The sequence below is a fragment of the Phyllobates terribilis genome, unplaced genomic scaffold (assembly GCF_046119375.1).
Source record: "Phyllobates terribilis strain yellow unplaced genomic scaffold, ASM4611937v1 Scaffold_209__1_contigs__length_3470805, whole genome shotgun sequence".
Lineage (NCBI taxonomy): Eukaryota > Metazoa > Chordata > Amphibia > Anura > Dendrobatidae > Phyllobates > Phyllobates terribilis.
Window position 1 is genome coordinate 636,734 of NW_027362969.1, and position 72,089 is coordinate 708,822.

Sequence of the window (72,089 nt, forward strand, 5' to 3'; positions counted from 1 at the left end):
AGGAGGGATTACAGAGGAAGTGCACAAAGTAGAGTTCTTACATTTCCAGGAGGGATTACAGAGGAAGTGCATAAAGTTCTTACATTTCCAGGAGGATTTATAGAGGAAGTGCATAAAGTAAAGTTCTTACATTTCCAGGAGGGATTACAGAGGAAGTGCACAAAGTAGAGTTCTTACATTTCCAGGAGGGATTACAGAGGAAGTGCACAAAGTAGAGTTCTTACATTTCCAGGAGGGATTACAGAGGAAGTGCGCAAAGTAGAGTTCTTACATTTCCAGGAGGGATTACAGAGGAAGTGCATAAATATCTTACATTTCCAGGAGGATTTACAGAGGAAGTGTATAAAGTAAAGTTCTTACATTTCCAGGAGTAATTAAAGAGGAAGTGCAGAAAGTAGAGTCCTTACATTTCCAGGGGGAATTACAGAGGAAGTGCAGAAAGTAAAGTTCTTACATTTCCAGGAGGGATTACAGAGGAAGTGTATAAAGTAAAGTTCTTACATTTCCAGGAGGGATTACAGAGGAAGTGCATAAAGTAAAGTTCTTACATTTCCAGGAGTAATTAAAGAGGAAATGCACAAAGTAGAGTTCTTACATTTCCAGGAGGGATTACAGAGGAAGTGCATAAAGTAGAGTTCTTACATTTCCAGGAGGGATTACAGAGGAAGTGCATAAAGTAAAGTTCTTACATTTCCAGGAGGGATTACAGAGGAAGTGCATAAAGAAAAATTCTTACATTTCCAGGAGGATTTACAGAGGAAGTGCATAAAGTAAAGTTCTTACATTTCCAGGAGAGATTACAGAGGAAGTGTATAAAGTAAAGTTCTTACATTTCCAGGAGTAATTAAAGAGGAAATGCACAAAGTAGAGTTCTTACATTTCCAGGAGGGATTACAGAGGAAGTGCATAAAGTAGAGTTCTTACATTTCCAGGAGGGATTACAGAGGAAGTGCATAAAGTAAAGTTCTTACATTTCCAGGAGGGATTACAGAGGAAGTGTATAAAGTAAAGTTCTTACATTTCCAGGAGGGATTACAGAGGAAGTGCATAAAGTAAAGTTCTTACATTTCCAGGAGGGATTACAGAGAAAGTGCATAAAGTAGAGTTCTTACATTTCCAGGAGGGATTACAGAGGAAGTGCATAAAGTTAAGTTATTACATTTCCAGGAGTAATTAAAGAGGAAGTGCACAAAGTAGAGTCCTTACATTTCCAGGGGGAATTACAGAGGAAGTGAATAAAGTAGAGTTCTTACATTTCCAGGAGGGATTACAGAGGAAGTGCATAAAGTAGAGTTCTTACATTTCCAGGAGGGATTACAGAGGAAGTGCATAAAGTTAAGTTCTTACATTTCCAGGAATAATTTAAAGAGGAAGTGCACAAAGTAGAGTTCTTACATTTCCAGGAGGGATTACAGAGGAAGTGCCCAAAGTAGAGTTCTTACATTTCCAGGAGGGATTACAGAGAAAGTGCATAAAGTAGAGTTCTTACATTTCCAGGAGGGATTACAGAGGAAGTGCATAAAGTTAAGTTCTTACATTTCCAGGAGTAATTAAAGAGGAAGTGCACAAAGTAGAGTCCTTACATTTCCAGGGGGAATTACAGAGGAAGTGCAGAAAGTAAAGTTCTTACATTTCCAGGAGGGATTACAGGGGAAGTGCATAAAGTAGAGTTCTTACATTTCCAGGAGGGATTACAGAGGAAGTGCACAAAGTAGAGTTCTTACATTTCCAGGAGGGATTACAGAGCAAGTGCATAAAGTTCTTACATTTCTAGGAGGATTTACAGAGGAAGTGCACAAAGTAGAGTTCTTACATTTCCATGAGGGATTACAGAGGAAGTGCACAAAGTAGAGTTCTTACATTTCCAGTAGGATTTACAGAGGAAGTGTATAAAGTAAAGTTCTTACATTTCCAGGAGTAATTAAAGAGGAAGTGCAGAAAGTAGACTCCTTACATTTCCAGGGGGAATTACAGAGGAAGTGCAGAAAGTAAAGTTCTTACATTTCCAGGAGGGATTACAGGGGAAGTGCATAAAGTAGAGTTCTTACATTTCCAGGAGGGATTACAGAGGAAGTATATAAAGTAAAGTTCTTACATTTCCAGGAATAATTAAAGAGGAAATGCACAAAGTAGAGTTCTTACATTTCCAGGAGGGATTACAAAGGAAGTGCACAAAGTAGAGTTCTTACATTTCCAGGAGGGATTACAGAGGAAGTGCGCAAAGTAGAGTTCTTACATTTCCAGGAGGGATTACAGAGGAAGTGCATAAAGTTCTTACATTTCCAGGAGGATTTACAGAGGAAGTGTATAAAGTTCTTACATTTCCAGGAGTAATTAAAGAGGAAGTGCAGAAAGTAGAGTCCTTACATTTCCAGGGGGAATTACAGAGGAAGTGCAGAATGTAAAGTTCTTACATTTCCAGGAGGGATTACAGAGGAAGTGCATAAAGTAGAGTTCTTACATTTCCAGGAGGGATTACAGAGGAAGTGTATAAAGTAAAGTTCTTACATTTCCAGGAGTAATTAAAGAGGAAATGCATAAAGTAAAATTCTTACATTTCCAGGAGGGATTACAGAGGAAGTGCATAAAGTAAAGTTCTTACATTTCCAGGAGGATTTACAGAGGAAGTGCACAAAGTAAAGTTCTTACATTTCCAGGAGGGATTACAGAGGAAGTGCACAAAGTAGAGTTCTTACATTTCCAGGAGGGATTACAGAGGAAGTGCACAAAGTAGAGTTCTTACATTTCCAGGAGGGATTACAGAGGAAGTGCACAAAGTAGAGTTCTTACATTTCCAGGAGGGATTACAGAGGAAGTGCATAAAGTAGAGTCCTTACATTTCCAGGAGGATTTACAGAGGAAGTGCATAAAGTAAAGTTCTTACATTTCCAGGAGGGATTACAGAGGAAGTGCAGAAAGTAGAGTTCTTACATTTCCAGGAGGGATTACAGAGGAAGTGCACAAAGTAGAGTTCTTACATTTCCAGGAGGGATTACAGAGGAAGTGCACAAAGTAGAGTTCTTACATTTCCAGGAGGGATTACAGAGGAAGTGCATAAAGTAGAGTCCTTAAATTTCCAGGAGGATTTACAGAGGAAGTGCATAAAGTTCTTACATTTCCAGGAGGATTTACAGAGGAAGTGCATAAAGTAAAGTTCTTACATTTCCAGGAGGGATTACAGAGGAAGTGCATAAAGTAGAGTTCTTACATTTCCAGGAGGGATTACAGAGGAAGTGCATAAAGTAAAGTTCTTACATTTCCAGGAGGGATTACAGAGGAAGTGCATAAAGTAAAGTTCTTACATTTCCAGGATGAATTACAGAGGAAGTGCATAAAGTAAAGTTCTTACATTTCCAGGAGGGATTACAGAGGAAGTGCATAAAGTAAAGTTCTTACATTTCCAGGAGGGATTACAGAGGAAGTGAATAAAGTAGAGTTCTTACATTTCCTGGAGGGATTACAGAGGAAGTGCACAAAGTAGAGTTCTTACATTTCCAGGAGGGATTACAGAGGAAGTGCCCAAAGTAGAGTTCTTACATTTCCATGAGGGAATAAAGAGGAAGTGCACAAAGTAGAGTTCTTACATTTCCAGGAGGGATTACAGAGTAAGTGCACAAAGTAGAGTTCTTACATTTCCAGGAGGATTTACAGAGGAAGTGCATAAAGTAAAGTTCTTACATTTCCAGGGGGAATTAAAGAGGAAGTGCATAAAGTAAAGTTCTTACATTTCCAGGAGGGATTACAGAGGAAGTGCACAAAGTAGAGTTCTTACATTTCCAGGAGGGATTACAGAGGAAATGCACAAAGTAGAGTTCTTACATTTCCAGGAGGGATTACAGAGGAAGTGCACAAAGTAGAGTTCTTACATTTCCAGGAGGGATTACAGAGGAAGTGCATAAAGTTCTTACATTTCCAGGAGGATTTATAGAGGAAGTGCATAAAGTAAAGTTCTTACATTTCCAGGAGGGATTACAGAGGAAGTGCACAAAGTAGAGTTCTTACATTTCCAGGAGGGATTACAGAGGAAGTGCACAAAGTAGAGTTCTTACATTTCCAGGAGGGATTACAGAGGAAGTGCGCAAAGTAGAGTTCTTACATTTCCAGGAGGGATTACAGAGGAAGTGCATAAATATCTTACATTTCCAGGAGGATTTACAGAGGAAGTGTATAAAGTAAAGTTCTTACATTTCCAGGAGTAATTAAAGAGGAAGTGCAGAAAGTAGAGTCCTTACATTTCCAGGGGGAATTACAGAGGAAGTGCAGAAAGTAAAGTTCTTACATTTCCAGGAGGGATTACAGAGGAAGTGTATAAAGTAAAGTTCTTACATTTCCAGGAGGGATTACAGAGGAAGTGCATAAAGTAAAGTTCTTACATTTCCAGGAGTAATTAAAGAGGAAATGCACAAAGTAGAGTTCTTACATTTCCAGGAGGGATTACAGAGGAAGTGCATAAAGTAGAGTTCTTACATTTCCAGGAGGGATTACAGAGGAAGTGCATAAAGTAAAGTTCTTACATTTCCAGGAGGGATTACAGAGGAAGTGCATAAAGAAAAATTCTTACATTTCCAGGAGGATTTACAGAGGAAGTGCATAAAGTAAAGTTCTTACATTTCCAGGAGAGATTACAGAGGAAGTGTATAAAGTAAAGTTCTTACATTTCCAGGAGTAATTAAAGAGGAAATGCACAAAGTAGAGTTCTTACATTTCCAGGAGGGATTACAGAGGAAGTGCATAAAGTAGAGTTCTTACATTTCCAGGAGGGATTACAGAGGAAGTGCATAAAGTAAAGTTCTTACATTTCCAGGAGGGATTACAGAGGAAGTGTATAAAGTAAAGTTCTTACATTTCCAGGAGGGATTACAGAGGAAGTGCATAAAGTAAAGTTCTTACATTTCCAGGAGGGATTACAGAGAAAGTGCATAAAGTAGAGTTCTTACATTTCCAGGAGGGATTACAGAGGAAGTGCATAAAGTTAAGTTATTACATTTCCAGGAGTAATTAAAGAGGAAGTGCACAAAGTAGAGTCCTTACATTTCCAGGGGGAATTACAGAGGAAGTGAATAAAGTAGAGTTCTTACATTTCCAGGAGGGATTACAGAGGAAGTGCATAAAGTAGAGTTCTTACATTTCCAGGAGGGATTACAGAGGAAGTGCATAAAGTTAAGTTCTTACATTTCCAGGAATAATTTAAAGAGGAAGTGCACAAAGTAGAGTTCTTACATTTCCAGGAGGGATTACAGAGGAAGTGCCCAAAGTAGAGTTCTTACATTTCCAGGAGGGATTACAGAGAAAGTGCATAAAGTAGAGTTCTTACATTTCCAGGAGGGATTACAGAGGAAGTGCATAAAGTTAAGTTCTTACATTTCCAGGAGTAATTAAAGAGGAAGTGCACAAAGTAGAGTCCTTACATTTCCAGGGGGAATTACAGAGGAAGTGCAGAAAGTAAAGTTCTTACATTTCCAGGAGGGATTACAGGGGAAGTGCATAAAGTAGAGTTCTTACATTTCCAGGAGGGATTACAGAGGAAGTGCACAAAGTAGAGTTCTTACATTTCCAGGAGGGATTACAGAGCAAGTGCATAAAGTTCTTACATTTCTAGGAGGATTTACAGAGGAAGTGCACAAAGTAGAGTTCTTACATTTCCATGAGGGATTACAGAGGAAGTGCACAAAGTAGAGTTCTTACATTTCCAGTAGGATTTACAGAGGAAGTGTATAAAGTAAAGTTCTTACATTTCCAGGAGTAATTAAAGAGGAAGTGCAGAAAGTAGACTCCTTACATTTCCAGGGGGAATTACAGAGGAAGTGCAGAAAGTAAAGTTCTTACATTTCCAGGAGGGATTACAGGGGAAGTGCATAAAGTAGAGTTCTTACATTTCCAGGAGGGATTACAGAGGAAGTATATAAAGTAAAGTTCTTACATTTCCAGGAATAATTAAAGAGGAAATGCACAAAGTAGAGTTCTTACATTTCCAGGAGGGATTACAAAGGAAGTGCACAAAGTAGAGTTCTTACATTTCCAGGAGGGATTACAGAGGAAGTGCGCAAAGTAGAGTTCTTACATTTCCAGGAGGGATTACAGAGGAAGTGCATAAAGTTCTTACATTTCCAGGAGGATTTACAGAGGAAGTGTATAAAGTTCTTACATTTCCAGGAGTAATTAAAGAGGAAGTGCAGAAAGTAGAGTCCTTACATTTCCAGGGGGAATTACAGAGGAAGTGCAGAATGTAAAGTTCTTACATTTCCAGGAGGGATTACAGAGGAAGTGCATAAAGTAGAGTTCTTACATTTCCAGGAGGGATTACAGAGGAAGTGTATAAAGTAAAGTTCTTACATTTCCAGGAGTAATTAAAGAGGAAATGCATAAAGTAAAATTCTTACATTTCCAGGAGGGATTACAGAGGAAGTGCATAAAGTAAAGTTCTTACATTTCCAGGAGGATTTACAGAGGAAGTGCAGAAAGTAAAGTTCTTACATTTCCAGGAGGGATTACAGAGGAAGTGCATAAGGTAGAGTTCTTACATTTCCAGGAGGGATTACAGAGGAAGTGCATAAAGTAAAGTTCTTACATTTCCAGGAGGGATTACAGAGGAAGTGCACAAAGTAGAGTTCTTACATTTCCAGGAGGGATTACAGAGGAAGTGCACAAAGTAGAGTTCTTACATTTCCAGGAGGGATTACAGAGGAAGTGCACAAAGTAGAGTTCTTACATTTCCAGGAGGGATTACAGAGGAAGTGCATAAAGTAGAGTCCTTACATTTCCAGGAGGATTTACAGAGGAAGTGCATAAAGTAAAGTTCTTACATTTCCAGGAGGGATTACAGAGGAAGTGCAGAAAGTAGAGTTCTTACATTTCCAGGAGGGATTACAGAGGAAGTGCACAAAGTAGAGTTCTTACATTTCCAGGAGGGATTACAGAGGAAGTGCACAAAGTAGAGTTCTTACATTTCCAGGAGGTATTACAGAGGAAGTGCATAAAGTAGAGTCCTTACATTTCCAGGAGGATTTACAGAGGAAGTGCATAAAGTTCTTACATTTCCAGGCGGATTTACAGAGGAAGTGCATAAAGTAAACTTCTTACATTTCCAGTAGGGATTACAAAGGAAGTGCATAAAGTAGAGTTCTTACATTTCCAGGAGGGATTACAGAGGAAGTGCATAAAGTAAAGTTCTTACATTTCCAGGAGGGATTACAAAGGAAGTGCATAAAGTAAAGTTCTTACATTTCCAGGAGGGATTACAGAGGAAGTGCACAAAGTTGAGTTCTTACATTTCCAGGAGGGATTACAGAGGAAGTGCACAAAGTAGAGTTCTTACATTTCCAGGAGGGATTACAGAGGAAGTGCACAAAGTAGAGTTCTTACATTTCCAGGAGGGATTACAGAGGAAGTGCATAAAGTAGAGTCCTTACATTTCCAGGAGGATTTACAGAGGAAGTGCATAAAGTAAAGTTCTTACATTTCCAGGAGGGATTACAGAGGAAGTGCAGAAAGTAGAGTTCTTACATTTCCAGGAGGGATTACAGAGGAAGTGCACAAAGTAGAGTTCTTACATTTCCAGGAGGGATTACAGAGGAAGTGCACAAAGTAGAGTTCTTACATTTCCAGGAGGGATTACAGAGGAAGTGCATAAAGTAGAGTCCTTACATTTCCAGGAGGATTTACAGAGGAAGTGCATAAAGTTCTTACATTTCCAGGCGGATTTACAGAGGAAGTGCATAAAGTAAACTTCTTACATTTCCAGTAGGGATTACAAAGGAAGTGCATAAAGTAGAGTTCTTACATTTCCAGGAGGGATTACAGAGGAAGTGCATAAAGTAAAGTTCTTACATTTCCAGGAGGGATTACAGAGGAAGTGCATAAAGTAAAGTTCTTACATTTCCAGGAGGAATTACAGAGGAAGTGCATAAAGTAAAGTTCTTACATTTCCAGGAGGGATTACAGAGAAAGTGCATAAAGTAAAGTTCTTACATTTCCAGGAGGGATTACAGAGGAAGTGCATAAAGTTCTTACATTTCCAGGAGGGATTACAGAGGAAGTGCATAAAGTAGAGTTCTTACCTTTCCAGGAGGGATTACAGAGGAAGTGCACAAAGTAGAGTTCTTACATTTCCAGGAGGGATTACAGAGGAAGTGCACAAAGTAGAGTTCTTACATTTCCAGGAGGGATTACAGAGGAAGTGCATAAAGTAGAGTCCTTACATTTCCAGGAGGATTTACAGAGGAAGTGCATAAAGTTCTTACATTTCCAGGAGGATTTACAGAGGAAGTGCATAAAGTAAAGTTCTTACATTTCCAGGGGGAATTAAAGAGGAAGTGCATAAAGTAAAGTTCTTACATTTCCAGGAGGGATTACAGAGGAAGTGCACAAAGTAGAGTCCTTACATTTCCAGGGGGAATTACAGAGGAAGTGCAGAAAGTAAAGTTCTTACATTTCCAGGAGGGATTACAGAGGAAGTGCACAAAGTAGAGTTCTTACATTTCCAGGAGGGATTACAGAGGAAGTACACAAAGTAGAGTTCTTACATTTCCAGGAGGGATTGCAGAGGAAGTGCGCAAAGTAGAGTTCTTACATTTCCAGGAGGGATTACAGAGGAAGTGCATAAAGTTCTTACATTTCCAGGAGGATTTACAGAGGAAGTGTATAAAGTAAAGTTCTTACATTTCCAGGAGGGATTACAGAGGAAGTGTATAAAGTAAAGTTCTTACATTTCCAGGAGTAATTAAAGAGGAAATGCACAAAGTAGAGTTCTTACATTTCCAGGAGGGATTACAGAGGAAGTGCACAAAGTAGAGTTCTTACATTTCCAGGAGGGATTACAGAGGAAGTGCATAAAGTTCTTACATTTCCAGGAGGATTTACAGAGGAAGTGCATAAAGTAAAGTTCTTACATTTCCAGGAGGGATTACAGAGGAAGTGCACAAAGTAGAGTTCTTACATTTCCAGGAGGGATTACAGAGGAAGTGCACAAAGTAGAGTTCTTACATTTCCAGGAGGGATTACAGAGGAAGTGCATAAAGTTCTTACATTTCCAGGAGGATTTAGAGAGGAAGTGTATAAAGTAAAGTTCTTACATTTCCAGGAGTAATTAAAGAGGAAGTGCAGAAAGTAGAGTCCTTACATTTCCAGGGGGAATTACAGAGGAAGTGCAGAAAGTAAAGTTCTTACATTTCCAGGAGGGATTACAGAGGAAGTGTATAAAGTAAAGTTCTTACATTTCCAGGAGGGATTACAGAGGAAGTGCATAAAGTAAAGTTCTTACATTTCCAGGAGTAATTAAAGAGGAAATGCACAAAGTAGAGTTCTTACATTTCCAGGAGGGATTACAGAGGAAGTGCATAAAGTAAAGTTCTTACATTTCCAGGAGGGATTACAGAGGAAGTGCATAAAGTAAAATTCTTACATTTCCAGGAGGATTTACAGAGGAAGTGCATAAAGTAAAGTTCTTACATTTCCAGGAGAGATTACAGAGGAAGTGTATAAAGTAAAGTTCTTACATTTCCAGGAGTAATTAAAGAGGAAATGCACAAAGTAGAGTCCTTACATTTCCAGGAGGGATTACAGAGGAAGTGTATGAAGTAAAGTTCTTACATTTCCAGGAGTAATTAAAGAGGAAATGCACAAAGTAGAGTTCTTACATTTCCAGGAGGGATTACAGAGGAAGTGCATAAAGTAGAGTTCTTACATTTCCAGGAGGGATTACAGAGGAAGTGCATAAAGTAAAGTTCTTACATTTCCAGGAGGGATTACAGAGGAAGTGTATAAAGTAAAGTTCTTACATTTCCAGGAGGGATTACAGAGGAAGTGCATAAAGTAAAGTCCTTACATTTCCAGGGGGAATTACAGAGGAAGTGAATAAAGTAGAGTTCTTACATTTCCAGGAGGGATTACAAAGGAAGTGCATAAAGTAGAGTTCTTACATTTCCAGGAGGGATTACAGAGGAAGTGCATAAAGTTAAGTTCTTACATTTCCAGGAATAATTTAAAGAGGAAGTGCACAAAGTAGAATTCTTACATTTCCAGGAGGGATTACAGAGGAAGTGCCCAAAGTAGAGTTCTTACATTTCCAGGAGGGATTACAGAGAAAGTGCATAAAGTAGAGTTCTTACATTTCCAGGAGGGATTACAGAGGAAGTGCATAAAGTTAAGTTCTTACATTTCCAGGAGTAATTAAAGAGGAAGTGCATAAAGTAGAGTTCTTACATTTCCAGGAGGGATTACAGAGGAAGTGTATAAAGTAAACTTCTTACATTTCCAGGAGTAATTAAAGAGGAAATGCACAAAGTAGAGTTCTTACATTTCCAGGAGGGATTACAAAGGAAGTGCACAAAGTAGAGTTCTTACATTTCCAGGAGGGATTACAGAGGAAGTGCGCAAAGTAGAGTTCTTACATTTCCAGGAGGGATTACAGAGGAAGTGCATAAAGTTCTTACATTTCCAGGAGGATTTACAGAGGAAGTGCATAAAGTAAAGTTCTTACATTTCCAGGAGGGATTACAGAGGAAGTGCACAAAGTAGAGTTCTTACATTTCCAGGAGGGATTACAGAGGAAGTGCACAAAGTAGATTTCTTACATTTCCAGGAGGGATTACAGAGGAAGTGCGCAAAGTAGAGTTCTTACATTTCCAGGAGGAAGTGCATAAAGTTCTTACATTTCCAGGAGGATTTACAGAGGAAGTGTATAAAGTAAAGTTCTTACATTTCCAGGAGTAATTAAAGAGGAAGTGCAGAAAGTAGAGTCCTCACATTTCCAGGGGGAATTACAGAGGAAGTGCAGAAAGTAAAGTTCTTACATTTCCAGGAGGGATTACAGAGGAAGTGTATAAAGTAAAGTTCTTACATTTCCAGGAGTAATGAAAGAGGAAATGCACAAAGTAGAGTTCTTACATTTCCAGGAGGGATTACAAAGGAAGTGCACAAAGTAGAGTTCTTACATTTCCAGGAGGGATGACAGAGGAAGTGCGCAAAGTAGAGTTCTTACATTTCCAGGAGGGATTACAGAGGAAGTGCATAAAGTTCTTACATTTCCAGGAGGATTTACAGAGGAAGTGTATAAAGTAAAGTTCTTACATTTCCAGGAGTAATTAAAGAGGAAGTGCAGAAAGTAGAGTCCTTACATTTCCAGGGGGAATTACAGAGGAAGTGCAGAAAGTAGAGTTCTTACATTTCCAGGAGGGATTACAGAGGAAGTGTATGAAGTAAAGTTCTTACATTTCCAGGAGGATTTACAGAGGAAGTGTATAAAATAAAGTTCTTACATTTCCAGGAGTAATTAAAGAGGAAGTGCAGAAAGTAGAGTCCTTACATTTCCAGGAGGGATTACAGAGGAAGTGCATTAAGTAGAGTTCTTACATTTCCAGGAGGGATTACAGAGGAAGTGTATGAAGTAAAGTTCTTACATTTCCAGGAGTAATTAAAGAGGAAATGCACAAAGTAGAGTCCTTACATTTCCAGGAGGGATTACAGAGGAAGTGTATAAAGTAAAGTTCTTACATTTCCAGGAGTAATTAAAGAGGAAATGCACAAAGTAGAGTTCTTACATTTCCAGGAGGGATTACAGAGGAAGTGCATAAAGTAGAGTTCTTACATTTCCAGGAGGGATTACAGAGGAAGTGCATAAAGTAAAATTCTTACATTTCCAGGAGGATTTACAGAGGAAGTGCATAAAGTAAAGTTCTTACATTTCCAGGAGGGATTACAGAGGAAGTGCACAAAGTAGATTTCTTACATTTCCAGGAGGGATTACAGAGGAAGTGCGCAAAGTAGAGTTCTTACATTTCCAGGAGGAAGTGCATAAAGTTCTTACATTTCCAGGAGGATTTACAGAGGAAGTGTATAAAGTAAACTTCTTACATTTCCAGGAGTAATTAAAGAGGAAGTGCAGAAAGTAGAGTCCTCACATTTCCAGGGGGAATTACAGAGGAAGTGCAGAAAGTAAAGTTCTTACATTTCCAGGAGGGATTACAGAGGAAGTGTATAAAGTAAAGTTCTTACATTTCCAGGAGTAATTAAAGAGGAAATGCACAAAGTAGAGTTCTTACATTTCCAGGAGGGATTACAAAGGAAGTGCACAAAGTAGAGTTCTTACATTTCCAGGAGGGATGACAGAGGAAGTGCGCAAAGTAGAGTTCTTACATTTCCAGGAGGGATTACAGAGGAAGTGCATAAAGTTCTTACATTTCCAGGAGGATTTACAGAGGAAGTGTATAAAGTAAAGTTCTTACATTTCCAGGAGTAATTAAAGAGGAAGTGCAGAAAGTAGAGTCCTTACATTTCCAGGGGGAATTACAGAGGAAGTGCAGAAAGTAGAGTTCTTACATTTCCAGGAGGGATTACAGAGGAAGTGTATGAATTAAAGTTCTTACATTTCCAGGAGGATTTACAGAGGAAGTGTATAAAATAAAGTTCTTACATTTCCAGGAGTAATTAAAGAGGAAGTGCAGAAAGTAGAGTCCTTACATTTCCATTAGGGATTACAGAGGAAGTGCATTAAGTAGAGTTCTTACATTTCCAGGAGGGATTACAGAGGAAGTGTATGAAGTAAAGTTCTTACATTTCCAGGAGTAATTAAAGAGGAAATGCACAAAGTAGAGTCCTTACATTTCCAGGAGGGATTACAGAGGAAGTGTATAAAGTAAAGTTCTTACATTTCCAGGAGTAATTAAAGAGGAAATGCACAAAGTAGAGTTCTTACATTTCCAGGAGGGATTACAGAGGAAGTGCATAAAGTAGAGTTCTTACATTTCCAGGAGGGATTACAGAGGAAGTGCATAAAGTAAAATTCTTACATTTCCAGGAGGATTTACAGAGGAAGTGCATAAAGTAAAGTTCTTACATTTCCAGGAGGGATTACAGAGGAAGTGTATAAAGTAAAGTTCTTACATTTCCAGGAGTAATTAAAGAGGAAATGCACAAAATAGAGTCCTTACATTTCCAGGAGGGATTACAGAGGAAGTGTATAAAGTAAAGTTCTTACATTTCCAGGAGTAATTAAAGAGGAAATGCACAAAGTAGAGTTCTTACATTTCCAGGAGGGATTAGAGAGGAAGTGCATAAAGTAGAGTTCTTACATTTCCAGGAGCGATTACAGAGGAAGTGCATAAAGTAAAGTTCTTACATTTCCAGGAGCGATTACAGAGGAAGTGCATAAAGTAAAGTTCTTACATTTCCAGGAGGGATTACAGAGGAAGTGTATAAAGTAAAGTTCTTACATTTCCAGGAGGGATTACAGAGGAAGTGCATAAAGTAAAGTTCTTACATTTCCAGGAGGGATTACAGAGGAAGTGCACAAAGTAGAGTTCTTACATTTCCAGGAGGGATTACAGAGGAAGTGCATAAAGGAAAGTTCTTACATTTCCAGGAGGATTTACAGAGGAAGTGCATAAAGTAAAGTTCTTACATTTCCAGGAGGGATTACAGTTCACCTCTGGGAACAGTGCCTGGGAGGCTGTGGTGGCTGCTACATGCAATGTTGATGGAAAACAGATCAAGCAACTGACAGAATCTATGGATGGAGGCTGTTGAGTGTCATCATAAAGAAAGGTGGCTATATTCATCACTAATTTTTTTTGTTTTTGCATGTCAGAAATGTTTATTTCTATATTTTGTGCATTGCTATTGGTTTACCTGGTGAAAATAATCAAGTGAGATGGGATTATATTTGGTTTTTATTAAGTTGCCTAATAATTCTGCACAGTAATAGTTACCTGCACACACAGATATCCTCCTAAGATAGCCAAATCTAAAAAAAAAAACACTCCAACTTCCAAACATATTAAGCTTGGATAGTTATGAGTCTTTTGGGTTGATTGAGAACATAGTTGTTGATCAATAATAAAAATAATCCTCTAAAATACAACTTGCCTAATAATTCTGCCCACAGTGTAGAAACATTTGTATCACAATGATATCACAATACGATCTTCTATTTAAAAAATGATGATAAGGAAACTCACATGAATATACAGCGCTCAGAAAGAGACCACTGCACAGTTTTCTAACAATCCCCATCTCTACATGTCTGACAGCCATTCTATTCCAGCGTCAGCTGAATTCCAACCACAGTCCACCTCATTTTACTTAATGTGCTTCTGATTAGGTGATCACCTGAACCAAATCTTATGTAACGAGGGAAAGGATAAAAAACACTGCTGTGGGCTTCACAATCCTCTTGCAATAGGACAAGCTGAATGGCAAAACAAGTGCTAGGAAGAGCCCAAAAGTAATATGAATGAAAAACTAACTTTTAACCATGCCAAAGGAGTTGAAAAGAAGTCTTGAGTGAGGAAAAGAAGGGCTCAATTCTGGCTTCTCTAGCAGAGGGATACAGTGAGCGTCATGTTGCTTCCATCCTTAAAATATTGAAGACGGCAGTCCATTACAACAAGGTCAAGCAGCAGACATTGGGGACAACAAAGCTACAGACCGGCAGAGGGCGAAAGCGACTCTCCACCGACCGGGATGACCGTCATCTTATTCCAATGTCACTCAGCAACCGCAGGATGACATCAAGTGACCTACAAAAGGAATGGCAAATGGCAGCTGAGGTGAAGTGCACGGCAAGAACAGTTCATAACGGGCTCCTAGAGACCTCAAGTCATGTAAAGCTAGAAAAAAGCCTTTCATCAATGAGAAGCAAAGGAGAGCCAGCCTGAAGTAAGGTACTAGAGGACCGGAGTAAGGTAATCTTCTCTGATGAGTCTAATTTTCAGCTTTGCCCAACACCTGGTCGTCTAATGGTTAGACGGAGACCTGGAGAGACATACAAGCCACAGTGTCTGCACCCACTGTGAAATTTGGTGGAGGATCGGTGATGATCTGGGGATGCTTCAGCAAGGCTGGAATTGGGCAGGTTAATCTTTACGAACGACGTATGAATCAAGCCGCATACAAGGTTATTCTTGAAAAAACACTTGCTTCCTTCTGATCAGGCAATGTTCCCCAACTCTGAGGACTGTTTTTTCCAGCAGGACAATGCCCCATGCCACACAGCTAGGTCAATCAATGTGTGGATGAAGGAGCACCACATCAAGACCCTGTCATGGCCAGCCCAATCTTCAGACCTGAACCCCATTGAAAACCTCTGGAATATAATCAAGAGGAAGATGGATCGTCACAAGCCATCAAACAAAGAAGAACTGCTTACATTTTTGTGCCAGGAGTGGCATAAGGTCACCCAAAAGCAGCATGAAAGACTGGTGGAAAGCAGCCAAGACGCATGAAAGCTGGGATTAAAAATCATGGTTATTCCACCAAATATTGATTTCTGAACTCTTCCTGAGTTAAAACAGGAGTATTGTTGTTTCTAAATGAATAAGAACTTGTTTTCTTTGCATTATTTGAGGTCTGAAAGAACTGTTTCTTTTTTATTATTTTGACGATTTCTCATTTGCTGCAAATAAATACAACATTTTTAGCTTTGATTTTTGGAGACAAGTTGTCAGTAGTTTATAGAATAAACCAACAATGTACATTTTACTCAAAAATAGACCTACAAAGAGAAAAATCAGAGAAAATTAAAATTTTGCAGTGGTCTCTTAATTTTTGCCAGAGCTGTATATATACTGCTCAAAAAAATAAAGGGAAGACTTAAACAACAGAATATAACTCCAAGTAAATCAAACTTCTATGAAATCAAACTGTCCACTTAGGAAGCAACACTGATTGACAATCAATTTCACATGCTGTTGTGCAAATGGAATAGACAATAGATGGAAATTATTGGCAATTATCAAGACACCCTCAATAAAGGAGTGGTTTTGCAGGTGGGGATCACAGACCACATCTCAGTACCAGTGCTTTCTGGCTGATGTTTTGGTCACTTTTGAATGTTGGTTGTGCTTTCACACTCGTGGTAGCATGAGACGGACTCTACAACCCACAGAAGTTGCTCAGGTAGTGCAGCTCATCCAGGATGGCACATCAATGTGAGCTGTGGCTAGAAGGTTTGCTGTGTCTGTCAGCGTAGTGTCCAGAGGCTGGAGGCGCTATCAGGAGACAGGCCAGTACATCAGGGGATGTGGAGGGGGCCGTAGGAGGGCAACAACCCAGCAGCAGGACCGATACCCCCGCCTTTGTGCAAGGAGGAACAGGAGGAGCACTGCCAGAGCCCTGCAAAATGACCTCCAGCAGGCCACAAATGTGTGTGTGTCTGCACAAATGGTTAGAAACCGACTCCATCAGGGTGGTATAGTTTGTAAAGCCGAATAAAGACTTGCGTCCATCAAGTTCGACCTGTTAGTTCTGTAATTGCTAAAGTTGATCCAGAGGAGGGCAAAAACCCCAAATGATTTGGCCAATCTTCACCTGAGGAAAAATTCCCTCCCGACTCTGAAACCAGCAGTCAGAATAAATCCCTGTATCAACCTACTATTTTATTTTATTTTTAAGTATATGCTGAAATCTGCCTGGTATCTAGAAATGCATCCAGTCCCCGCTTGAACTGGTGTAGTGAATCCGACATTACCGTCTCCTCACTCAGTGAATTCCATATTCTCACTGCTCTTACCGTAAAGAACCCCTTCCTATGCTGGTGCTGAAACCTTTTCTCTTCCAGTCTTAGTGAATGCCCTCTTGTTACCGTAATATCCCTCCTTTTGAACAAATCCCGGGCAAGGTCTCTATACTGTCCCCTAACATATTTGTACACATTTATTATGTCCCCCCTCAACCTTCTCTTTTCCAGGCTGAATAGTCCTAGTTTTGTCAACCTCTCTGGGTATTGCAGTCCCTCCATTCCCTTTATTAATTTTGTTGCCCTCCTTTGTACCTTTTCAAGCTCATTTATATCCTTTCTATATATTGGGGCCCGTAACTGAGCACAGTATTCCAAGTGTGGTCTGACCAGTGCTTTGTACAGTGGAAGAACAATGTTCTCCTCCTTTGCAGCTATACCTCTTCTGATACATCCCATTACCCTGTTTGCCCTTACAGCAGCGGCCTGACTTTGGGCACTCCAATTTAGTTTGCTATCAATCAAGATGCCCAAGTCCTTCTCCATCTCTGAATTCCCCAATGATTTCCCATTCAGTGAGTACTGGTGACTTCCATTTTTCCTTCCCATATGTATGACCTTACATTTCTCCTCGTTAAACCTCATTTGCCATTTAATGCTCCACCTACCCAGCTTATCCAAATCCCTCTGTAGGTCTGCACTGTCCTCTTTTGTATTAATTGTTTTACATAACTTTGTGTCATCTGCAAATATTGATATTTTACTATTTATCCCGTTGACTATGTCGTTAATAAAGATATTAAATAACATTGGGCCTAGTACAGACCCCTGTGGTACCCCACTAGTGACGCTTACCCAATCTGAGTATATTCCATTTATAACCACCCTCTGCCTTCTATCCTTTAGCCAGTTAGCTACCCACTTGCAGACATTTTCCCCCAGCCCCATCATTCTCATTTTGTATACCAACCTATTATGTGGCACGCTATCGAACGCTTTTGAGAAGTCGAGATACACGACATCCACTGGTTCCCCCTGATCTACTCGAGAGCTAACCTCCTCGTAGAAGTCAATCAGGTTTGTTTGGCAGGAGCGATTCCTCATGAATCCATGTTGGTTCGGGATTAAAAGATTATTAGCATCAAGATGCTCCGTAATTGCCTCTTTAATGAAGCTTTCAAAAATTTTGCCCACAACGGACGTCAGACTCACCGGCCGATAGTTTCCGGCGTCACTTTTCGCTCCCTTTTTGAATATTGGCACTACATTCGCCTGTCGCCAATCAAGTGGCACAGACCCAGTCTCAACAGAGTCCTTAAATATAAGATATAACGGTCTGTCTATCACATTACTTAGTTCCCTTAGTACCCGTGGGTGTATGCCATCAGGTCCTGGTGATTTGTTTATTTTAATGTTACTGAGGCGTTTCTGTACCCCAGCTTGGGTTAGATTTGTCATACTTAGTGGAGGATTAAGTTTGTCACTTCTCATTTCTCCTGTTAGTTCGATTTCCTTTGTGAAAGTTGTCGAAAAAAAATTATTTAATAGATTAGCTTTATCCTCATCTTTCTCTATGATTTTGCCTTCCTCACTTTTTATCGGTCCAATATTATCCGATTTAATCCTTTTACTATTTATATACGTAAAGAACAGTTTGGGATTTGATCTACTTTCCCTAGCAATACGTCTCTCTGTTTCCTCCTTCGCTATTTTTATTTGTTTTTTACAGGTTCTCGTTTTTTCCTTGTAACACATTAGTGCCTCCTTACTGTTTTCCTGTTTTAATCTCTTGAATGCCTCTTTTTTGCTATTTAACGCCCCTTTTACGTTCTTGTTCAACCATATTGGTTTCCTCTTATTTCTGGCCCTTTTATTCCCATACGGTATATACCTCTCGCACTGAGTATTCAGAATTCTTTTGAAGGTTTCCCATTTACTATTCGTATTCCTTTGATTAAGAACTTTGTCCCAGTCAATAAGTTGAAGGTTTTCTTTCAGCTGATCAAACTTCGCCCTCCTAAAGTTTAATGTTTTTGTTGTTCCCTTATTGATAACCCTACTGAAGGGCATTTTGAAGTCGATAATATTATGGTCGCTATTACCTAGGTGCCCCCCTATCTGTACCTCAGTTATTCTATCAGGCCTATTAGTCAATATTAAGTCTAACACGGCCTTCCCTCTCGTTGGTTCCTGCACTAGTTGGGAGAGATAATTATCCTTAATATTTGTCAAGAACCTTTTTCCTTTCTGAGATCTACAGGTTTCTGTTTCCCAGTCAATATCCGGGTAGTTGAAATCCCCCATTACAATCACTTCATTATGTTTTGCTACTTTGTCTATTTGTCCTAATAGCAGATTCTCATTCTCCTCTGTTATATTGGGTGGCTTATAGCAGACCCCCAGTAATATTTTATTATTATTTTTAGTTCCCTCTATCTCTACCCACATGGACTCGACCCCCTCTTCTCCCTCTCCTATATCTTCCCTTAGTCTGGGTTTTAGACATGACTTTACATATAAGCAGACTCCTCCGCCTTTCCCCTGTTTCCGGTCCCTTCTAAATAAACTATAATCTAATAAATTTACCGCCCAGTCGTAGCTATCGTCTAGCCAAGTCTCTGTTATACCTACGATGTCATACCTCTCCTCCGATATAAGCGCCCGCAGCTCATCCGCCTTATTGGTCAGGCTTCTTGCGTTGGTCAGCATGCAAGATAAAACTTTGGGGTTATTTAGCATCCTATTCTTCTCTAACGATCTAACTGTACTATCCCCACCCCCCTCTCCACCCTCATTATATTCACTTCTCCCCTTCCCCCTTGCTTGCCTCACATCCCACCTATTTCCTTGGTTCCCCCCCCCCCGTCTCTAGTTTAAAAACTCCTCCAACCTATTAGCCATCTTCTTCCCCAGCACTGCTGCACCCTCCCCATTGAGGTGCAGCCCGTCCCTACGGTAGAGCCTGTAGCTGACCGCGAAGTCGGCCCAGTTCTCCATGAACCCAAACCCTTCTGCCTTGCACCAACTCTTTAGCCACTTATTCACCTCCCTAACCTCCTGTTGGCGCTCCTGTGTGGCTCGCGGGATTGGTAGTATTTCTGAGAAAACTACCTTGGAGGTCCTTGCCCTAAGCTTCCTACCTAGGTCCCTGAAATAATTTTTAAGGACCCTCCATCTACCACTCACTTTGTCATTGGTGCCGATGTGGACCATGACTGCTGGGTCTTCGCCAGCCCCACCCAGTAACCTGTCAACCCGATCCGCGATGTGCCGGACTCGAGCGCCAGGGAGGCAGCACACCGTTCGGCGATCCCGGTCTTTGTGACAGATTGCCCTGTCTGTCCCCCTAATAATAGAGTCACCCACTACCAGAACCTGTCTTGCCTGCCCTACACTTCCCCCCTCCCCCTCATTACTGGAGCATACACTCCCCCGGCGGTCAGAGGATCTGTCGTGCTCCAATAATGCCGGTTCTGAACCAGCCTTCCTATACTTCTTCCCTCTATCCCTCCTTACTGTTATCCAGCTCCCTGCCTGTTCAGCCTGCACTTCCCCTCTATGCTCCACCCCCAGTATTGACCCATTGAGTGTCTGCTCGGTGAGCAGCAAACTCCGTTCTATGTTGTCGATGCTCCTCAGTACCGCTATCTGAGCACTTAGATCCAGAATTTGGGCTTCCAAGTGCACGATATGCTCACATCTCTCGCAGCAGTATGGATCCTCGAGTGGGTGCTCACGGAATGCATACATTGCGCAAGATGTACACTGCACGGCTCCGTCCAACATGGACGTCATTCTAAATATGGGGATACAGTCAGTATATATATACAAGTACAAAACACAATTATTTATATATAGGTGTATGGACGGGGATCAATTAGGGATGTGCAAGTGTATCAATTAGATATCGGCGGGGGATCAGTTAAGTATGGACGGGGGATCAATTAAGTATCAAGTATGGACGGGGGAATCAGCTAAGTAGGTCAGGTGGATTAATTAAGTAAAAAGTAAAGTAAAGAAAGAATGAAATACAGTCAGCAATTCAGTCCTAAGTCCTCCCTTCCAAACTCCCTGAATCCAAAGTCACTGAAAAACAAGTCACACACTTACTTTCGTTCGCACTTACGCTCCGGACACACGCAGCTCGTTCACACTCGCAAACTAAGAGATTTAAAGTGTTTTTTTTTTTTTTTTTTCCAGCAATGTACCCTTCACCTCAATGCACTTCCAAAGGACTTTATGCCCAACCAGCTGCCCCTTATAAACCCTTAATTATGACCCCTTCCCCTTAATTAACCCCTTGTGAGTAAATCTACACCTCAGGATTTTAGTGCAATGTAGTTAACCCTTAAATACACAGGTAGTAAACTAAGAAACTAAAACTGTAGTGAGAAAATAGATTTTAAAAAGCCCAATAAATCTAAACAGGTAGAAAAGCACTCAGCAGATCACAATGCAGCACTCACTGCAATTCACACAGGTATTTTCTGCAGGATTCCCAATACCTCTTCACGCAATTCACACAGGTATTTTCTGCAGGATTCCCAATACCTCTTCACGCAATTCACACAGGTATTTTCTGCAGGATTCCCAATACCTCTTCACCTTCACCTCAATGCACTTCCAGTTTTAGGCTTTATCAGGTAAGTTTTGGCAAACTCCAGCCTGGCTTTTTTATGTCTCGGGGTAAGAAGTGGGGTCTTCCTGGGTATCCTACCATACAGTCCCTTTTCATTCAGACGCCGACGGATAGTACGGGTTGACACTGTTGTAGCCTCGGACTGCAGGGCAGCTTGAACTTGTTTGGATGTTAGTCGAGGTTCTTTATCCACCATCCGCACAATCTTGCGTTGAAATCTCTCGTCAATTTTTCTTTTCCGTCCACATGTAGGGAGGTTAGCCACAGTGCCATGGGCTTTAAACTTCTTGATGACACTGCGCACGGAAGACACAGGAACATTCAGGTCTTTGGAGACGGACTTGTAGCCTTCAGATTGCTCATGCTTCCTCACAATTTGGTTTCACAAGTCCGCAAACAGTTCTTTGGTCTTCTTTCTTTTCTCCATGCTCAATGTGGTACACACAAGGACACAGGACAGAAGTTGAGTCAACTTTAATCCATGTTAACTGGCTGCAAGTGTGATTTAGTTATTGCCAACACCTGTTAGGTGCCACAGGTGCTCTTTCAGCTGCTCATAAAACCCGGCCCTGTAATCCGGACTCATTAAATTCCTCTCAGCACTATGTGTGCTGGAGCCTGCTTCTCCGGATCCTACATCACCGAAGCATGGCACTTCGAGGACACATACCTCCCGTCCACGATCTGTCCGGCAGCAACCTTACATACACCCCCCCTCTGTCCAAAGCCGTAGGGCTTGGCACCTTCTGTCACCATACAATAAACCCTTGACAAGGCAGCGGCATTCCCATGTTGTTTCCCAGGCCTATGCTCTACCCGGAAACTAAAATCTTGTAGAGCCAGGAACCACCTAGTCACTCTGGCATTGTTTCCCTTCTTTTCTCGCATCCACCTCAATGGGGCATGGTCTGACACTAACCTGAACCTTCTGCCTAATAGGTAATACCTCAGAGTGTTTAACGCCCACTTAATGGCCAAACATTCTTTTTCTACAATGGAGTAGTCCTTCTCACAAGCGGAGAGCTTCAGACTGAGGTATTTTACAGGGTGTTCTTCTCCGTTAATCTCCTGGGACAAGACTGCTCCCAGCCCGACATCCGATGCATCCATCTGGACCACAAACTCCTTGGAGAAGCTGGGTGCCACCAAGACTGGTTGTTTACAGAGGACCAGTTTCAATTCCTGGCAGGTCGCTTCTGCTTCCGGGGACCACTTGGCCATAGCTGACTTCATCCCTTTCAGAAGATCCATCAGTGGGGCTGCTATCAGGGCAAAGTTAGGGACAAATCTTCGATAGTAGCCCACAATGCCTAGAAACGCCATGACCTGCTTCTTCGAGAGGGGCTGTGGCCAGTTCAAGATCGCCTCGACCTTATTTATTTGTGGTTTTATTTCCCCTCTACCAACCACGTACCCTAGGTACTTGGCTTCCTCCATCCCCATGGCACATTTCTTCGGGTTGATAGTAAAGCCCGCCTTCCTTAGGGCATCAAGTATGGCTTGAACTTTGTCCAGATGACTTTCCCAGTCCTGGCTAAATATGACGATGGCATCTAGGTAGGCCGCTGCATACTGTTTGTGGGGTGCTAAGATCCGGTCCATGGCTCTCTGGAAGGTGGCCGGAGCTCCCTTCAACCCAAACGGCATCCTGACGTATTGGCGTCGAGAAGGCTGTCTTCTCCTTTGCCTCTTTGGACAGGGGAATTTGCCAATATCCTTTGGTGAGGTCCAGAGTGGTGATGTACCGAGCGGGTCCTAGCCTTTCGATAAGCTCATCTACCCTAGGCATTGGGTAGGCGTCGAACTTTGAGACCACGTTCAGCTTCCTATAGTCGTTGCAAAACCGCCATTCTCCATCTGGTTTCGGCACTAAGACTATAGGACTGGACCATCCACTTTTGGACTCTTCAATGACTCCCAGGTTTAGCATCCGCCTTACTTCTTTAGAGATCACCTCTCTGCGGGCTTCGGGGATCCGGTATGGTTTTAGATTGACGCGAACATGAGGCTCTGTGAGAACCTCATGCTCTATGACCTGAGTGAGTCCTGGCAACTCCGAAAACATGTCTTTATTTCGCTGTAACAACTCTTTGCACTGTTGCTTTTGGGCATGTGACAGTGACTCTGCCACCTTGACCTCTTTCACATCGGCCTCAGCCTCAGCCATTAAACAGGGAGCTTCCGCAGGCTCTCTATCTTGCCATGGCTTAATCAAGTTAACATGGTAAATTTGGTAGGGCTTCCTCTTCCCTGGTTGGTGGATCTTAAAGTTGACTTCCCCCACTTTCTCTACCACCTCATAGGGGTCCTGCCACTTGGCCATGAACTTGTCTCCACTGTGGGACTAGCACAAGCACTCCATCTCCTGGGTTGAACGATCTCACCCTGGCCGACCTATTATACACCCTGGACTGTGCCTCTTGTGCCTTAAGGAGGTGCTCCCTCACAATGGGCATCACATGGGCAATCCTCTCTTGCATCTGGGCAACGTGCTCCACCACTCTCCTATAGGGAGTGGTCTCAGCTTCCCAGGACTCTTTCTCCACCTCCAGGAGTCCTGAGGGTGTCGTCCATAGAGTGGTTCAAACGGGGAGAAACCTGTGGAAGCTTTGGGAACTTCCCTCATGGCGAACAACATATAGTCCCAGTCTCGGCCATCCTTTTCCACTGCTTTCCTCAACATTGCTTTCAAGGTTTTGTTAAACCTCTCTACCAGTCCGTCCGTCTGGGGAGAGTACACGGAGGTTCTCAGTTGTGCAATCTGCAGTGTCTTGCACAATTCCCTCATGACCTTCGACATAAATGGAGTTCCTTGGTCTGTTAGGATCTCGTTAGGCAACCCAGTTCTTGAAAACATGTGGACTAACTCCCGGGCTATACACCTGGTGGAGGAGTTTCGTAGTGGTACGGCCTCCAGATACCATGTAGCATAATCTAATACCACCAGGATATACTGATGCACTTGGGCGGACTTGACCAGAGGCCCCACTAGATCCATTGCTATGCGTTCGAATGGAACCTCGATGACTGGTAGTGGCACTAGGGGACTGCGGAAGTGGGCCACTGGGGAGGTTATCTGGCATGTGGGGCAGGAACGACAATAACTCTGTATTTCTCTATAGCAACCTGGCCAGTAGAATCTTTGGAGGATCCGTTCTTGAATCTTGTCTGCACCCAGGTGACCACCCAACACATGAGAATGAGCCATGTCTAACACCCTGCGTCTATAGGGCCCTGGCACCAGCAACTGTTCTATTACCTCACCCCTTGGCTTGGTTATTCTGTACAGCAAATCCCCATTCACAGCAAAATGAGGGAACCGAGTGTCAGCCCCCGGTTCCTGAGGCACCCCATTTAACACAGTAACATTTTCAAAGGCCCCTTTCAGAGTTAAATCCCTGAGTTGGGCAGTTCCAAAGTTTCCCTCGGACACCTAAAGCTCAGGGATATTGGACTCAGGGGATGCTACTTCAGCCTCATTGCCCACCAGCACACACATGGGAAACTCATCTACTATGTTCTGCGGGTAAGTTTCCTTAGGGGCGATCTGGCTGTCGTCCAAGCAACCAGGTGTCCCCGCTTTCCCCCACATTTCCCAGAATAATGCAAAGTAACGTCCAATTATTATGGGATGCAATAGGTCCTTAACGACCGCCACTTCATGAGATGTGGTGCCACAGTCTGTGTTTACATCCACCTGGGCCACAGGATAGTTCTTAGCGTCCCCATTGATACACCGGACACCCACCACCTTCCCAGAAACCAGCCGATGAGGGAGTGTGGCCCTTATCAGGGTCACCAAACTTCCTGAGACCAATAGTCCAGAGACTTGTGCCCCGTTAACTGACACTGAGCATGCCTGAGGGCCCTCGCCATGTTGACGAACTGCGCTGCAGGCGGGGTAGGCAAAATAAGAGCAACGCCGGCCCATGTTACAGTCCATTGGTTCAGAGGTTATGGGACACCGGGAGGCAATATGGCCAGGGGTATGACATCTCCAACACACTATATTATGGGGTGGGACCTTGGGCAGCAACTCAGACCCCTCCTGAACTCTAGGATGCCCCCCAGGTGTGGCGCTAGCTCCCTTCTTTTGGGTGTCCGCCACCTTTTGGGAACCCCAGTATTGAGAGGCTACGACCCCTTGTTTTCCCAACGGACTCTCAACCGCCTGGTATCTTTCCACCAACCCCACCAAGTCATCAGCATTATAGGGATCTCCCTGGGCAACCCAGGATTTTACCGACTTCGGGAGAGAGTGTATAAACCTGTCTATAACGACCTCTATCTCATATCATAGGACTATCTATCATCTATCTATTATCTATATGACGCGCCCCCTGGGCCATGGGGCACCCGGGACCGGACTTCAGGGCAATGCTGGGAGTAGTTGTGGCGACCTGGTCCCGTGGCTCAGGGTGGCCAGACCAATATTGTGGCAGTCTCTGTATCAGTATAATGCAATGTCCGACTACGCCACCCGTGGATTGCGGTCAATAAGAACCGCCGCTGCTGAGCAGACCTCTGAGGCTGATGTTGTGAGGGCAGCAGAGTGTAGTATAACTCCCCACAGGAGGAGTATAGCCTCAGGCTAGTGAGTGTGGATGATAGGAGTGATGGTACACGAGCGCAGCAGGAACGACTCAGAGGCTTTGCAGTGCAGTTCAGGGTCTTTACTGATGGTGATAAGGCAGACCCTCCCGGGAGTACTGGCTAGCATAAGAGACCTGGTCAGTCTGTGAGAAAACTGGAGTTCCCCTGGCCAGGTGGAGTTGTAGGCCTCCCCGACTATCTGCACTCTTCCTGGCTACCTTGCTGTAAGCGAGTGGAAGTAGCCCACGTCCCTGAGTGTTCCGTGTGGTGCTCACCTGTATGGCTGGTGACTTGGGGCCTTCTGATAGCCCCCGCTCCTCGATTGCAGTGCTGGTCCCTTGCTCGTGACTGAGCCTCCGGGCTTCTATGGCCAGAGGACTTGAAATCCCCTGCCGGCGGGTTTCTGCTGCTGGGTATATATAAGTCCCCGCAACCTCGGACTCCTGTGTCCGGTTCTCAGAGTCTTCAGCCAGGACGAACTCCGCTTAGCTCAAGTCCCTGGTCTTCAGCTCCTGCTCCTACAGAGCTCCTCGCTGTTACTTTCCCTGTGTCTGGAACTAACTCCAGGCTCTGACTTCACTAACCCCGCCCCAGATCCAGTTTATATAGGGCAGGTTCCTCCCCTATCTGGTCTGGGACAGGAGGTGTTGCATGTTTAAGGGCTCCGAACCAGGAAACCTCCCACTTGCTCTCAGACATAATATTTCTATTACAGTGGTAACCAGACCCCTGGGGTGCCACATATCCATCTATCTATCTCATATCTATCTATCTATCTATCAATCTCATATCTATCTATCTTCTCCACTTTTTATCTGGTCTCAGGTATGACTTTCATATTACCCACGACTGTTACTTGCCACAGGTGAGTTTTAACGAGCATCACATGCTTGAAGCAAAGTTGTTTTTCCACAATTTTGGAAAAGTGCCAACAATTTTGTCCGGCCCATTTTTGGAGTTTTGTGTGAAATTATGTCCAATTTGCCTTTTTTTCCCATTTTTTTGTGCTGTTTCAATACACACAAAGGAAATAAATATTATAACAAATGTATAACAAAACATGTGTAATTGTAATAATTTTCTGGGAGAAATACTTCACTTTCTGGAACAATCTCAAGGTTGCTAAACACTTCCGGCCATGACTGTGTGTATATATGGGCCCTCAATAAACCATCCCTCTCAACGAAAAGGCCACAGCAAGGGTCAGGACTCGGTGGCCTTCCCTCTCCGAATCTTAGGGAGAGACGGTTGTGCTTCCAGCATCCACCTAGGCTGCCACCCCAGTGGAACTAATAGCAGGGTAGCCAACTGTCCAGAAATTCTTGGACAGTCCATAAAAATAGGGCACTTTTTTCCCTGTCCGTAAAAAAAAATGTGATGCGTCCATAATCTTTCTGAAGCTGGAGAGACTTGTTCAGATGGAGGGAGATGTAGGGGCATCATATTGTGTATAGGTATCATATTGTGTATCTGCATGTGTGGGGACATCATACGGTGTATATGGAGCTGTGAGCACATCATACTGTATTTAGGGAACAATGAGGGAATCATACTGTATACAAGGAGCTGTGGAAACATAATGCTGTGTAAAGGGTCTGTGGGGTCATCATCTAATATACAGTACAGACGAAAAGTTTGGACACACCTTCTCATTTAAAGATTTTTCTGTATTTTCATGACTATGAAAATTGTACATTCACACTGAAGGCATCAAAACTATGAATTAACACATGTGGAATTATATACTTAACAAAAAAAGTGTGAAACAACTGAAAATATGTCTTATATTCTAGGTTCTTCAAAGTAGCCACCTTTTGCTTTGATGACTGCTTTGCACACTCTTGGCATTCTCTTGATGAGCTTCAAGAGGTAGTCACGGGAAATGGTTTTCACTTCACAGGTGTGCCCTGTCAGGTTTAATAAGTGGGAGTTCTTGCCTTATAAATGGGGTTCGGATCATCAGCTGTGTTGTGCAGAAGTCTGGTGGATACACAGCTGATAGTCCTACTAAATAGACTGTTAGAATTTGTATTATGGCAAGAAAAAAGCAGCTAAGTAAAGAAAAATGAGTGGCCATCATTACTTTAAGAAATGAAGGTCAGTCAATGCAAAAAATTGGTAAAACTTTGAAAGTGTCCCCAAGTGCAGATGCAAAAACCATCAAGCGCTGCAAGAAACTGGCTCACATGAGGACTGCCCCAGGAAAGGAAGACCAAGAGTCACCTCTGCTTCTGAGGATAAGTTTATCCGAGTCACCAGCCTCAGAAATCGCAGGTTAACAGCAGCTCAGATTAGAGACCAGGTCAATGCCACACAGAGTTCTAGCAGCAGACACATCTCTTCAACAACTGTTAAGAGGAGACTTTGTGCAGCAGGCCTTCATGGTAAAATAGCTGCTAGGAAACCACTGCTAAGGACAGGCAACAAGCAGAAGAGACTTATTTGGGCTAAAGAACACAAGGAATGGACATTAGACCAGTGGAAATCTGTGCTTTGGTCTGATGAGTCTAAATTTGAGATCTTTGGTTCCAACCACCGTGTCTTTGTGCGATGCAGAAAAGGTGAACGGATGGACTCTACATGTCTGGTTCCCACCGAGAAGCATGGAGGAGGAGGTGTGATGGTGTGGGGGTGCTTTGCTGGTGACACTGTTGGGGATTTATTCAAAATTGAAGGCATACTGAACCAGCATGGCTACAACAGCATCTTGCAGCGGCATGCTATTCCATCCGGTTTGCGTTTAGTTGGACCATCATTTATTTTTCAATAGGACAATGACCCCAAACACACCTCCAGGCTGTGTAAGGGCTATTTGACCAAGAAGGAGAATGATGGGGTGCTACGCCAGATGACCTGGCCTCCACAGTCACCAGACCTGAACCCAATCGAGATGATTTGGGGTGAGCTGGACCGCAGAGTGAAGGCAAAAGGGCCAACAAGTGCTAAGCATCTCTGGGAACTCCTTCAAGATTGTTGGAAGACCATTTCCATTGATTACCTCTTGAAGCTCATCAAGAGAATGCCAAGAGTGTGCAAAGCAGTCATCAAAGCAAAAGGTGGCTACTTTGAAGAACCTAGAATATAAGACATATTTTCAGTTGTTTCACACTTTTTTGTTAAGTATATAATTCCACATGTGTTAATTCATAGTTTTGATGCCTTCAGTGTGAATGTACAATTTTCATAGTCATGAAAATACAGAAAAATCTTGAAATGAGGTGTGTCCAAACTTTTGGTCTGTACTGTATATAATCATCTTATCCCGTCTGTCTGTCTGTCCTTCTGTCCAGGAAATCCTGCGTCGCTGATTGGTCCAGCCGCGACCAATCAGCGACGCGGGATTTCAGAAAAAGATGGCGGCCGTTAGCAGCTCATCTGCCGCACGGAGGTCAGCGGCGATGCAGCCGGGAGATGACCGGCGCTAGCCGCTCATCTCCCGGCTGCTCGCAGCAGAAGTACCGCGACCGGCGGCGCCGCTGACCTCCATGCGGCTACCGTCGGGAGATCAATGGCTAGGGCCGCTGATCTCCCGACGGCAAGTGTGAAGCGAGGACCGGGGATATAGACAGGTGTGTGCCTTTCCAAATCAAGTCCTATCAGTTTAATTAAACACAGCTGGACTCCAATGAAAGAGTAGAACCATCTCAAGGAGGATCACAAGAAATGGACAGCATGTGACTTAAATATGAGCAAAGGGTCTGAATACTTATGACCATGTGATATTTCAGTTTTCCTTTTTTAATAAATTTGCAAAAATTTCTACATTTCTGTTTTTTTTCAGTCAAGATGGGGTGCACAGTGTACTTTAATGAGAAAAAAAATGAACTTTTTAGAATTTACCAAATGGCTGCAATGAAACAAAGAGTGAAAGATGTAAAGGGGTCTGAATGCTTTCCGTACCCACTGTATATAGTACTCAATGTTCCAGGCAGTGGGAGGCATTACTGGGATCCAGAGCAGTCGCTCCAGTCACGTCCAGAGCCTAAGGTCTGGCATAGGAGCTGCCGGACACTTTGTGTGCTCTGAAGTACAAAGGAAGATGGACAGGGACCTGCATAGATGGAAGTTGAAGGCCAGTCCCGGGTGCACTGCAGAGGTGGACGAGAAATACAGGATGAGCTAGCAACAGGGCTGAAGAGGAGTTATGCTAAGAAGGAGGATAATGTGAATTGCTGTGCCTTATCCCATCTGTACCCACCTGATGAACTTGAACTGTCAAGTATATGTTTGACTGTTACAAAGAACTTCATGTCCCCTAAATTGTGTGCGGCGGCTTCTGAGGACAGAAGCCTGAAGGCAGTGGAGGCCTGCGGCCTACAAGAGAGTGTGCTGCACCCCACACCCTAGAGCACACTGGGACTGGGACACCCATTGTCTGTAAAGTGCCAGAGCGAAATCAGACCGACGTTCAGTCACGACTACCGCTCTGTGCCACTTTACAAGATGAGTGATAAGGGAACTTCTCCATCAGAAGAGAAGAGGAAATAATGGTCGCTGCCCAAACTGTGACAAGAACAGGACCACAATGCAACAAGAACTGTCTCACAATGCTCTTGGAACTTTCCCATAATGCATTGCAAATTGAAACTAGAGCAAATACATTAAATCACTAGCAGACAGTGCAGTTATCAAACAATAAAAAAGAGACAGGATTCAAATGCAAGCAACATAATGTCAGAACTGATATACACATAAAGTGACTAGATTCCCTGGATAGCTAAATTCGCTGCTGAGGCAAGAACACGGGCTGCCCAGCACTATTTAAGTGCACCCCATGAAGATAGACACTCTAATTTACAAGGCCATAACATATAGGTGCATCTCACAAAATTAGAATATCATCAAAAAGTTAATTTATTTCAGTTCTTCAATGCAAAAAGTGAACCTCATATATTATATAGAGTCATTACAAACACAGTGATCTATTTCAAGTGTTTATTTCTGTTAATGTTGATGATTATGGCTTATAGCCAATGAAAACACAAAAGTCATTAACTCAGTAAATTAAAATAATTAACAAAAAACACCTGCAAAGACTTCCTAAGCATTTAAAAAGGTCCCTTAGTCTGTTTTAGTAGGCTCCACAATCATGACAATCATGATGAAGACTGCTGGCTTGACAGATGTCCAGAGTTCCAATTTTCATTTGAAATCAAGGTCCCAGAGTCTGGAAGAAGAGTGGAGAGGCCACAATCCAAGCTGCTTGAGGTCTAGTGTGAAGTTTCCACAATCAGTGATGGTTTGGGGAGCCGTGTCATCTGCTGGTGTAGGTCCACTGTGTTTTTTCAACACAAAAGTCAGCGCAGCCGTCTACCAGGAAATTTTAGAGCACTTCATGCTTCCCTCTGCCACAGTATCAAGCTACCAGGGGGGCAAAGGGGGCGGTGGCCCCGGGCCCCTCGCTCTTAGTGGGCCCATCCAGGGCTACGCCAGTGTAACTGTATCTAGCATGCCCCTGGTGCCAGCATCGGGCCCCACTGCCCGCCACCGCTGCAAGTTTACTGATGAGAGAGGGAGCGCAGATCTCTCTCCCATTAGTCCCTTCTGTGACTGACGTCTCTGACATCATCACTTGGCGCCCAGCCCGCTGTGCTGAAGATGTGTGCGTGCTGTGTGCTCTGAGCAGCGAGGGAACCAGGAGGAGAGATGAGTACTGTTTATTTATTTTTTGCCGGGTGGGGGGCGGCATTATATTACAGACTCTGCCTATGGGAAGGGGGAGGTGCATTATACTACAGACTCTGCCTATGGGGGAGCATTATCCTAAAGACTCTGCCCACAGAGAGGGGGGGCATTATACTAAAGACTCTGCCTATGGGGAGGGGGGGCATTATACTACAGCATGTCTATGGGGAGGGGGGGAGCATTATACTAAAGCCTCTGTCTATGGGGGGGCATTCTACTACAGACTCTGCCTATGGGGGGCATTATACTACAGACTCTGTTTATGAGCAGGGGAGAGCAGTAGACTACAGACTCTGCCTATGGGGGGACATTGTACTACAGACTCTGCCTATAAGAGGGGGAGCATTATACTACAGACTCTGCCTATGGGGGGTGCATTTTACTACAGACTCTGCCTATAGGTGGGGCATTATACTACAGACGCTGCCTATGAGATGGGGGGGGCATTATATCACAGACTCTGCCTATGAGGAGGGGGGGCACATTATACTACAGACTCTGCCTATGAGATGGGGGGGCATTATACTACAGATTCTGCCTATGAGGAGGGGGGGGGGATTATACTACAGACTCTGACTATGAGGAGGGGGGAGCATTATACTACAGACTCTGCCTATGGGGGGGCATTATACTGCAGACTCTACCTATGGGGGGGCATTATACTACAGACTCTGCCTATGAGGAGGGGGGGAGCATTATACTACAGACTCTGCCTATGGGGGGGACATTGTACTACAGACTCTGCCTATAAGAGGGGGAGCATTATACTACAGACTCTGCCTATGGGGGGTGCATTTTACTACAGACTCTGCCTATAAGTGGGGCATTATACTACAGACGCTGCCTATCAGATGGGGGGGGCATTATACCACAGACTCTGCCTATGAGGAGGAGGGGCACATTACACTACAGACTCTGCCTATGAGATGGGGGGGGGCATTATACTACAGATTCTGCCTATGAGGAGGGGGGGGGCATTATACTACAGACTCTGCCTATGAGGAGGGGGGAGCATTATACTACAGACTCTGCCTATGGGGGGGGCATTATACTGCAGACTCTGCCTATGGGGGGGCATTATACCACAGACTCTGCCTATGAGGAGGGGGGGAGCATTATACTACAGACTCTGCCTATGGGGGGGAGCTTTATACTACAGACTCTGTCAATGGGGGGAGCATTTTACTACAGACTCTGCCTATAGGGGCGCATTATACTATACGAAGGACTATGGGGAGTGCATTATACTATATTGAGGACTATCTGGTGCATTATACTATATGTAGGCTATTTATACAGTGTGGGAGATAATGTGGGTTCTTTGAACAGCGTGGGGGCCATCATACAGTGTGGGAGATAATGTGGGGTCTTTGTATAGTGTGGAGGCCATCATACAGTGTTTGAGCCATCAGCTTGGGGGCTACTAAGGGGTCAGTATACTTTGTGGGGGTACTATACAGTGAGGGGGAATTATATCGTGAATAGGAGAACATCATACTGGTTGGAGCGGAGCTCTACATGGGGGGAGACTCAGGACATTATTAAATCTTAGGTGGGCACTTATTGTTATAGGGGAACTCAGGTTATCGTGACTGTCGAAGGGGCACTATTACTTTCTAGGGGGCACAATGTGGGCACTGTTTTCTAGGACACTTGCACACGGCATTACTTTATTTTAGAGGTTTGTTTTACCATCTAGAGGGCACACAGTAGGTGCAGTAATAGGGACACATTTTGCAGCAGAGGCTCAGTATTGGGGTATCAGCAGGATGAGAAGTTTGTGCAGGTTGGGGATAGATGTGGTCAGTGCCTGAAATGTAAGGAGTCAAATGTGTCTTTGTTGTGATCTCTGCATACCTGAGACTCTGAGTCCTGGCTGGAGAAGTTGTCGTGTCGGTCTGGGCCAGATGGAAAAGACGGGAAAAGTGAACAATTTAATCAGAAAGAACGTCAGCTGTAAGGTACTATATATAACTGAGCTGTGATCTCTTATATGTTCTGCAGGACTGGCATCTATCAATATATGTCACCATATGGCGGTAATATCAGTGCTGGTCTTTGTATAGAGATTATTTTTAGTAACAGCGCGGTCATCTGCTGAGGTTTTCCTACATCAACTATCTGGGTGCGCCGCTATAGTTGGAATCAGGGTTACCTGGTTAGAGGCCCACTCAGAAGTTTCGGCCCCCTGAAACAAAACCTTAGCTACGCCAAGCTTTTTGGAGATGGAAATGTCATTTTCCAGCAGGACTTGGCCCCTGTCCACACTGACAAAAGTACTAATACCTGGTTTAAAACAACAGTATCACTGTGCTTGATTGGCAGCAAACTCACCTGACCTTAACCCCATAAAAAATCTATGGGGTATTGTCAAGAGGAAAATGAGAGACACCAGACCCAACAATGCAGACGACCTGAAGGCTTCTATCAAAGCCACCTGGGCTTCCATAACCCCTCAGCAGTGCCACAGGCTGATCCCTCCATGCCATATTGCCGCATTGATGCAGTAATTGATGTAAAAGGATCCCCGACCAAGTATTGAGGGCATTTATTGAACATAGATTTCAGTAGGATAACATTTTGGATTTTGAAAACATTTTTCAAGCTGTTGTTATAAGGTATTCTAATTAATTGAAATAATGACTTTTGAGTTTTCATTGGCTGTAAGCCATAATCATCAACATTAACAGAAATAAACACGTGAAATAGATCACTCTGTGTGTAATGGCTCTATATAATATATGAGTTTCACGTTTTGTATTGAAGAACTGAAATAAATTAACTTTTCTGGTGATATTCTAATTTTGTGAGATGCACCTGTAGATGGGCTTGGCTGCACCCTGAATAAAAATAGCATGTAAAAAATATATATGATATATATGAGGTATTGGTCGATATTTTGGCCAAAATATACAAGCTCGCAACCTGCTCAAGGGTCCTCATACTTGCGAGTCCCTACACTAACATTAAAAGCAAAGTCACAAAAACAAGGAATTAAAGTTCCCACCAAAATTCAAGAATTAACACAGCAAATACAGCAACAATAATTACAAGGATGCAGCAAACCCATATAATGAAGAAGTCAGCAACACAGGTGCAAAATATTGATGAGACAACCACTCACAACCTACCAATTCATGGAGGGGGTGATTGCTTAGTATTAAAACTGCACACAAATAAGCCTTGTATAGGGCACTGGTCACACATAGGTAGTGCACAATGTCTGGCTTACAGCCTATTAGTGAAGCCCAAACTATTAGATTAGGCGGGCTGTCCAGCACTTTTTAAGTGCACCCCATGAAGACAGACACCCTAGTTTACAAGGCCAACATTGATAGGTCTGGCTGCACCCTGAATAAAAATAATGTGCAAAAAATATATATGATATATATGAGGTATTAGTAAATATTTTGGCCAAAATACACAAGCTCGCAACCCGCGTCAAGGGTCCTCATACTTGCGAGTCCCTACACTAACATTAAAAGCAAAGACAAATTTAAATTCCCACCAAAATTCAAGAATTAACACAGGAAAAAAGGGCAACAGTGTTTACCTGCCTAGGTCTCAGTACTAATCATACCATATAATAACGATGACAGCAATACAGGTGCAAAATACTGATGCGACAACCACTCACATATTACCAATTAATGGAGGGGGGTGATTACATAGTATTAAAACTGCACACAAAATTATATGGGATTGCTACATCCTAATAGTGCATTAGTTCTGAGATCTGGGCAGGTAAATGCTATATTAATAATTGATTTTTTGAGGAAAGTTAAATTCTCTTTTGTTGGCTTTACTTTTAATCTAACTGAAATACACATAAGCTTTTTTCCTAAACATTAGGATCTGTGTAGAGCCATCAGCTCAAAAAGGCTTCCTTTGACAGACTTGGCATAAGCAGGTCAAAAGGAACCCTGATCTTTACCATTACACCCCTTTAGAGGAATGGAGACTTACCACATGCTCAGGGTTGCATCTACAGAGTAGCTGCTGGCCAGAGGAGCGAGCTTGAGGCTATAACTCTAACTAAAGCTTTTTTATTACTAAATGATGGGTTCTGTCTAAGGCCATTGGCTCAAAAAGGCTTCCTCGGACAGACTTGGCGCAAGCTACTCCATTCTGCAGATCCCAAGGGAACCCTGGCCTTTACCATTACACCCCTGTACAGGGATAGATACTTACCATAGGCCCAGGGTTGCATCTACAGAGTAGCTGCTGGCCGGAGGAGCGAGCTTGAGGCTATAGTGGTTGATTCAACTCTAACTAAAGCTTTTTTTTCCTAAATACTGGGATCTGTTTAAGGCTGTTGGCTCAAACAGACTTCCTCGGACAGACTTGGCGCAAGCTACTCCATTCTGCAGATCCCAAGGAAACCCTGGTTTTTACCATTACACCCCTGTACAGGGATAGATACTTACCATAGGCCCAGGGTTGCATCTACAGAGTAGCTGCTGGCCGGAGGAGTGCGCTTGAGGCTTGAGTAGTTGAGTCAATCCTAACTAAAGAAAAACCTATCTAATGACACTTTCTTGTTAGGACCTGTCTGAGGCCTATGGCTCAAAAAAGCTTCTTTGGAAAAACTTGGCAAAAGCCAGTCTATCCTACAGGTTCCAAAGGAACTCTGACCTTCACTCTTACATCCCTGTACAGTGATAAAGACTTATTACAGGGCCTTGATTGCATCTACATAGTAGATGCTGACTGGAGGGGCAAACTTAAGGTTAGAATGGTTCAGCCAACCCTAACTATTGCTACTTTCTTAAATGTTAGGATATTTCTGAGGCCGTTGGCTCAAACAGGCTTCCTTGGACAGACTTGGCGCAAAACACACCATTTCTGATGTTTCCAAATGAACCCTGGGCTTCACCCTTGAACCTCTATACAGGGACCGTTTCATAGTTTTAAGGTTGAAAGACACAAGTCCATCAAGTTCAACCTAAAAGCTAATGTGTTGATCCAGAGGAAGGCAAAAACCCCATGAGGCAGATGCTAATTGCCCCATATTAGGGGAAAAATTCCTTCCCGACTCCACATATGGCAATCAGACTAGTTCCCTGGATCAATGTCCCATAACAAAATCTAGTACGGATAACCTGCAATTTTATATTATTCAAGAAAGGCACACACATGCCCTCCTTGAATTTTTTTTAGAAAATTAAGTATTTCAATTTCATGTGGTAGAGAGTTTCATAACCTCATTGCTCACACAATAAAAATTTGCCAACTAACTTCCTTTAGACAAAGTGAATTAGGATCTTTATGCTAGAGTAATTGAATTAACTCTAACTGAAATAGATTAATGCTTTTTTCCTAAATGTTGAAATTTGTTTAAATCCATCAGCTCAAAAAGGCTTTCTCGGACAGACTTGGCGCAAGCTACTCCATTCTGCAGATCCCAAGGGAACCCTGGCCTTTACCATTACACCCCTGTACAGGGATAGATACTTACCATAGGCCCAGGGCTGCATCTACAGAGTAGCTGCTGGCCGGAGGAGCGAGCTTGAGGCTATAGTGGTTGATTCAACTCTAACTAAAGCTTTTTTTTCCTAAATACTGGGATCTGTTTAAGGCTGTTGGCTCAAACAGACTTCCTCGGACAGACTTGGCGCAAGCTACTCCATTCTGCAGATCCCAAGGGAACCCTGGTTTTTACCATTACACACCTGTACAGGGATAGATACTTACCATAGGCCCAGGGTTGCATCTACAGAGTAGCTGCTGGCCGGAGGAGTGCGCTTGAGGCTTGAGTAGTTGAATCAATCCTAACTAAAGAAAAACCTATCTAATGCCACTTTCTTGTTAGGATGTGTCTGAGGCCTATGGCTCAAAAAAGCTTCTTTGGAAAAACTTGGCAAAAGCCAGTCTATCCTACAGGTTCCAAAGGAACTCTGGCCTTCACTCTTACAGCCATGTACAGTGATAAAGACTTATTACAGGGCCTTGATTGCATCTACATAGTAGATGCTGACTGGAGGGGCAAACTTAAAGTTAGAATGGTTCAGCCAACCCTAACTATTGCTACTTTCTTAAATGTTAGGATATTTCTGAGGCCATTGGCTCAAACAGGCTTCCTTGGACAGACTTGGCGCAAGACACACCATTTCTGATGTTTGCAAATGAACCCTGGGCTTCACCCTTGAACCTCTATACAGGGACCGTTTCATAGTTTTAAGGTTGAAAGACACAAGTCTGTCAAGTTCAACCTAAAAGCTAATGTGTTGATCCAGAGGAAGGCAAAAACCCCATGAGGCAGATGCTAATTGCCCCATATTAGGGGAAAAATTCCTTCCCGACTCCACATATGGCAATCAGACTAGTTCCCTGGATCAACGTCCCATAACAAAATCTAGTACGGATAACCTGCAATTTTATATTATTTAAGAAAGGCACACACATGCCCTCCTTGAATTTTTTTTAGAAAATTAAGTATTTCAATTTCATGTGGTAGAGAGTTTCATAACCTCATTGCTCACACAATAAAAATTTGCCAACTAACTTCCTTTAGACAAAGTGAATTAGGATCTTTATGCTAGAGTAATTGAATTAACTCTAACTGAAATAGATTAATGCTTTTTTCCTAAATGTTGAAATTTGTTTAAATCCATCAGCTCAAAAAGGCTTTCTCGGACAGACTTGGCGCAAGCTACTCCATTCTGCAGATCCCAAGGGAACCCTGGCCTTTACCATTACACCCCTGTACTGGGATAGATACTTACCATAGGCCCAGGGCTGCATCTACAGAGTAGCTGCTGGCCGGAGGAGCGAGCTTGAGGCTATAGTGGTTGATTCAACTCTAACTAAAGCTTTTTTTTCCTAAATACTGGGATCTGTTTAAGGCTGTTGGCTCAAACAGACTTCCTCGGACAGACTTGGCGCAAGCTACTCCATTCTGCAGATCCCAAGGGAACCCTGGTTTTTACCATTACACCCCTGTACAGGGATAGATACTTACCATAGGCCCAGGGTTGCATCTACAGAGTAGCTGCTGGCCGGAGGAGTGCGCTTGAGGCTTGAGTAGTTGAATCAATCCTAACTAAAGGAAAACCTATCTAATGCCACTTTCTTGTTAGGACCTGTCTGAGGCCTATGGCTCAAAAAAGCTTCTTTGGAAAGACTTGGCAAAAGCCAGTCTATCCTACAGGTTCCAAAGGAACTCTGGCCTTCACTCTTACAGCCCTGTACAGCGATAAAGACTTATTACAGGGCCTTGATTGCATCTACATAGTAGATGCTGACTGGAGGGGCAAACTTAAGGCTAGAATGGTTCAGCCAACCCTAACTATTGCTACTTTCTTCAATGTTAAGATATTTCTGAGGCCGTTGGCTCAAACAGGCTTCCTTGGACAGACTGGGCGCAAAACACACCATTTCTGATGTTTCCAAATGAACCCTGGGCTTCACCCTTGAACCTCTATACAGGGACCGTTTCATAGTTTTAAGGTTGAAAGACACAAGTCCATCAAGTTCAACCTAAAAGCTAATGTGTTGATCCAGAGGAAGGCAAAAACCCCATGAGGCAGATGCTAATTGCCCCATTTTAGGGGAAAAATTCCTTCCCGACTCCACATATGGCAGTCAGACTAGTTCCCTGGATCAACATAACATAACAAAATCTATTACCACTAACCTGAAATGTTATATTATTCAAGGAACATTTTTCATCAAGCAGTTTTCACCGAAAATGTGTTGCACAACTGTTTGAATCTCAGTAAATTCCTGCGCAACTTACATTTGAATACTCTGACCTTTTTACACCCACTCTTTTAACTTCTTAAATAGTGAACAGAGCTTATCTGGACCGCTTGTGGCTTAGCTTTACCTGAAAACTTATTACAAATTAGGCTGGAAAAGTGGTGTAAAATAGGACTGAAATTGACTCCATCTTTTGACTGGAGTACATTTCTTGAGGTGTAGTACGTCAGCTTTAAGGGGATATTTCAATAAATGAATGACCCTGGCTGCAGGTATAAAGAATCAAACTGTGCTGTCCTGACCCATTCCTGGGATTGTGTATGGCACTGACATCACCTCAATACTGCCGCAGCCAACAAATGTAATCAGACGGACTGCCCAGCTGAGCGCACTGAGCTGCTGCAGCACTGAGATGGTGGAACCTCTTTTTTTTAATTAAATGACCTGCAGCTAGGGACATTCATTTATTGAAAGGGAACAACCCCTTTAAGGATGAGTCAAGTTCATTAAGAGGTTTAGTCTTTTTAATGAATTTGGTGCACGTTCCTCCAATAGGCGCTTCATGAATGCTGGTATAGAAATCCACCAGCCTTGATGAATCGGCCACCATAGGTGTACATGGCATGAGCATATACAGAACAGTTGTGTAGTATACGTTACCAGGCCCTCATGATGCTCTTGGTCCTGGATGGCCTTCCACAGTCTGCTTTCTTGCTTCATCATCTTGAAGGGCTCCACTTTCTTTTCTTCTGGCTGGCATGGTGCGGCTCTATCATCCTGCTCCTTTAACACGAAGGGACGAATGACTGTAAAGCTGCCAGGAGCGTTTTTTTATCCCCTTAGATCATTGTGACACCACAAAGTGATGACATAGACAAGTGGGTGAGGCGCCTTTATTCAGTCATCGGGTGTGGTCAGAAGAAATTAGCATATTCCGTGATGTTACTACAATGAGAACAGACATGAACATTCTATTCGGAACCCGACCGCCATTATCAGCGGAACCTTCACTGCTGTCAGATTGGCACTAAAAACAAAAAGAGACCGCGGTGAACCTGGACAGTAACAATCTACAGGGACAGTGACTGCTAAGCGGACTTCATGTCAGATGTTATGCAGTTTTGTCAGAAAAAAAAACAATAAAATATATAAAAGACAGGCTCCAATAAACCTTAAACACTGGGCTGTAGTCACAGATTCTCCTTCCACCTGCAGCACATTGCTCCCCTGCCTAACCCTCCCCGTCCTGCAGCATGTTTCTCACCGCTTAATTCTCCCACTCCTGCAGCACATCACTCCCCTGTCTAAACCTCCCCCTCTTGCGGCACATTGCTCCCGTCTAATCCTCCCCTCCTTGCAGCACATTGTGCCCTTTCTAAATCTCCCCCTTCCTGCACCACATCACCCACTGCCAAATCCCCTCTTGCACCACATCGCCCACTGCCAAATCCTGCACTTCCTGCAGCATATCGCTCCCTGCCTAATCCTCTCCTATTGCATTACATCACTCCCCTGCATAAGCCACCTCTTCCTGCAGCACATCGCTTCCCTGCCTAAGCCTCCCCCTCCTGCATTACATCACTCCCCTGCCTAATCCTCCTCTTCCTGCAGCACAGCGCTCCCTGCCTAATCCTCCTCTTCCTGCAGCACATCGCTTCCCTGCCTAAGCCTCCCCCTCCTGACTTACATCACTCCCCTGCCTAATCCTCCTCTTCCTGCAGCACAGCGCTCCCTGCCTAATCCTCCTCTTCCTGCAGCACATCGCTCCCCTGATCCCCTCTTACGTGACATCTTTTCTATCAGTTACATTTGTGAAGTAACTGCTGTCTCCTGTGAGCAGTGGAGAGCGAAGCTGAGAGCCAGGAGGCTCTGCCCCTCTGCCCCTTCTTGCCACATCATCATCCATCTACATCAGGGCTGTCAAACTCAAATATATAGAGGGCCAAAAGGAAGAGTTTAACTCAGAAAAATAAGTCAACACTTTATCAGATGTTTCTGTGAAAACTTGAGTACAACAAATAAGATTTTGTTATTTTCCCTCAGTTATAAAAAAAATAGTTATGAGAAAATTGTGACAAAAAGGAGTCATAAAATGCACCAAAATGAAATATCACAATTTATGGCTCAAATTGAGGTGAAGCAAGGAAGAGGTTGAGCTTAGCTAATGAGATGCATCAAACATACAGGTGCTTCTCACAAAATTAGAATATCATCAAAAAGTTAATTTATTTCAGTTCTTCAATCCAAAAAGTGAAACTCATATATTATACAGAGTCATTACAGAGTGATCTATTTCAAGTGTTTATTTCTGTTAATGTTGATAATGATGGCTTACAGCCAATGAAAACACAAAGTCATTATCTCAGTAAATTAGAATAATTAACAAAAATCACCTGCAAAGGCTTCTTACGCATTTAAAAAGGTCCCTTTGTCTGTTTCAGTAGGCTCCACAATCATGGGGAAGACTGCTGACTTGACAGATGTCCAGAAGGCAGTCATTGACACACTCCACAAGGAGTGTAAACCACAAAAGGTCATTGCTAAAGAAGCTGGCTGTTAACAGAGTGCTGTATCCAAGCATATTTATGGAAAGTTGAGTGGAAAGAAAAAGTGTGGTAGGAAGAGGTGCACAAGCAACCGGGATAACCGCAGCCTTGACAAGATTGTTAAGGAAAGGCCATTCAAACATTTGGGGAAGATTCACAAGGAGTGGACTGCTGCTGGAGTCATTGCTTCAAGAGCCATCACACACAGACGTATCCAGGACATGGGCTACAAGTGTCACATTCCTTGTGTCGAGCCACTCATGACCAATAGACAACGCCAGAAGCATCTTACCTGGGCCAAGGAGAAAAACACCTGGACTGTTGCTCAGTGGTCCAAGGTGTTGTTTTCCGATGAAAGTAAATTTTGCATTTAATTTGGAAATCAAGGTCCCAGAGTCTGGAGGAAGAGTGGAGAGGCCACAATCCAAGCTGCTGGAGGTCTCGTGTGAAGTTTCCACAATCGGTGATGGTTTGGGGAGCCATGTCATCTGCTGGTGTAGGTCCACTGTGTTTTATCAAGACCAAAGTCAGCGCAGCCGTCTACCAGGACATTGTAGAGCACTTCATGCTTCCCTCTGCCGACAAGCTTTATGGAGATGGAAATGTCATTTTCCAGCAGGACTTGGCACCTGTCCACACGGCCAAAAGTACCAATACCTGGTTTACACAACAGTATCACTGTGCTTGATTGGCAGCAAACTCACCTGACCTTAACCCCATAGAGAATCTATTATAGAGAATCTATGGGGTATTGTCAAGAGAAAGATGAGAGACACCAGACCCAACAATGCAGACGAGCTGAAGGCTTCTATCAAAGCCACCTGGGCTTCCATAACCCCTCAGCAGTGTCACAGGCTGATCGCCTCCATGCCACATTGCCGCATTGATGCAGTAATTGATGCAAAAGGAGCCTGGCCAAGTATTGAGGGCATTTACTGAACATACATTTCAGTAGGACAACATTTCAGATTTTAAAAACATTTTTCAAGCTGGTGTTATAAAGTATTCTAATTTACTGAGATAATAGCATTAACAGAAATAAACACTTAAAATAGATCACTCTGTCTGTAATGACTCTATATAATATGAGTTTTACTTTTTGTATTGAAGAACTGAAATAAATTAACTTTTTGATGATATTCTAATTTTGTGAGAAGCACCTATAGTATGCTATATGCCCAATTTTAACAAATGTACTGCAATTTTTGCTGAATGTGTTCAGAAATGTACAGATGTGTAAGCAGACAAATGCAGAGACTTAGGCTATGTGCCCACGATGCACAAAAGCTCCGGATTTTTCCTGAGCGTTTCTGCATCTCCCTGGCAGAAAAAACGCATGCGGATTGTACATGCGGATTGTACATGCGGATTGTACATGCGGATTGTATATGCGGATTGTACATGCGGATTGTGCATGCGGATTGTACATGCGGATTGTACATGCGGATTGTACATGCGGATTGTATATGCGGATTGTACATGCGGATTGTATATGCGGATTGTACATGCGGATTGTACATGCGTTTTTCCTGCCAAGGACATGCAGAAGTGAAGCGTTCTTCACATGCATTTCCACATGCGGGTTGACAAGCGCTTTACAAGTGATTTTAGCATCACTTGGAAAGTGCTTGTCAATTTGGTCACACTATAGAAATCCATGAAAACGGCATGGATTTATATAGTGTGACCCCAAAGACTGGTTAAAAATAAAAAAATCTACTGTATAATTGTCTTATCCCGTCTGTCTGTCTGTCTGTTTGTCCGTCTGTCCTGGAAATCCCGCGTCGCTCATTGGTCCGGCAGCGGCCAATCAGCGCCGCGGAATTTCTGAAAAAAGATGGCGGCCGTTAGCTGCTCATCTGCGGGACGGAGCTCAGCGGCGATGCAGCCGGGAGATGAGCGCCACGAGGCGCTCATCTCCCGGCCGGTACCAGCAGAAGGACATCGACCGCCGGACCCATCTGCGGGACGGAGATGCAGCCGGGAGCCAAGATCGTGTAGCCAAGATCGGTGATTGGTCGCGGCCGATATTTAAATTTGGCGCCCAAATCGGTGATTGGTCGCGGGCAGCGTCCGCGACCAATCAGTACAGTAGTGTTTAACTTTTGCGGCAAGATCAGTGATTGGTCGCGGGCCAAGACCGCGACCAATCACCGATTTGTGCGGCACATTTAAATAGCGGCCGCGACCAATTGGATGTCAGCGCCGCTCAACGGTCCTCCCTTCACACCCTAGCCGCATGGATGTCAGCGCCGCTCCCCGGTCCTCCCTTCACACCCTAGCCGCATGGATGTCAGCGCCGCTCCCCGGTCCTCCCTTCACACCCTAGCCGCTGATGTCCCCACAGTATCTGCATGGTGTTACAAAGGTCCGGACATTTGTGTTAAAAATCGCTGATTGGTCGCCGACGCTATTTAAATGTGGCGCCAAAATCGGTGATTGGTCGCGCCCAGCGTCGGCGACCAATCAGCGATTTTTAACACAATTGTCCGGACCTTTGTAACATCATGCGGATACTGTGGGGACATCAGCGGCTAGGGTGTGAAGGGAGGACCGGGGAGCGGCGCTGACATCCAATTGGTCGCAGCCGCTATTTAAATGTGCCGCACAAATCGGTGATTGGTCGCGGTCTTGGCCCGCGACCAATCACTGATCTTGCCGCAAAAGTTAAACACTACTGTGCTGATTGGTCGCGGACGCTGCCCGCGACCAATCACCGATTTGGGCGCCAAATTTAAATATCGGCCGCGACCAATCACCGATCTTGGCTCCACATTTAAACACCGCTGTACTGATTGGTCGCGGACGCTATTTAAATGTGGCGCCAAAATCGGTGATTGGTCGCGCCAAGCGTCGGCGACCAATCAGCACAGCGGTGTTTAAATGTGGAGCCAAGATCGGTGATTGGTCGCGGCCGATATTTAAATTTGGCGCCCAAATCGGTGATTGGTCGCGGGCAGCGCCAGCGACCAATCACCGATTTTTAACACAAATGTCCGGACCTTTGTAACACCATGCGGATACTGTGGGGACATCAGCGGCTAGGTTGTCAAGGGAGGACCGGGGAGCGGCGCTGCGGGTCCGGATACTTCTGCTGCGAGCAGTCGCTCATCTCCCGGCTTCTCGCAGCGGAAGTAGCCGCACAGGCAGCGGCGCTCCCCGGTCCTCACTAATACGATTCCGCTCCCCGGTCCTCACCAATACGATTCACTGATTGGTCTCGCTCTCCACACGCGACCAATCAGTGATCTTGGCGCTAAAGTTAAACACCGCTCTGCTGATTGGTCGCGGCCGCTGCCCGTGACCAATTCTCGATTTGGGCGCCACATTTAAATAGCGGCCGCGACCAATCACCGATCTTGCCGCCACATTTAAACACTGCTGTGCTGATTGGTCGCGGACGCCAGACGCGACCAATCAGCGATTTTGGCGCCAAATTTAAACCCGCTCCGCTAGTTGGTCGCGGATGCCGGCCGCGACTAATCAGCATTACTGGCGCCAAATTTAAACACCGCTCTGCTGATTGATCGCGGTCGCTGGCCGAGATCAATCAGCAGTATTGGCGCCAAATTTAAACACCGCTCTGCTGATTAGTCACGGTCGCCGTCCACGACCAATCAGCAATATTGACGCAAAATTTAAACACCGCTCTGCTGATTGGTCGCGGTCGCCGTCCGCGACCAATCAGCAGTATTGGCGCCAAATTTAAACCCCGCTATGCTGATTGGTCGCGGTTGCCGGCCGCGACCAATCAGCAGTATTGGCGCCAAATTTAAACACCGCTCTGCTGATTGGTCGCGGGCGGCGATTGCGACCAATCAGCATTATTGGCGCCAAATTTAAACCCCGCTCTGCTGATTGGTCGAGACAGCCGGCCGCCACCAATCAGCAATTTTGGCGCCAAATTTAAACCCCGCTCTGCTGATTGGTCGCGGTTGCCGGCCGCGACTAATCAGTATTGTTGGCGCCAAATTGCCGGCCGCGACTAATCAGCATTATTGCCGCCAAATTTAAACACCGCTCTGCTGAATGGTCGTGGCCGTGACCAGTCACTACTATTGGCGCCAAATTTAAACACCGCTTTGCTGATTGGTCGCGACCGGCGGCTGCAACCAATCAGCATTATTGGCGCAAAATTTAAACCCCGCTCTGCTGATTGGTCACGTTCGCTGGCCGCGACCAATCAGCATTATTGGCGCAAAATTTAAACCCCGCCCTGCTGATTAGTCGCGACTGCCGGCCGTGACCAATCAGCGATATAGCCGCTAAATTTCAACACCGCTTTGCTGATTGGTCGCGGTTGTTGGCTGCGACCAATCAGCGATTTTGGCGCCAAATTTAAACACCGCTCTGCTGATTGCGCCCGGTCTGCCGCATACATATTCTAGAATACCCGATGCGTTAGAATCAGGCCACCATCTATAAATCTATACTTAACTTCCGATGGCCCCCGCAGTCTTGCTTCGCTCCGTCCTGGCTGCCGGCAGATCGCGGTACACTGAAGGACCTGCTGTCACATGACTATGACGTCAGCGCTGGTCCTTCAGTCCATCGCGAGCTGCCGGCATGGGAGGACGAGCGCAGCGGGGGCCGTCAGAAGGTAAATATAACATTTATTTTATATTTTATTCTTTTTTTTGACAGGTTCTATGGTACCCGGGTCCGGAGGAGAGTCTCCCATCCTCCACACGCGGGTACCATCCGCACATTGAACGCATGTATTCCGCATGTGCTTATCTAGTGAAGCGGAATCCATTTGTTCCAATGCAAGTCAATGGCGGCGAAAAAGCAGCGCTTACGCGAAATAATTGGTAGTGCTGCGTTTTTTTCCGCAATGATAATCCGCAGTGGAAATTTCCGCAGCATGTGCACAGCACATGCGGACTATCATTGGGGAACATGGCAGACCTTCTAACATGCGTTTTTAAGCGTTTCTGCAGCGTTTTTGCCATGCCGAAACGCTTAAAAAACGCATTGTGGGCACACAGCCTTAGGCCATGTGCCCACGCAGCGTTTTTGTAGCATTTTTGCGGCATTTTTACGGCCGCGAAAACGTTTGTAGAACAGTCTGCCATGCAAAGCCATGTGAATTCGGATGTGCTGTGCACATGATGCGCTAATTTGCGCGCCGAATTCGCATTACTTTGCAAAATGCAGCATGACCATTTCTACTGCGATTACGCTGAAGCTTATTCGCGATGCGTGTGGTATCTGGGAGGAAGACGAGACTACAACTCCTCTTCATCCTGGCTACCACGCGGTGAAAAAAAGAAATAAAAAAGTTAAAAACAAACAAAACCTGTATATTCACCTCTCCGGCGGCCCCCGGTCTGCTCTCCGGTCTCCTCCGGTCTGCTGTCTGTACTGTCAGGACCTGCGGTGACGTCATTTAGTCAGGTGATGGTTGCATGACAGCTGACGTCGGCATCAGGTGATGGTCGCGTGACCATCAGCTGACTAAATGACGTCACCGCAGGTCCTGACCGTACACTGCAGGACGCTGAAGAGAGAAGACGCGGCCGGGAGCAGACCGGAGGAGACCGGAGAGCAGACCGGGGGCCGCCGGAGAGGTGAATATACCGTTGTTTTTTTTTATTTATTAACGTTTTCTTTTTTTTACTATAGATGCTGCATTTAAAGCATCTAAGTTGTTCACACATTATAGATCCATGTCGGTTGCATGGATTTATATTGTGTGATCAACTTGTCAAGCACTTTTCCAAGTGATGCTCAAAATTGCTTGGAAAAGTGCTTGAAAAAACGCATGTGAAAACGCTTCTCTCTGGCAGAAAAAACGCATGTAAATCTGCATCAAATCTGCTAGGTGTGCACACAGCCTTATAGCTGGTTTTGCTCTGAGCTGAGATGTCCAGGCTGAATAATGCTCTGGGAGCAGAACCCATCAGCAGAATCTGTCTGTTTCCTGCCTTGTAGCAGTGGATCCCGGCTATTTAGCTCACAGAGCATTGTCTACACAAGATACAATTGTATCCAATTTTCAGCTGGGAACAGGACTATGGACAAGTTTTGCAGCAACTGCATTTGTGATAGGAAATGTTGATCAATCTAGATTTTCTTCAGTGTTCTTATTCATTGCAGAAAATCTTAAAAAAGCCGAGGAATGTGGGCAACATGGTGGGTCAATGATTAACGCTGTGGGGCTGGGTTCATATAATAGCAAGGACAACATCTGCAAGGAGTTTGTATGTTCTCCCCGTGTTTGTATGGGTTTCCTCCGGGTTCTCCGGTTTCCTCCCACACTCCAAAGACATACTGATAGGGAATTCATATTGTGAGCCCCAATGGGGACAGTGATGATAATGTCTGTAAGGTGCTACGAAATCTAACGGCGCTATATAAGAGAGTAAAATAAATATATAACTAAATAAAATGAATGTATTAAAAGGCTAAGATTGCAAAGAGCTTGTAAAAACAAGAAACTTTGCAATTTCCTTCTTATTCAAAATCTTCTCTGTTCTCAAGAAGGAAAAGATTTTTAATTCTGCAGTGTACAGCTCATTGCTATGGTTACTGACCACCTGAGAAGTGGCTGGTCTCCTTGGCAAGAAGCGCTCACTTGCAGACTGGTGGACTTCAGCGCCCCTGTGCCTGTCCCATTCTGCAGAGGCAAAGCTGCCTCTGCCCGCAGAATGCAAGAGGGCACAATTCAGACAAGCGGCTCAGCCAAGCCACCGGCCAGAACTGTAAATCTTCAGCTTCTGATGAGAGGAACACAAGACCACCCCTTTAATAAAGGAGTAGAGCAGAACTCATACAGTGATTAGTGGGGGTCTGACACCTGAAATCCCCAGACATCAGCTACTTCTGCAAGATGATGTACACAGTGTTAAGAGCTGGAATAGCACAGCTCCGCACACTGTGCAATGGCTGGTTTCAGGTACTACAGCTCAGATCACAATCATTTCAATAGGAGCTGCAGTACCAAGATCGGCCACTACACAGTGTACAGCGCTGTGCTGTTTGGTCTCTACGCTGAGTATTTCCAGCTGCTGTCTTATTGGTGAGGGGGCCGTGTGTTGGAACCTCACTGATCTGATATTGATGACCAGGGTCGGACTGCGGTGTCTGGGGCCCACAGGGGAAATTAACTCTAGGGGCCCACCTACAGCAAGATGCAAATATCTGTTATCCGCTCTCGCTGTTATAGTGGAGCATTGACTGGCGGCTCCTGCACATCTACTGGGCGACACTCTAACTGGGATGGACATGTTTGCATTAAAGGGCTTCTTTGGTTAAAACTAGTGTTGAGCGAGTATGTTCTGTTAACCCTTTCGGCGAGTATGCTCGGGCCGAGCTCCGAGTATTTATAGCTGCTCGGTGATATGGTTGAATCGCTCCCGTGTGCATGATTTGCGACTGTTTGACGGTTTTAATACATGTGAGGAATGTGTAAGAAATAACCACCATAAATGAGGAGGGCACCATCTAATAAACGGGATCTACCTGCAGCATCTCATGAACTAACAAGTGGAAAATTATTTTTGGGAAAGAGGAGATGCTAACTAATAGTGATCACCAAAATGATAAAGAAAAAAATAAATAAATAGTGATCAATAGCAATATCAATCTATGAAAATATATCAATTTATTAAATACAAATGTTTCCTGACACATATACATGTAGTAACAAACTAACAAACATATAAAACACCATAAAATAGTGGAAAAACACCACTGTCTAAAGAGCCATCATTTTGGTGATCACTATTAGTTAGCAAATAATTTTCCGAATGTGTAAGAAATAGACATTCCTCACATGTATTAACCCCTTAAGCCGCGGAGCATTTTCCGTTTTTGCATTTTCGCTTTTTGCTCCACTTGTTCCCAGAGCCATAGCGTTTTTATTTTTTGGTCAATATGGCCATGTTAGGGCTTATTTTTTGCGGGACGAGTTGTACTTTTCAACGCCATTACTAGTTTTACCATGCCGTGTACGGGAAAACGGGAAAAAAATTCCAAGCGCCGTGAAATTCCAAAAAAAGTGCAATACCACTGAGGTTTTTTTTTATTTTTTTTTACCACGTTCACTGAATGCTAAAACTGACCTGCCATTATTATTCTCCAGGTCATTAAGAGTTCAAAGACACCAAACATGTATAGGTTCTTTTTTATTTAAGTGATGAAAAAAAATTCCAAAGTTTGGTAAAAAAAAAAAATGGTGCCATTTTCCGAGACCCGTAGCGTCTCCATTTTTCGGGATCTGGGACAGGGTGAGGGCTTATTTTTTGTGAACCGAGCTGAAGTTTTTATAGATGCTATTTTGGGGTAGATCCGATGTTTTGATCGCCTGTTATTGCATTTTATTGCAATTTTACGGCGACCAAAAAACGTAATTCTGTCGTTTAGAATTTTTTTCTCATTACGCCATTTACCGATCGCATTAATTCTTTTTTTATATTGATAGATAGGGCAATTCTAAATGCGGCGATACCAAATATGTGTATGTAGGGTTTTTTTTTATGATTTTATTTTGAATGAGGCGAAAGGGGGGTGATTTAAACTTTTATATTTTTTTATTTTTTTTCATATTTTTTAAAACTTTTTTTTTCACTTTTTGCTTGCTTCTGTAGTTTCCATAGGAGACTAGAAGCAGCAACTGTCCGATCGCCTCTGCTACATACAGGGGACGATCAGATCCCCTGTATGCAGCAGAAATGGTCCTGTGCTATGAGCGCCGACCACTAGGTGGCGCTCACAGCGACAGGATCATTACAACCACTGGTGTCTGCTGCAGACCCAGGGTTGTCATGACCACCCATCGGCGACCCACGATCATGTGACGGGGTTGCCGATGGGAGGGGTAAGTGACGCGCTTCCAGGAAGCGCGCATTAAATGCCGCTGTCAGAGATTGACAGCGGCATTTAATATGTTAACAGCCGCTGGTGGATCACGATTCCACCCGCGCCTGTTGCGGGCACATGTCAGCTGTAATAATCAGCTGACATGTGCTTGGTTCAGTGCGGGCTCAGCGCCGGAGCCCTCACTGAACCGGAGGATAACGACATGCGCGTACTAATACGTGACATGTCGTTAAGGGGTTAAAGCTGTCAAACAGTTGCAAATCATGCACACGGGAGCGATTCAACCATATCACCGAGCAGCTGTAAATACTCGGAGCTCGGGCCGAGCATACTCGGACAGAACATACTCGCTCAACACTAGTTAAAACAAGTTATCACCGATCCATGGGCTCTACAGGATAGGTGATCACTTATTGAGCATTTGTGTCCGAACATTGGAAAACGCACCTATCGGAAGAATGGGGAAGTTTTATCCCTGACAGAACACTTATCCCTATTTTAAAATGCTGCGGCAGGTGGGACGTCTGACCGCAGCTCTATTCATTCTCTTAGAGACTTGCAAAAAAGAGCAGCGCTCACAGCCACTGAGAGAATGAATGGATCAGTGGTCGCATCTCACATGCCGCTCCAGTCTAATGGGGAGAAAAGCTCCACATTCTGCCGGTGTGTGCAAGCAGTCAGACCCCCACCAATCAATATTATCAATGATCCTGTGGAGAGGTGATTACTTGTTTTCACCGGAGAACCCCTGTAGGTGCATCTCTGCCGCTCTTGTCCAAGTATTTAATCGCTAAGGCCACGGCCCTACTATCAGTATTCGGTCAGTGTCCAGTCAGTATTTTTTCTCAGGAGTGGGAGCCAAAACAGGTGATGAACAATCAGAGAAAAGGTATAATAGAAACAAGTCACCAATTCTGCATTAATCAACCATTCCTGGTTTCGGCAGCCACTCCTGAGAAAAATACTGACCAAATACTGATGGTGGGGCTGTGGCCTAATGGAAAAAAATCTTTTCCTAGTTAAGATCAGCGAGAATAAAATGACCGCCATACACAACACAGTCCACTATATCAACACCAATAATACCACATACAAAAGGGACAAATATCGCCACACCTTGACTAGATCACATATTACCACTACATAGTGACCGAATAATACCACATACAAGGAACAAATATGGCCAAACTATGACCAGACCATATATTACCACCCCAAGGTGACCAAATACTACAATACTGATCATGAATACAAAACCACAATACTAACAACACTGTTATTACCACCAGCAACATTATACACAGGAGCTCTGTATATAGTGTCAGTGTACAGGTAACACAGTGATCACCAGTGACATTATAGACAGGAGCTCTGTATATAGTGTATAGGTAATACAGTGATCACCAGTGACATACACAGGAGCTCTGTATATACTATATACACACGTGGTCAAAATTGTTGGTACCCCTCGTTTAATGAAAGAAAAACCCACAATGGTCACAGAAAAAACTTGAATCTGACAAAAGTAATAATAAATTAAAAATCGATGAAAATGAACAAATGAAAGACAGACATTGCTTTTCAACCCTGCTTCCACAGAATTTAAAAAAAAATTAAACTCTTGAAATAGGCCTGGACAGAAATGATGGTACCCCTGAAAATAATGTGACAAAAGGGACATGTTAAATCAAGTTGTGTCCACTAATTAGCATCACAGGTGTCGACAATCTTGTAATCAGTCAGTGGGCCTGTATATAGGGCTACAGATACTCACTGTGCTGTTTGGTGACATGGTGTGTACCACACTCAACATGGACCAAAGGAAGCAAAGGAAAGAGTTGTCTCAGGAGATTAGAAAGAAAATTATAGACAAGCATGTTAAAGGTAAAGGTTATAAGACCATCTCCAAGCAGCTTGATGTTCCTGTAACTACAGTTGCACATATTATTCAGAAATTTAAGATCCATGGGACTGTAGCCAACCTCCCTGGACGTGGCCGCAGGAGGAAAATTGATAACAAATCAAAGAGACGAATAATATGAATGGTAACAAAAGAGCCCAGGAAAACTTCTAAAGAGATTAAAGGTAAACTTCAAGCTCAAGGAACATCAGTGTCAGATCGCACCATCCGTCGTTGTTTGATCTAAAGTGGACTTCATGGGAGACGACCAAGGAGTACACCATTGTTGAAAAAAAATCATAAAAAAGCCAGACTGGAATTTGCCAAACTACATGTTCACAAGTCACAAAGCTTTTAGGAGAATGCCCTATGGACAGATGAGACAAAAATGGAAGTTTTTGGCAAGGCACATCAGATCTATGTTCACAGATGGAAAAATGAAGCATATCAAGATAAGAACACTGTCCCTACTGTGAAACACGGAGGAGTCTCTTTTATGTTTTGGGGCTGGTCTGCCGCATCTGGCACAGGGTGTCTTGAATCTGTGCAGGGTACAATGAAATCTCAAGACTATCAAGGGATTCTAGAGAGAAATGTGCTGCTCAGTGTCAGAAAGCGTGGTCTCAGTCGCAGGTCATGGGTCTTGCAACAGTATTATGACCCAAAACACACAGCTAAAAACACCCAACAATGGCTAAGAGGAAAACATTGGACTATTCTGAAGTGGCTTCTATGAGCCCTGACCTAAATCCTATTGAGCATCTTTGGAAAGAGCTGAAACATGCCGTCTGGAAAAGGCAACCTTCAACCATGAGACAACTGGAGCAGTTTGCTCATGAGGAGTGGGGCAAAATACCTGTGGAGAGGTGCAGAAGTCTCATTGACAGTTACAGGAGTCGTTTGATTGCAGTGATTGCCTCAAAAGGTTGTTCAGCAAAATATAAAGTTAAGAAGAACCATCATTTCTGTCCAGGCCTGTTTTATCAGTTTATTTATTTTTTTTTTATTCTGTGGAAGCAGAAAAGCAATGTCTGACTTTCATTTGTTCATTTTCATAGATTTTTAATTTATTATTACTTTTGTCAGATTCAAGTTATTTCTGTGACCATTGTGGGTTTTTCTTTCATTAAACGAGGGGTACCAACAGTTTTGACCACGTGTGTAGTGTAAGTGTACATGTGTGTCACCCTGGCCTGGATGCCACAAGCGTAATTAAAGCTGTGTCTGAGAGCAGGGGGGAGGTTCTCTAGTCAGGGGAACATTAGCATGCAATGCCTCCTGTCTCAGGCCAGTAGGGGGAGCAGGCTGCCCCTATAAAAGCTGGTGCTGAGGGCAGGGTTAGAGAGAACCCAGATGACCTGTCTCAGGACTGAGACGTGTCTCAGCAGAGCAGGGACAGACAGTTGCACTGCACCTAAGAGGAAGTGTGGCAGGAGGAGAGCCACAAGCCAGAGACAAGAGGCGAAGAGAGCCTGTCTTGGCAGATAACAGACTTAATCTACCAGAGTTTGGTGTCTGAGGCTGGAAGGATTCCACATCCCCCAGCAGAGAACCAGTCCGCAAGGGACTGTATATTCCTTGGCCTAAGAAGCCTGGAGGCCCTGCCACAACAGAAGGGACCAGTAAAGCCATACAAGGCTGGGAGCAGAAAGGAACCCACGTCGCAGGCCATACAGGCGAGAAAACATGGAAAGCTCGGAAACGTGGGCTGTTACCCTATCAGGAGGAGATAGCCAGAAGGAGCGCAGAAAGCACGGTAGGCCTACACCCTCACCCTGACCAGGGCCAATTTCCCCGTTGCTCTCAGACATCCAGGTCCCCTCCTAGCCGGGACTGTTTGTGGGTCAGTTTACCTGTTTAGTAAAGACCCTAGACTGCAACCTGTTGTCTGTGTGCTCCTTGCTCCTCCAGCACTATCAGCACTGGGACTCCCACTACCATCACTCCCAACATCCATTATACTGCCCTGGGGCCGCACTCTTCCCGTGGAGAGTCACACTACCCTAGCTGCACACCTCATCAGCCCCAGCGGTCTGCATGCAGCGGCGGTTCCTAATAACCGCAATCCATGGGTGGCGTAGTCGGACATTATCAGCAGAACATAGCAGACTACCATTGGCCTGACCACCCTGAGCCACGGAACCGGGTCGCCACTACTACCCCCATCGTCTCCCTATTGCCCGGATCCGAGTGCCGCACGGCCCAGGGGGCGAGTCAGCTTTGGCGTAGTCGGCAGGATTTCGTGCCCGCAACCACCGGGTACTGCGTGCCTGAAAAAGACTTTTGTAACTTACCTGTGGCAAAGTTTCCCGCCGTCCGGAGTCTTTTCCCGCCATCCGGAGCCGATTCCCGCCATCGGACGCCATCTTGGACCGTTTCCCGCCGTCTTCTGCCACCTTCCCGCCATCCGCAGCTGCTTCCCGCCATCGGACGCCATCTTCAGGACGCCGCGCGGGAAGAAGAGGGGCGTGGACGTCAAAACCGCGCGAGATCCGAAGCTCCGCCTCACGCACCGACGCTGCGCAAGGTCCTGGAAGGGAGAGAGAGCGACGCTGACGTCATCAGGACGCGACGCCAGGTCCTCGTCCATACCAGCAACAGCGGAGCCGCGGCCTACAGAAGAGGATCGTCGGAAGGTAGGCCACGCGTAACTAGCGGGGGAGGAAGATGACGGACACAGAGGCGCCCACTACCACCAACGCAACTGCAGCAGCGGTGATGCCCTTTTCCTTGCCCTACATCCCTGGAGCGGCCTGGCTGCCCAAATACTCAGGGGAGCCCCATGCCCTAACTGACTTCAAGGAAAGGCTATACAGTTTGTTCCACGTTTACCCCCTGACAGAGGAACAGAAGGTCAGCATATTAACAGGGCAGTTAACTGGCGCAGCCCAGCGGGAGGTAAAATCATGGCCCACTGAGGAGAAAAGGACTGTGAAGGGTATTCTGGCCCGGCTGCGGGGTACCTTTGACACACGTACCTCCGCTGAGATTAAAATGAGGTTCTATGGATGTAAGCAGCGGGCACAGGACAGCATCAGAGAATATGCCTTAAATCTGCAGGAAGCCTTGAGGGCTATTCAACAAACTGACCCTGGCAGTGTGCAGGAAACGGATAAGCTGCTAACAGAACAATTCATAGAAGGTCTGCTGTCTAGCGCCCACAGGGCCCAACTGCGCCTCATGTTCTTTCAGAACCTCGACCTTACCTTTGCCCAATTTAAGGACAGGGCCATAAGGGTGCTCCGTGAATCTGCAACCAGTGGCGCTATAAACCCCCGGCGCCCTGCTATCACTTACCACCAGGAGGCGGCGCCCTCCTCTATGGACTCCGTGGAGGCTGATGCACAGGCCCTGAACCAAGCCCCGTCGAAAGATCTGCACCAACAAGTCCAGGAGCTGACCAGGAGCGTCGCGGCGTTGACCAGGACCGTCCAGGCGTTGCAAGTGGACCCGTCAAAACCCATCGAGCTGGCTTCAAGTCCGGAGGATGTCCCATGGCGTCGACAGAGGAGGATCCCGTCGTTCCGAGGGAGGCCCACAGACCGCTACGCAGAGGATGGACAGCCCATTTGCTGTCGATGCAACCAGCCCGGACACATTTCCAGGTACTGTAATTTAAACGGGTCCAACCTGGGGCAGAGGGCCAACCCCCAGGCATAAGATCACCAGGCCCTTACAATTGGCGTAATAAGTACGTTGGGGGGCGCCCGGTTTTACCCGTGGTGCTGGACGGTATCCCCATGAGCGCCTTGCTGGATACTGGGTCACAAGTAACCACTATCCCTTATGTACTTTTTAAGCAGTATTGGACTGATGCTGATATCACACGGTATCCAGACGGTAACTTGAGCATCATCGCCAGTAATGGCTTACCCGTGCCGCAGATGGGGTTCAAGGAGATGACCATTAAGATTGGTAAAGTTGAACTACCGGCACAGGGAGTGATTATTGTGGACATTGACCGTCGTGAAAGTCACCCTAAAATAACTGTGGGTACTAATGTAATTGAAAATTGTCTTTCAGAGGTAATTGTAATCTTACAACAGGTGGCGGTGAATGCTAGTTCCAGCCAACAGAGAGTCCTCAACAAGGAGATAAAAGCCCTGATGAGACGGCAGCAGGTAGAACTGTCTGGTGGTGAGATCGGTAGCGTAAGACTGAGTGACCCATTCCCCATTTCCATGCCTCCCAAAAGTGAAATGATGATCTGGTGTCGGACTGCAATCGGGTTGAGAGGTAGAGACTACCAAGCCATGGTAGAACCCGTGTACTCAGACAGCAGGCCCACCATTTTGACAGCCCGGGGGGTGGTTGATGTCCGTCATGGGAGGGTGCCCGTCCGCATTCTCAACATTGGGGAGAGGGAGGTACACTTACCCAGGTACGCTACACTCGCCAAGCTGTTTGTGGTCGAACACAAAGCTATCAGGGCCGTGGAACCCTTGCCTCCATCTCCTCAGGCGGAGGGTAATGGCTCCCAGAAACAAAAGGAGGACTGGTGCCAGAAACTCCACGTGGGTGCTGACTCCACTCCCCTGCACCAAAAACAAGGAGTCTACCGGGTGGTACAGGAGTACGAGAGAGTCTTTAGTAAGCACCCGCTAGACTTCGGCAGAGTAAAGGGGATAGAACACCACATCCCCACAGGGAGCCACCCACCGATAAAAGAGAGGCACAGACCTGTACCCCCTGCACATTATCAGAACGCAAGGGGCATGCTAAGAGAGATGAAAGAAGCTGGGGTTATTAGAGACAGCTGTAGCCCCTGGGCAGCCCCCTTGGTTCTGGTCAAAAAGAAAGACGGCACCATGAGAATGTGCGTCGACTATAGACAAATCAACCGTATCACTCACAAAGACGCATATCCGCTGCCTAGAATAGAGGAGTCTTTAGCCGCACTAAAATCAGCTAACTTCTTTTCTATTTTGGACCTTACTAGCGGGTACTGGCAGGTTCCTGTGGCAGAGGCTGACAAGGAGAAGACCGCCTTCACCACCCCGATGGGACTGAGCGAATTCAACTGCATGCCTTTCGGGCTCTGCAACGCACCAGGGACCTTCCAGCGGCTGATGGAATGCTGTCTAGGGCACCGAAACTTCGAGACGGTCCTCCTTTACCTGGACGACGTGATCGTCTATTCGAAGACCTACGAGGACCATCTGAAGCACCTGGCCGAGGTGTTCGAAGCCCTGGCAGGCTATGGCCTGAAGGTGAAACCATCGAAGTGTCACCTGCTGAAACCAAAGGTCCAGTACCTAGGGCACGTGGTAAGCGCGGAAGGAGTGGCCCCCGACCCTGACAAGGTCGCGGCAATCAAGAGCTGGCCAAGCCCCTCGAACATCAAAGAGGTGAGACAGTTTCTCGGGTTGGTAGGCTACTACCGAAGATTCATCCCCGGGTTCACCAAGATGGCAGCTCCTATGCAGGACCTCCTGATCGGACAGTCTAAGTCCAGGAGGCAAAAGCCGCCCTTCAAGTGGGATAAACCGGAAGAGGAGTCCTTCCGCCAGCTAAAGATGGCCCTCACAGGGGATGAGATCCTGGCCTACCCTGATTATGGCCAGCCTTTCATTCTCCACACAGATGCCAGTAATGTGGGACTGGGAGCCGTATTGTCCCAAAACCAACAGGGCAGAGAACGGGTGATCGCATACGCCAGCCGGAAGCTGAGGCCCACCGAGAGGAACCCGGAGAATTACAGCTCCTTCAAGCTAGAATTCTTGGCGGTGGTGTGGGCCGTGACGGAACGCTTCAAGCATTACCTGGCCTCCGCAAAGTTCACCATGTACACGGACAACAACCCGTTGACACACCTGGACAATGCAAGACTGGGTGCCCTGGAACAGCGGTGGATGGCCCGTCTCTCCAACTATGACTTCGTGATCAAGTACCGGGCAGGCAAAACCAACTCCAACGCGGACGCCCTATCAAGGATGTCTCACTTACCTGAAGGTGACGAAGACCCAGAAGAGCTGGAGGAGGTAGAACTCCCCGCGTTTCACCGGTATGGAGCCGCTCAACACTCTCACCGCGTGAAGGAGGAGGATCTAACAACTGTGATGATGAATCCCCTACCTCACCACAGCTGGGCCGAGACCCAAGATAGTGACCCTGCAGTCCGCCTGGTGAAAGATCTGCTGACCCGGGAAGATGCCCGCTTAGATCCAGATGCCCCAGAGGAAGCCAAGCAGCTATGGAAGGAGAAGAGCAAGCTGTTCCTCTACGAAGGCAAGTTGTGCAGAAGGATTGTCAACCACCGGACGCACGAGCTGACCTGGCAAGTCGTGGTCCCAAGGAGGGATGCAGCTATGGTCCTGGGGGCTTACCATGACAGAGCGGGACACTTCGGTTGGAAGAAACTGGAGTTCCTACTAAGAGGAAGATTCTTTTGGGTCGGCATGAGAGGAGCTGTAGAAAAATGGTGCAGAGACTGTGGCCCTTGTCACCTAAGGAGGAAGGACCGTGCCAGCCAGAAGACACCCTTGAGGCCCATCATCACCACGCAGCCTCTTGAGCTGGTAGCTCTGGACCATGTCAAATTGGCTCCCAGCCGGTCAGGATACATCTATGCCCTGACAATCGTGGACCACTATTCCCGTTTTCTAGTGGTGGTCCCGGTAAAGGACTTGACAGCCCAAACAGCGGCCAGAGCCTTCCAGCAATATTTCTGCCGTCCACACGGGTATCCGGAACAGGTCCTGACAGACCAGGGTCCAGCGTTCGAGGCTGAAATCTTCCAGGAGTTCTGCAACCTCTATGGCTGTAAGAAGATTCGTACAACGCCTTACCACCCCCAAACCAACGGGATGTGTGAGAAGATGAACAATATAGTCATTGATCTCCTGAAGACGTTGCCCCTGGAGGAACGCAGCCTGTGGCCAGAAAAACTGCCGGACCTGATAGACCTATACAACAATATCCTGGTGAATGCTACAAACTGCACCCCGGCTTACCTGATGCGAGCTAGACCAGGAAAGCTGCCCGTAGACCTGGAGATGGGAGTCCTAATACCTGAGGACACCTCCCCGGATGCGGACTGGGATTCGGAAAGGCAACTGCAGTACAAGAAGGTACAGGAGAGTGTGGAGAAGAGCCTGGCCCAGGTGAGAGAGAAGCAAGAAAGACTCTTCAATCAACACGCCCCTGCTAGTCCCCTAGAACCTGGTGAGCAAGTCCTAAAGCGAAAAAGAAGGCTACATAAGTTGGACGACCAGTGGGAAAGGGAACCCTACACCGTACTGCAGTCTGACCACGACAACCCAAAGGTGTGCGTAATCACCAAGGACGGAGGAGAAACCACTAGTGTCGTCTCCAGAGACCATCTCAAAAGGTGCCCCGAGCAACTCCGTAGTGCAGAAGAGGATCAGAGTGACCTTGAACCCGCAGAGGACAAGGAAGAAATGATCAGCACCGTTCTCGGAGAGTTTCCTCAGTCCTGGACTCGCATAAATGATGCCATAGTGGTACTTGTCCTGCATTTCCTGCAACCGGCACAGCAACAACCAACACCAGAGCCGGAAGGTGAAGAGGAGCAAGCAGTTCCAGAGGCAGAAGAGCCTGTACCAGCAGCCCAGGAGAGTCAACCCTCTGCTGACAGTGAGCCTGCCATGCCTGCGGTAAGCCAAAGGACCCGCAGACAGCTGCCTGCCCTACCTGTACACCCAGCTGGTAGCTGCACCCCTAACGCTAGTGGGGAAAGCCAAGTCAGTCCACCACCAGACAGTGGGCTACGTAGGTCAACCAGGAGCACAAAGGGACAGATACCCGCTCGCTGGAGAATATAGTGTACTAAAATTGTAAATAACCCTGTTGCCAAATGTTGAATTGTTTGCAAAGTTACATGCATGTTTGGTAATACTCTGTTTCAGTTTCTTGCAGCTACCGTAAGGACTCACAGGTTATGGACTTTTTATAACCGGGACCTTGTATGGACTGCGTTCAGAGCCTAACCCAGGAATGAACTAAGACTGTGAAGGACTTGGGGTAGGACAGACCCCCACCTGGTTAAGGTTCCCCGTTGTGCTGGTGATATGGACACCCGGTCACAGGCCACACTGTGACCTTAAGAACTCAATTTGTGCGTCGTCTGTCTATTAATGTTTTATTGTTTTGCATATTGTCTTTGTTTACTGTTTAGTCCCGGAGTACTAAATTTCACTAGGGGGGAATGTGTCACCCTGGCCTGGATGCCACAAGTGTAATTAAAGCTGTGTCTGAGAGCAGGGGGGAGGTTCTCTAGTCAGGGGAACATTAGCATGCAATGCCTCCTGTCTCAGGCCAGTAGGGGGAGCAGGCTGCCCCTATAAAAGCTGGTGCTGGGGGCAGGGTTAGAGAGAACCCAGATGACCTGTCTCAGGACTGAGACGTGTCTCAGCAGAGCAGGGACAGACAGTTGCACTGCACCTAAGAGGAAGTGTGGCAGGAGGAGAGCCACAAGCCAGAGACAAGAGGCGAAGCAAGCCTGTCTTGGCAGATAACAGACTTAATCTACCAGACTTTGGTGTCTGAGGCTGGAAGGATTCCACATCCCCCAGCAGAGAACCAGTCCGCAAGGGACTGTATATTCCTTGGCCTAAGAAGCCTGGAGGCCCTGCCACAACAGAAGGGACCAGTAAAGCCATACAAGGCTGGGAGGAGAAAGGAACCCACGTCGCAGGCCATACAGGCGAGAAAACACGGAAAGCTCGGAAACGTGGGCTGTTACCCTATCAGGAGGAGATAGCCAGAAGGAGCGCAGAAAGCACGGTAGGCCTACACCCTCACCCTGACCAGGGCCAATTTCCCCGTTGCTCTCAGACATCCAGGTCCCCTCCTAGCCGGGACTGTTTGTGGGTCAGTTTACCTGTTTAGTAAAGACCCTGGACTGCAACCTGTTGTCTGTGTGCTCCTTGCTCCTCCAGCACTATCAGCACTGGGACTCCCACTACCATCACTCCCAACATCCATTATACTGCCCTGGGGCCGCACTCTTCCCGTGGAGAGTCACACTACCCTAGCTGCACACCTCATCAGCCCCAGCGGTCTGCATGCAGCGGCGGTTCCTAATAACCGCAATCCACAGGTGGCGTAGTCGGACATTATCAGCAGAACATAGCAGACTACCATTGGCCTGACCACCCTGAGCCACGGAACCGGGTCGCCACTACTACCCCCATCGTCTCCCTATTGCCCGGATCCGAGTGCCCCACGGCCCAGGGGGCGAGTCACATGTAATACACTGACTCACCAGTGACGTCTCTAGGTGAAGTCCTTCATCTTCGCTTTTCTTCTTCATCTGGCACAGACGGCCATCACTTCTTCCAGCCAGGAATCATCTCTGCAGAAAATAACACACAGTTATCAATAACTGATCTCTTCTAGGGAATATTCCCACTCCACCCCCCGACTTCTACACTACACCAGTTGAAGAAAAAAAGCGATATAGTGCCGCCCTGCACAGTAACAGGAGCCCGCTTTTGTCCTATCCCATGGAAAACAATTTCCTAAAAAGTAAATTATATTACAGAAGTAATAATGTCTCTAATTGGACTCTAAAATAATAATGTTCCTCACTGGCCACCATAAACTAATAAAGTATGTTCCTCAATCTGGCCCCAAACAGTAATTAAGTCCCTTGTTCAGCCTGGCACCCCCATATATCCATCCTGGCCCCCCCTTCCCTGCATATATCCATCCTGACACCCCTCATATATCCCTTCTGGCCCCCATATGTCCAGTGTGACCACTCCATATATTTATCCTAGCCCACGTGTATCGAGCCTGCCCCCTCCCATATACCCATCCTAGTCCCCCATGTGGCCCTCCTGTTCCCCCCATATATCCATCCTGGCCTCCATGTGTCCAGCCTGCCCCCCCACATATCCATCCTGGCCTCCATGTTTCCAGCCTGCCCCCCCATATATCTGTCCTGGCCTCCATGTGTCCAGCCTGCCCCCTCCCATATATCTGTCCTAAAGCCCCATGTGTCAAGCCTGCCCCCCATATATCCATCCTGGCCTCCATGTGTCCAGCATGCCCCCCCTACATATCCTTCCTGGCCTCCATGTGTCCAGCCTGCCCCCCACAATATATCCATCCTGGCCTCCATGTTTCCAGCCTGCCCCCCATATATCCATCCTGGCCTCCATGTGTCCAGCCTCCCCCTCATATATCCATCCTGCCCTTCCCCCCTGCATATATCCATCCTGACACCCCCCCATATATCCATACTGGCCCCCATATGTCCAGCGTGGCCCCTCCATATATTTATCCTAGCCCACGTGTATCGAGCCTGCCCCTCCACATATCTATCCTAGCCCCCCATGTGTCCAGCCTGCCCCCCACATATCCATCCTGGCCATCATGTGTCCAGCCTGCCCCGCCCCCCATATATCCGACCCCCCCATATATCCATCCCCCTCACATATCCATCCTGGCCTCCATGTGTCCAGCCTGCCCCACCATATAGCCATCCTGCCCACCCTTTCCCATGTGTCCAGCCAGGCTCCCCCTTATGTGTCCAGCCAGGCTCCCCCCCTTGTGTGTCCAGCCAGGGTTCCCCCTTGTGTGTCCAGCCAGGCTCTCACCCTTGTGTGTCCAGCCAGTGTTCCCCCTTGTGTGTCCAGTCAGGGCTTCCCCTTGTGTGTCCAGCCAGGGCTCCCCCTTGTGGGTCCAGCCAGGGTTCCCCCTTGTGTGTCCATCCAGCTCCCCCCTTGTGTGTCCAGCCAGGGCTCCCCCTTGTGTGTCCAGCCAGGGCTCCCCCTTGTGTGTCCAGCCAGGGCTCCCCCTTGTGTGTCCAGCCAGGGTTCCCTCTTGTGTGTCCAGTCAGGGCTCCCCCTTGTGTGTCCAGTCAGGGCTCCCCCTTGTGTGTCCAGCCAGGGCTTCTCCTTGTGTGTCCAGCCAGGGCTCCCCCTTGTGTGTCCAGCCAGGGCTCCCCCTTGTGTGTCCAGCAAGGCCCCCCTTGTGTGTCCATCCGGGCCCCCCCTTGTGTGTCCAGCCAGGGTCCCCCCTTGTGTGTCTAGCCGGGCCCCCCCTTGTGTGTCCAGCCAGGGGCCCATCCCATTCTGCATCCACTCATATACACACAGACACACACACAGACACCTCTTACCTTCCTGCTCTCCCGTGCGGTGTCCTCCTTCTCCGGTGACGTCATACGCCGGCCGGGGAAGGGAGACGCGCAGCTTCAGCTGCTTCACTGGGACGTGTGTCGCGGCGGTTCAGGTAATGAACGCCGCGTGCGCGCGTCCCTGCATACACTGTGCCTGCGCTTTTAAAGGGCCCGTGCCCCTTAAAACCGCAGGTTTTTTTATTTTTTCATTCTCTTCTCCCCCTCTCCTCTGCAGAAGGGTACCCCGCCAGCCCAGTCCCACCCTGTTGATGACTTATCCTAAAATCGGTCATTAATATATAAGTCCTGGACAGTCCCGTTAAGCTTGTTTTACCTAGTTATAAAAGCCCTTTAAGTCCTCATTATAAGGTAAGGTATGAATGGATCTAATTAAATTCTCCAAAGAGAACTATTTATACATTTTAGTCACTGTGAGCTTTCTACAAGATATTGCGGGCAGTATATAGCGAATATACGGACACAGAGCCATTCGCCGGCTCAGATTGCCAATAAGCACGTTGTAAATATGAGACCTTGACATCATAGGTTACTTGGCTTAATATGAAATTGTCCCTCATGTGTACCGCATTGTGGGCAGGGACTATATGTACATCACTGCAGAATATGTTGGCAATAAAAAGTCAACAGAAATGAATATCATGCAGATCCTCACCAGGACTCCAGCAGTGTCACCATCCTGCCACCATACAGCTATAGAAGGACAATAAACCTGCAGGGTTCTCCCCTCAGTTATTTTTCCTTTAATTTTATTATCTGTTTCTTACTCACAGTGAAAGAACAGTCATCAGATATTTTATTCTTCACTTTTTATTTTACAGTCTCAGCTCTGAAGAATAGAACGTCTTATGAATAAATGACAGCTCACTTATTACAGTGGTGGCCAAAAGTATTGGCACCCCTGCAATTCTATCAGATAATACTCAGTTTCTTCCTGAAAATGATTGCAATCACAAATTCTTTGGTCTTATTATCTTCATTTAATTTGCTTGCAAGGAAAAAACACAAAAGAGAATGAAGCAAAAATCAAATCATTGATCATTTCACACAAAACTCCAAAAATGGGCCAGACAAAAGTATTGGCACCCTCAGCCTAATACTTGGTTGCACAACCTTTAGCCAAAATAACTGCGAACAGCCACTTCCGGTAACCATCAATGAGTTTCTTACAATGCTCTGCTGGAATTGTAGACCATTCTTCTTTGGAAAACTGCTCCAGGTCCCTGATATTTGAAGGGTGCCTTCTCCAAACTGCCATTTTGTGATCTCTCCACAGGTGTTCTATGGGATTCAGGTCTGGACTCATTGCTGGCCACCTTAGAAGTCTCCAGTGCTTTCTCTAAAACCATTTTATAGTGCTTTTGGAAGTGTGTTTTGGGTCATTGTCCTGCTGGAAGACCCATGACCTCTAAGGGCGACCCAGCTTTCTCACACTGGGCCCTACATTATGCTGCAAAATTTGTTGGTAGTCTTCAGACTTCATAATGCCATGCACACGGTCAAGCAGTCCAGTGCCAGAGGCAGCAAAGCAACCCCAAAACATCAGGGAACCTCCGCCATGTTTGACTGTAGGGACCATGTTCTTTTCTTTGAATGCCTCTTTTTTTTTCCTGTACACTCTATGTTGATGGTTTTTCCCAAAAAGCTCGACTTTTGTCTCATCTGACCAGAGAACATTCTTCCAAAACATAGTAACATAGTTTGTAAACATAGTTAGTAAAGCCGAATAAAGACTTGCGTCCATCAAGTTCGACCTGTTAGTTCTGTAATTGGTAAAGTTGATCCAGAGGAGGGCAAAAACCCCAAATGATTTGGCCAATCTTCACCTGAGGAAAAATTCCCTCCTGACTCTGAAACCAGCAGTCAGAATAAATCCCTGTATCAACTTACTATTTTATTTTATTTTTAAGTATATGCTGAAATCTGCCTGGTATCTAGAAATGCATCCAGTCCCCGCTTGAACTGGTGTAGTGAATCTGACATCACCGTCTCCTCACTCTGTGAAATCCATATTCTCACTGCTCTTACCGTAAAGAACGCCTCTAGTGACGCTTACCCAATCTGAGTATATTCCATTTATAACCACCCTCTGCCTTCTATCCCTTAGCCAGTTAGCTACCCACTTGCAGACATTTTCCCCCAGCCCCATCATTCTCATTTTGTATACCAACCTATTATGTGGCACGCTATCGAAAGCTTTTGAGAAGTCGAGATACACGACATCCACTGGTTCCCCCTGATCTACTCGAGAGCTAACCTCCTCGTAGAAGTCAATCAGGTTTGTTTGGCAGGAGCGATTCCTCATGAATCCATGTTGGTTCGGGATTAAAAGATTATTAGCATCAAGATGCTCCGTAATTGCCTCTTTAATGAAGCTTTCAAAAATTTTGCCCACAACGGACGTCAGACTCACCGGCCGATAGTTTCCGGCGTCACTTTTCGCTCCCTTTTTGAATATTGGCACTACATTCGCCTGTCGCCAATCAAGTGGCACAGACCCAGTCTCAACAGAGTCCTTAAATATAAGATATAACGGTCTGTCTATCACATTACTTAGTTCCCTTAGTACCCGTGGGTGTATGCCATCAGGTTCTGGTGATTTGTTTATTTTAATGTTACTGAGGCGTTTCTGTACCTCAACTTGGGTTAGATTTGTCTTACTTAGTGGAGGATTAAGCTTGTCACTTCTCATTTCTCCTGTTAGTTTGATTTCCTTTGTGAAAGTTGTCGAAAAAAAATTATTTAATAGATTAGCTTTATCCTCATCTTTCTCTATGATTTTGCCTTCCTCACTTTTTATTGGTCCAATATTATCCGATTTAATCCTTTTACTATTTATATACGTAAAGAACAGTTTGGGATTTGATCTACTTTCCCTAGCAATACGTCTCTCTGTTTCCTCCTTCGCTATTTTTATTTGTTTTTTACAGGTTCTCGTTTTTTCCTTGTAACACATTAGTGCCTCCTTACTGTTTTCCTGTTTTAATCTCTTGAATGCCTCTTTTTTGCTATTTAACGCCCCTTTTACGTTCTTGTTCAACCATATTGGTTTCCTCTTATTTCTGGCCCTTTTATTCCCATACGGTATATACCTCTCGCACTGAGTATTCAGAATTCTTTTGAAGGTTTCCCATTTACTATTCGTATTCCATTGATTAAGTACTTTGTCCCAGTCAATAAGTTGAAGGCTTTCTTTCAGCTGATCAAACTTCGCCCTCCTAAAGTTTAATGTTTTTGTTGTTCCCTTATTGATAACCCTACTGAAGGGCATTTTGAAGTCGATAATATTATGGTCGCTATTACCTAGGTGCCCCCCTATCTGTACCTCAGTTATTCTATCAGGCCTATTAGTCAATATTAAGTCCAACACGGCCTTCCCTCTCGTTGGTTCCTGCACTAGTTGGGAGAGATAATTATCCTTAATATTTGTCAAGAACCTTTTTCCTTTCTGAGATCTACAGGTTTCTGTTTCCCAGTCAATATCCGGGTAGTTGAAATCCCCCATTACAATCACTTCATTATGTTTTGCTACTTTGTCTATTTGTCCTAATAGCAGATTCTCATTCTCCTCTGTTATATTGGGTGGCTTATAGCAGACCCCCAGTAATATTTTATTATTATTTTTAGTTCTCTCTATCTCTACCCACATGGACTCGACCCCCTCTTCTCCCTCTCCTATATCTTCCCTTAGTCTGGGTTTTAGACATGACTTTACATATAAGCAGACTCCTCCGCCTTTCCCCTGTTTCTGGTCCCTTCTAAATAAACTATAATCTAATAAATTTACCGCCCAGTCGTAGCTATCGTCTAGCCAAGTCTCTGTTATACCTACGATGTCATACCTCTCCTCCCATATAAGCGCCCGCAGCTCATCCGCCTTATTGGTCAGGCTTCTTGCGTTGGTCAGCATGCAAGATAAAACTTTGGGGTTATTTAGCATCCTATTCTTCTCTAACGATCTAACTGTACTATCCCCACCCCCCTCTCCACCCTCATTATATTCACTTCTCCCCTTCCCCCTTGCTTGCCTCACATCCCACCTATTTCCTTGGTTTCCCCCCCCCGTCTCTAGTTTAAAAACTCCTCCAACCTATTAGCTATCTTCTTCCCCAGCACCGCTGCACCCTCCCCATTGAGGTGCAGCCCGTCCCTACGGTAGAGCCTGTATCCGACCGCGAAGTCGGCCCAGTTCTCCATGAACCCAAACCCTTCTGCCTTGCACCAACTCTTTAGCCACTTATTCACCTCCCTAACTTCCTGTTGGCGCTCCTGTGTGGCTCGCGGGATTGGTAGTATTTCTGAGAAAACTACCTTGGAGGTCCTTGCCCTAAGCTTCCTACCTAGGTCCCTGAAATCATTTTTAAGGACCCTCCATCTACCACTCACTTTGTCATTGGTGCCGATGTGGACCATGACCGCTGGGTCTTCGCCAGCCCCACCCAGTAACCTGTCAACCCGATCCGCGATGTGCCGGACTCGAGCGCCAGGGAGGCAGCACACCGTTCGGCGATCCCGGTCTTTGTGACAGATTGCCCTGTCTGTCCCCCTAATAATAGAGTCACCCACTACCAGAACCTGTCTTGCCTGCCCTACACTTCCCCCCTCCCCCTCATTACTGGAGCATACACTCCCCCGGCGGTCAGAGGATCTGTCATGCTCCAATAATGCCGGTTCTGAACCAGCCTTCCTATACTTCTTCCCTCTATCCCTCCTTACTGTTATCCAGCTCCCTGCCTGTTCAGCCTGCACTTCCCCTCTATGCTCCACCCCCAGTATTGACCCATTGAGTGTCTGCTCGGTGAGCAGCAAACTCCGTTCTATGTTGTCGATGCTCCTCAGTACCGCTATCTGAGCACTTAGATCCAGAATTTGGGCTTCCAAGTGCACGATATGCTCACATCTCTCGCAGCAGTATGGATCCTCGAGTGGGTGCTCACGGAATGCATACATTGCGCAAGATGTACACTGCACGGCTCCGTCCAACATGGACGTCATTCTAAATATGGGGATACAGTCAGTATATATATACAAGTACAAAACACAATTATTTATATATAGGTGTATGGACGGGGATCAATTAGGGATGTGCAAGTGTATCAATTAGATATTGACAGGGGATCAGTTAAGTATGGACGGGGGATCAATTAAGCATCAAGTATGGACGGGGGAATCAGCTAAGTAGGTCAGGTGGATTAATTAAGTAAAAAGTAAAGTAAAGAAAGAATGAAATACAGTCAGCAATTCAGTCCTAAGTCCTCCCTTCCAAACTCCCTGAATCCAAAGTCACTGAAAAACAAGTCACACACTTACTTTCGTTCGCACTTACGCTCCGGACACACGCAGCTCGTTCACACTCGCAAACTAAGAGATTTAAAGTGTTTTTTTTTTTTTTTCCTTTTCCAGCAATGTACCCTTCACCTCAATGCACTTCCAAAGGACTTTATGCCCAACCAGCTGCCCCTTATAAACCCTTAATTATGACCCCTTCCCCTTAATTAACCCCTTGTGAGTAAATCTACACCTCAGGATTTTAGTGCAATGTAGTTAACCTTTAAATACACAGGTAGTAAACTAAGAAACTAAAACTGTAGTGAGAAAATAGATTTTAAAAAGCCCAATAAATCTAAACAGGTAGAAAAGCACTCAGCAGATCACAATGCAGCACTCACCGCAATTCACACAGGTATTTTCTGAAGGATTCCCAATACCTCTTCACGCAATTCACACAGGTATTTTCTGCAGGATTCCCAATACCTCTTCACGCAATTCACACAGGTATTTTCTGCAGGATTCCCAATACCTCTTCACGCAATTCACACAGGTATTTTCTGCAGGATTCCCAATACCTCTTCACCTTCACCTCAATGCACTTCCAGTTCTAGGCTTTATCAGGTAAGTTTTGGCAAACTCCAGCCTGGCTTTTTTATGTCTCGGGGTAAGAAGTGGGGTCTTCCTGGGTATCCTACCATACAGTCCCTTTTCATTCAGACGCCGACGGATAGTACGGGTTGACACTGTTGTACCCTCAGACTGCAGGGCAGCTTGAACTTGTTTGGATGTTAGTCGAGGTTCTTTATCCACCATCCGCACAATCTTGCGCTGAAATCTCTCGTCAATTTTTCTTTTCCGTCCACATGTAGGGAGGTTAGCCACAGTGCCATGGGCTTTAAATTTCTTGATGACACTGCGCACGGAAGACACAGGAACATTCAGGTCTTTGGAGACGGACTTGTAGCCTTCAGATTGCTCATGCTTCCTCACAATTTGGTTTCACAAGTCCTCAGACAATTCTTTGGTCTTCTTTCTTTTCTCCATGCTCAATGTGGTATACACAAGGACACAGGACAGAGGTTGAGTCAACTTTAATCCATGTTAACTGGCTGCAAGTGTGATTTAGTTATTGCCAACACCTGTTAGGTGCCACAGGTAAGTTACAGGTGCTGTTAATTACACAAATTAGAGAAGCATCACATGATTTTTCAAACAGTGCCAATACTTTTGTCCATCCCCTTTTTTAGGTTTGATGTGGAATTATATCCAATTTGGCTTTAGGACAATTCTATTTGTGTTTTTTCATTGAAGACAAATTAAATGAAGATAATAATACCAAAGAATTTGTGATTGCAATCATTTTCAGGAAGAAACTGAGTATTATCTGACAGAATTGCCGGGGTGCCAATACTTTTGGCCACCACTGTATTTCATGCGGCAGAAGTTAGCCTCCAGCAATGGAAGAGGGAACCGAGAAAGTGTAGAAAATGCTCTATCATGGCCGCAGTGGTAAGAGACATTGGAAATGCACGATCAAACCTATCATATCATAGGATTATCTATCATCTATCTATCCTTATATTCTCTATTTCATATCTATCTATCCATCTATCTATCCATATATGTATCTATCTATCTTTCTATCTATCCATGTATGATGGATGGATAGATAGATGGATAGATGAATAAATAGATGGATAGATAGATGGATAGATAGATAAATAGATAGATAGATAGTGTAGGGATTTGTACTCACTGAGCCGCGTTGGAGGTAGGCACAGGTTCACACAGTGATGCAGTCCACGGGTTCAAACAAACTGGTGGCTTATTTTAGTGTCCATACACCAGTTAAGAAACAAAAGTTACAGCCTTTTCCTGGCACAAAAAGGAATAACAGAACAAAGCTCAAAATAACAAGTCCATGCAGCACGGATTCAGCCGTTTAAACAAGGTGCTTTTCTCTGCCTCCTGCAGAGTCTAAGAAGCACCTGCAAGGTCTGCTCACCTTGCCCAGCAAACACAGACAGACAGAGACAGGCGCAGCTGTCTTAAATTAGCCTTCCAAGACCGGACTGGAGGTAAGTGAGCAGCTGTTCCCCCCCAGCTCTTTCAGCTGCTCATAAAACCCGGCCCTGTAATCCGGACCCATTAAATTCCTCTCAGCACTATGTGTGCTGGAGCCTGCTTCTCCGGATCCTACATCACCGAAGCATGGCACTTCGAGGACACATGCCTCCCGTCCACGATCTGTCCGGCAGCAACCTTACATACACCCCCCCTCTGTCCAAAGCCGTAGGGCTTGGCACCTTCTGTCACCATACAATAAATCCTTGACAAGGCAGCGGCATTCCCATGTTGTTTCCCAGGCCTATGCTCTACCTGGAAACTAAAATCTTGTAGAGCCAGGAACCACCTAGTCACTCTGGCATTGTTTCCCTTCTTTTCTCGCATCCACCTCAATGGGGCATGGTCTGACACTAACCTGAACCTTCTACCTAATAGGTAATACCTCAGAGTGTCTAACGCCCACTTAATGGCCAAACATTCTTTTTCTACAATGGAGTAGTCCTTCTCACAAGCGGAGAGCTTCAGACTGAGGTATTTTACAGGGTGTTCTTCTCCGTTAATCTCCTGGGACAAGACTGCTCCCAGCCCGACATCCGATGCATCCATCTGGACCACAAACTCCTTGGAGAAGCTGGGTGCCACCAAGACTGGTTGTTTACAGAGGACCAGTTTCAATTCCTGGCAGGTCGCTTCTGCTTCCGGGGACCACTTGGCCATAGCTGACTTCATCCCTTTCAGAAGATCCATCAGTGGGGCTGCTATCAGGGCAAAGTTAGGGACAAATCTTCGATAGTAGCCCACAATGCCTAGAAACGCCCTGACCTGCCTCTTCGAGAGGGGCTGTGGCCAGTTCAAGATCGCCTCGACCTTATTTATTTGTGGTTTTATTTCCCCTCTACCAACCACGTACCCTAGGTACTTGGCTTCCTCCATCCCCATGGCACATTTCTTCGGGTTGATAGTAAAGCCCGCCTTCCTTAGGGCATCAAGTATGGCTTGAACTTTGTCCAGATGACTTTCCCAGTCCTGGCTAAATATGACGATAGCATCTAGGTAGGCTGCTGCATACTGTTTGTGGGGTGCTAAGATCCGGTCCATGGCTCTCTGGAAGGTGGCCGGAGCTCCCTTCAACCCAAACGGCATCCTGACGTATTGGCGTCGAGAAGGCTGTCTTCTCCTTAGCCTCTTTGGACAGGGGAATTTGCCAATATCCTTTGGTGAGGTCCAGAGTGGTGATGTACCGAGCCTGTCCTAGCCTTTCGATAAGCTCATCTACCCTAGGCATTGGGTAGGCGTCGAACTTTGAG